This window comes from Nuphar pumila, chromosome 10 (genome assembly GCF_984573655.1).
Source record: "Nuphar pumila chromosome 10, dmNupPumi1.hap1.1, whole genome shotgun sequence".
Taxonomy (NCBI): Eukaryota; Viridiplantae; Streptophyta; class Magnoliopsida; order Nymphaeales; family Nymphaeaceae; genus Nuphar; species Nuphar pumila.
This window is the reverse complement of record NC_143258.1, coordinates 104116111-104177729: the sequence shown is the minus strand read 5'-3', so window position 1 is coordinate 104177729 and position 61619 is coordinate 104116111. Positions and strand designations below refer to the sequence as shown.

The 61619-nt window shown below is 40.3% G+C and overlaps 2 protein-coding genes across 3 annotated transcripts; both read right to left on the bottom strand.

Annotated features, from left to right (window-relative positions):
- Nucleotides 1–7886: 7886 nt before the first annotated feature.
- LOC149827730 (protein TIFY 4B-like) lies at nucleotides 7887–33034 on the bottom strand. Of its 2 annotated transcripts, none has more exons than XM_090019572.1 (8): nucleotides 32790–33023; nucleotides 32427–32620; nucleotides 32089–32267; nucleotides 30911–30992; nucleotides 30651–30792; nucleotides 30230–30287; nucleotides 29407–29615; nucleotides 7887–8058 (listed from the first exon to the last, which is right to left on the bottom strand). In XM_090019572.1, exons 1-8 carry the CDS (start codon nucleotides 32905–32907, stop codon nucleotides 8024–8026), a joined length of 1017 nt encoding a protein of 338 aa, XP_089875698.1. In that variant the 5' UTR covers nucleotides 32908–33023; the 3' UTR covers nucleotides 7887–8023. The 2 variants fall into 2 exon arrangements, with proteins under 2 accessions (XP_089875698.1, XP_089875699.1); XM_090019573.1 differs by lacking the exon at nucleotides 7887–8058 and adding an exon at nucleotides 28237–28593 and having other exon boundaries at nucleotides 32790–33034.
- Nucleotides 33035–48148: 15114 nt separating this feature from the next.
- Nucleotides 48149–50894, bottom strand: LOC149827729 (acetyl transferase 1-like). Its single transcript, XM_090018232.1, has 2 exons — nucleotides 50384–50894; nucleotides 48149–49363 (listed from the first exon to the last, which is right to left on the bottom strand). Exons 1-2 carry the CDS (start codon nucleotides 50804–50806, stop codon nucleotides 48407–48409), a joined length of 1380 nt encoding a protein of 459 aa, XP_089874358.1. The 5' UTR covers nucleotides 50807–50894; the 3' UTR covers nucleotides 48149–48406.
- Nucleotides 50895–61619: the final 10725 nt, after the last annotated feature.

Here is a 61619-nt window from a genome sequence, read left to right as displayed (position 1 = left end):
CAACTTAGGCCTATTTTTCTGAGCCAAATTCCATTCGCATGCCTAATGCTCGCCATTACACAAATGGAAAAAACAAAAATGAGAAAAAAAAAAAATCAAAGATAGGCAAAGGTACGTTGCCAGGAAAGCGACTGTAAGAACGGCTAGGTCTCTGATCCTGGGGTGGTTTCTCCGCATAAATATCAAAAATAAAAAATACATTGTAATATTTCTCTTATACCTGGCAAAAGGTAACAATGGTTTGTCAGCTGACATGGGAAGACAATAGTTTGAAACCCATAGGAGAGTTTTTGTAAGGTCGAAGCTGGGTGCATTCCCCGATATGCAGGAGGGAACTCGTTTTACCAACAGAAGGCCTGCGAATGTGTCCCAAAATATAAAGATAAATTTGTCATACTTAATAATATTAATTGGAAAATTTGTTGCACGTTGCAACAAAATTAATAGCCTGTTACAAGCAAGCAAAAAGTTTCATTTACCTTATACAAATCCTAGGCATCCCAAGGCGTTCCTGAATGAAAAATTACACAAGAATTGATCAGCAGAAAATGGATCTACCGTTGTTTGATTGGATGCCACCCTACTATTTTCATTTATATAACTACTTTATGCAGATAAGTATTCTTTTGGTGAGATAATATCAACTTTCTTATAGGTTGGTGTGAAAAAGGAAACGGTCATAAGTTTAACATTGTGCATAATCATACCGTCTCTATGTGTGTGTCTTCTGTACATTTTTGGACTGCTTGACCAGCAATTTTTAGATCCTGTAAGTTTGAGAATACTTCCAAATGAAAAATCCAAAAATGAGGAATCAAAGTGATGATGACTTCAACGACAGATCGAGAAGTGGGAAAATAGCATGTACGGGTGCCATCAATTTCTACTGCAGCTTTTTTTGTACTGAAGGAAAACGGTTCACCAAATCCACAGTAATGTGTGGTAGGTTTTGCCAAAAACTAGGCTCTTTTTAGTTGAAAGTTGAAACATCAGACCAGAGAAGAATAAGTCTCACACATCAAAGGACAATGGGTTTGGAAATATGGTGCCTTGTGGTGATAATTCATATGGACGTAGAATAACTTGAAATCCAAACATATGCTTTTAGAAAAAAGAAGGAACTTGAAAGCCAGGCAGTGTGGACTATAAGGCTATGTTTGGGAGCCTTGAATAGGAGGCTGTGTTGTGGTTTCTGCCATGCTGCAATAATCTCTTGCTGTGTGGGAGTAGTAGCATTGCTGAAACAATGGGTTGTTACTGGTGTTGACAGGCCCAACAACCCATTTCAGCACCTTTCAAGAGAGAGTTTTTTTTTTAAAGGCAAGTTGGGGTAAACAGACCCCTATCAGTTATACAACTATACTATTCGGTTTTGAACATGCAACATCCCATCACAAGGTGACGTGGACTAGCAGATCTTATACCACAAGCAGTGTTTTTGATAACTCCATCTCTCAACATCACATTGACAAAATGATATTTTGGCAAACCGTGTTTCCATCCCTTTGCAAGACTCTCAAACATAACCTAAGATCCATTCACATCTCAACCAGATGCAAACTCCTCCTGTGTTCAGATTTTGAGAGACTAGATTAGAATATGGATCTTGATTAGACTAAGGATGTCAATGAATCATATTGTATCCGATGTCCAACTGAATTCGATTATGTTAAGTTGCATTTGGTAAGCCAAAACCATATCAGATGATAATCGGATGAGTATATGGTTTTGACTTTTTGCTACCGATCTGACAAATATCCAAATTTGATGAATATCTGAATCCGCTTACATGTTAAAAAGTGGATCTGTTATGAGCTTTTCACCCTCTAAAACCGAATCCTAATTTGAATATGGTATTGGTTACATCCGATCCAAATCCAAACCATTTACATCCTTAGGATTATAATAGATTATGTCCCCCTCTCTCTCTCCCTCTCCCTCTCCCTCTCCCTCTCCCTCGCTCTCTCTCTCTCTCTCTTAAGATTGAGGGTGGGATGTAGGCATTCACCTACTAGACCAAGACTCTATTGATCAACATATGTTGAGCCCAGATCTGACCATTTCTAATCCTGTTGTGCATGCCTAGCTCAGATCTATCATCTGGTCATGGCTCTATGACTATTTAGGCTAGCGGTAAATCATGGGTCCGAGTTGCATGCATGATGTTAAAACATGTTGCTCAACATTACGATATCACATGATCAAGAGAAACACCACAGAAAATAACGTGGTTCAACATATAGCCTACGTCCATGACAGAAAACCTCACATGCTCTCTTTATTGTCATAACACTCATCATATTCTAGAATCTATTTAAAGACGTGATAACTTAGGATAACAATGAACCAATAAAGAAAGTTACCACCCGTAACAAGGAAACGAAAGATAAGAGGAAGAAAATAACGACTTCATTAATTGAAGGAAGTGTATCATAACAAGAACACTTAACAATTAGAACTCTTAACAATCTCCTCCTCAAGTTGGTATGTAGATATCAATCTGCCCCAACTTGCATAAAATGCCCATATGCTTTTCTTTTTCCAAGGCTTTAGTGAAAATATGTGCAAGTTGGTCTTGGCTTTTGACATGAGAAACACTGATGACTTGGGCTTGAATTTTCTCACGCATAAAATGACACTCAAGCACAATGTGTTTTGCCCGTTCATAAAACACCAGATTAGCTCCAATATAAATGGCAACTTAATTGTCACACCTCAAGTCCATAGGTTCATCAACCTTGATTCCCATATCAAATAGAAGAGACTTGATCCATATAAGCTCACAAATTTCAAGGGCCATAGATCGGTACTCAGCTTCGGTGCTAGATCTAGCAACAACATTTTGTTTTTTACTGCACCAGGACACCAAATTTCCCCCAATGAACACACGATAACCGAATGTGGATCTTTGATCATTAGGATCCCCGACCCAATCAGCATCAGTATACCCGATGACCTTCAGATTGTCGTTTCTTTTCATCAAGACCCTCTTTCATGTTGTTCCTTTTAGGTATCTGAGGATTCTGTAAAGAACCTCAAGATGAGGTTCTTTAGGTTCATGCGTGAAGTGGCTTATCAAATTAACAACAAAAGTAATATTCGGTCGAGTGACCATGAGATAAATGAGCCGACCAACTAATCTTTTACCAACATCTTCCACCTGTTTGTTGTCTTCTTTTCTTAATTTGCAGCTCGGATCAATAGGGGTGTCACTAGGTTTGGCGCAAAGCATCCCTGTATCATTAAAAATATCGAGAATGTACTTACATTGACAGATAAAAAACCTTTTTCTAGAGTGAGCAACTTCCAAACCAAGAAAATATCTAAGAGTTCCCAGATCTTTGATCTCAAATTTTTGATGAAGTCTCTCTTTCACCTGCTTAATCAAATCTTCATCATTATCTATCATTATTATGTTATCGACATATACCAGAATAATAACAACCTTTGATCCCTAAAAAAGACAAACATGGAATAATCAGTTGAGCTTCTTTTAAAACCCATTTCAATAAGAACCATACTTAGCTTGGCAAACCAAGCTCGAGGAGACTGCTTGAGACCGTATATAGCCTTTTTTAGTTTACAAGCTAGCTTGTCATGGTTTTGAGAATTATATCCCGAAGGAAGTTCCATGTAGATCTTCTCATTTAGGTCTCCATGAAGAAACACATTTTTGACATCAAATTGGTACATTTTTCAGTTTTTATTTGTGGCTACAGAAACTAAAACTCTTATGGAAGTCATTTTAGCCACCGGGATGAATGTTTCATTATAATCTATTCATTCAACTTGAGTATAGCCTTTCACAACCAATCTAGCTTTATATCTTTCGATTGAGTCATTGCTATTGTACTTGATCTTATAAATCCATCGACATCCTACCAATTTTTTTTTCTTTAGGTCGAGAGACAATTTGTCAGGTACTATTCTTTTTGAGAGCCTGAATCTCTTCTGCCATAGCTTTTTTCCATTTTGGGTCAAGATTGGCTTTTAAAAGGTGTTGGGTTCATGATGAGAATAAACACTAAGGGTATAGGAAATATAGGATGATGAAAGGCCTTTAAGAGACACGTAATTCTGAATAGAGTGGGAGGTGAAATGCGTGATGGAAGATGAAGCCAGATAGGTGTAGAAGTCACTCAAGTGTTCTGAAGGCCTAGAAATACGAGTCGATCTTCTAGGAGGAGCGACAATGATTTTATTAGGATTCAACTCATTTGAGTTTGGTTCATCGACTATTGGTTGATTTGTCTCCATTTGAGTAGTAGAAGAGGATAGGTCATCATAATTTGACATATTTGGAAGGGCAAGTTTAGGTTTGGTTTCACTAATTTGCCCCTGCTGATGAACCTTATAAAAAAAGGTGACTAGTTCATGAAAAAAACATTCATGTTCAAAGAAATGCACATCTCTTGAAATATAGAATTTTCTCAGTTGGGGATCAAAACACTGGTATCCCTTTTTAATAGTAGAGTAGCCCAAAAAACACACTTTACTGATCTGGGTTCAATTTTATCTTTGTCTTTGGCTTGAAGGTGGACAAAAACTTTGCAACCAAACACACATAGGTGAAGAATCGATGGAGGTTTGCCATAGACAATTTTGAGAGGCATACAACCTTCAATCGAGGAACTGGGGAGCCGATTAGAGATGTAGCAAGCAATTCCAATGTCTTCAGTCTAGTATTCTTTAGAAATATTTTTTTCAAACATAATAGCCAAGGCAACATAAGCAACTATCGATTTTTTTGTTTTGCAACTCTATTTTGCTGTGAGGTTTCAGCACACGAATTCTAAGGTAGAATCCCATGTTTGGAAAAAAACTCTTTCATGGTGTCATTAACAAACTCACCCCATTATCGGACAACAAAATTTTAATTTTTTTCTCAAATTGGGTAAAGACAAGGTGATAAAGTTACTGAAAGACTCTTGAGACTTCACTCTTATTTTTAAAAAAATAAATCCAAGTGGCTCTTGAATGATCATCAATAAAGATAACAAAATAATTGTATCCCAAATGTGATGTTATTGAAGCAGGTCCCCAAACATCAGAATGAATCAATTGAAAAATAACATCAGATCTATTATGCGACAGAGCAAAAGGAAGACAGGTTGCTTTGGCATATTCGTAGGCATCGCAAGCACTCAACACATAAGGTAACTACGACAATAACCTCTTTTGAACTTTTTGAGAAGGATGGCCTAATCTTGTATGCCATAATTTGCTTAACTCATTGGGTTTATAGGTAGATCGGGATTTAGCGTTTTCATCCAAGAAATATAGCCCATTACATTGATATCACTTACCAATCATTTTCTCAGTCTTTTGAGCATGAAAAAACACATTGTTAGCTGAGAAAATGGCTATACAATCATGGGTTTTGGTAATGCAGCTAACTGAAAGGAGACTAGCTGGAAAACTTGAAATGTACAACACTCTTGAACTATCATATTTATCAAAAAATGAGTGGTATTGATTCCTTCGACAGGTACTTTGCTGTCATTTGCAATGCAAACAGATTTGTCCTTAGTAACTTGTATGCCAACTAATTTTGATGTTTGGTCGGTCATGTGGTCAGAGGCTCCGATATCCACTATCCACTTCTTTGGAAAAGATTGAGATGAAAAACAAACAATATTACCTGCAATAGACTCTTGAGAAGGCACAACCAAATCTGTTTTATTCAATTGCTGCAAAACACTGGTGAGGTCGGCAATGGAAACAAGATTTGCTGCATAAGAGTCTCTAGTCCGAATTTTGGGTGGTCTCTCGTGCAGTTCCCAACATCGATCTTTAGTATGACTGGTTTTCTTACAATAGCTACACTTGAATTTAGGTTTTTCTGAAGCATCCTTCTGATAAAAAATGTTAATAACCGGCTAAGCAAACTCGATTTTTTATTCCACTTTTTTCAGCAGACTCGGTTTTGAAAGACATTTTTTCAGCAGAGGGCTCGTTTGAAAGGGTTGACGGATTCATAACCTTTCGTCTAGTCTCCTCACATTGAATAATCGAGCAAACATTATTAAAAGAAGGTAATGGGGATCACAGAAGAATCTGGCTCCTAAGGGATTCATATTTAGGCCTAAGCTTGATCAAAATTTTAAAGATCTTATCCTTCTCATCAGAACACCATTTGATAATTTTGAGATCGGCAATAATAAGGCGATACTGAGCCAGTTCATCCCATAAACCTCTAAGAGCTCCCATATAAGAATAAAACGGTTTATCTTGCTGATTATACAATGAAATTTCTTGTTGGATTTGATATATTTGAGCAAGATTATTTTGCTCTCCGTATACGTCTCGAATACTTTCTCACATTTCTTGGGTAGTTTCGAGGAAGAGAAATCCTTCAGCAATGCTTGGTTCCATAGAGTTAAGAAGCAAGACATAACTAGATGATCGGCAGATTCCCATTCATCATAACCAGCATCATTACATTCAGGACATGCAAATTTTCCAGTCACATATCCCAGTTTTCCTTTTTTGCTAAGAAATAAATTGACGGATTTAGACCAGTTGAGATAGTTGGTTCCATTCAATGGAACAATGGTAATTTTAAGGATGAGATTCTGCTCTTGAATCACCATCTTAGTATTCAAAGAGATTTGGGAGACGTCCATAGCAACAGCCAGAAAAAAATACTTGGTAGAGAGACCACAACGCGCACAATGGAGAACCACGAATCACAACTACGGAGCAGATCGGAAGACGTAATCTGATACCATGTTAGAACACACTGCTCAATATTACGATATCACACGATCAAGTGAAACACCATAGAAAATAACGTGGTTCGACATATAGCCTAGGTCCACGACAGAAAACCTCACATGCTCTCTTTATTGTCATAGCACTCATCATATTCTACAGGCTATTTAAAGATATGTGATACCTTAGGATAACAATGAACCAATAAAGAAAGTTACCACTGGTAACAAGAAAAGAAAATATAAGAGGAAGAAAATAACGACTTCCTTAATTGAAGGAAGCGTATCATAACAAGAATGCTTAACAATTAGAACTCTTAACACATGACTCAATCTAAATTCACAGATATCTTCAAATGGTCTGTTTGCTATGATTGCACCTTAGATCGTGTTTTTTTTTATGCAAAAGCACGATTTGTTGAGCCATGAAATTTTCCAACATTGTGCCTCATTGATTTTTAAAGCAGATGAAAAACTAGCTTACACATCATAATCACATGATCTGAAAGTGTTTTTTCATCAAACAAACCTCGTAGGTCATATATTATATGTAGGTTTTGATCAACCAAAGAAAAAAAACCCAAAAATAGTGAAAAATTAATATTTTTTACTAATTACACAACAACAAAAAGTAGCTATAGGGCAGTCAAAACTGTCGCTATAGCCTTGTGTAAATGCTACTGAAGCAAACAGCGGCAGTTCACTGATTAGCTGTTGTTGTTGTTGGCAACAGTGGCAGTTTTACCATCTACAATGGCAAGTACAACTACCGCTGAAGGTGCCCTGTTGCAACAGTTTCATAATTGTCGTTGTTACCCTACAGTGGCATTTACAACTGCCATTATAGGTCTTACTTGAGGTCCATTTTGAACTGCCACTAGTACCAATAGTGACAATTTAAATTGCCGTACCCTTTGATTCAACAGTGGCAGTTGCAGATTTCCACGAATAGCATAGCATCAAACAGACAGTGGCAATTAAAACTGCCACTATTTCCAACCTAATTTTTTTAAATAAATTTACTGTAAAATCAGAATAACAACAGGGGCTTACATCTGAGAATTATTTTCTCACTCAACACACACATACACAAGAGAGAGAGAGAGAGAGGTTACTACAAATTTTTTCATCTAGAACCTAATTCAGGTTAAAATAAGCACATACATGCCATTTGCAGGCCTAAATGTTCGATGACTATATAACATAATTGATAAAAAATTTCATCTTTGGTAAAAAATCCCTTTAAAATGCTGCGTATTTTAGGGTCAGATGGTGAACACATTATGGCAGCTTTCTCATAAAGAATTTGCTCAATATGTGGTAGAAACGGGCCACCAATCACTATCTGATCATCAAACATCAAGAGATCAGGATAAAAATGTTAAGCACAAAAAAAAAAGAGTACTCTAAGAATCAATTAAGTGTTATAATCAAAATTTCAGTGGAAGGAAAAAAATAAATTCGGTAACCTGAATGTTTATAATATATTTTTCATCAAAAACACAACAATTGGCATTACATAGAATCACCTAAAGTTACCTACACAAATGAAATATTTAATCCAAGCGGTAAAAAGTATGGACAATATGTGTAGACAGGTCCAAATGCTTACTTCATATACACCACATGGAGTCATGGACTAATGATTAGGGATGACAGTGGACCGAGGGAAATGGGACCCACCCCACCTCGCCCCAAACATGCTCATATGGGTAAAACTCAGGGTCCTCAAGTAGAAACCGGTCTAAAAACATTCTGAACCGGTCTAAAACCGCCCCGAACCGGTCATCTAAGGGTCCGAACCGGTTCTAAACCTTATAAACCGATACTTAATATGAACAAAAGTTCATAAAGCCCTATAACCGTATGTCAAAATCCCTGTATTTCTTTATATTTATGAAAACAGGGTTTCAGTATCTCGGAACCGGTGAAAAACTGGAAAGAACCTGTCAAAAACGACTCTGAACCGGTTCCAGAAAGGGTTGGATCAGGTTCCTGATCCGATTCAGTCTTAATAGTGTTCGGATCTTGCTTCCATGGATCTGACTCGGTTTAAATGGGATCTGGGTCTAACCCGACCCATACTTGATACAGGTCGGACCCGACCCGAACAGAATCCGGGTTAGACCCGGTCCGAAACAGACCCGGGTTAGACCCAGTCTGAAACAAACCCGGGTTAGACCCGGTCCAAAACGGACCCGAGTTAGACCTGGTCCGAAACAGACCCGGTCCAAAACGGACTCGGGTTAGACCCGGTCCGAAACAGATCCGGGTCGGACCTGGTCCAAAACGGACCCCGGGTTCGACCCGGTCCAAAACGGACCCCGGGTTCGACCCGGTCCAAAACGGACCCCGGGTTCGACCCGGTCCTTAAATGGACCCCGGGTTCGACCCGACTCTTAATGGGTCTGGATCAAACCCATTTCAAAAACGGATCCGAATCGGACCCTGCCCAAACGAAGACCCGATTCTTTTCAGATCAGACCCAGACCCGATGCTATATGGGTCCGGGTCAGATCCAAAAATTAATCGCAGTCCCGATCCACCCAAAATGGGTTTGGATCGGGTTTTTCACTCGGGACCCGATCTGGTCCCCTGATAAAAATTAAACAGAAACCCGATGGGTTTTTGTTTGTATTTTCAGGGAAACCGAAAAGAGTTTCCGCCCTTTTTTGGTTCCACGGCGACCCACGTCGTCGTAACGGCGATTGACGCCGGTTGCCGACAACCTGCGTCACCCCACAATGACGTCGATCCAGCGACAGCCCCCCCTCCGTCAAAAGACGTCGCCCCACGGTGACGCTTCGCAGTTTCGCCGTCCAATGGCAGAAGACCGGCATTGCCTGCCAGTCCGGTGACAGCCCCGACGATGTTAGCAAGGTTGCAGCCGACCAATGGCTGCACTTGCCGGCAAAACGCCCCACGTCAAAAACACCTCGACGAAACCAGCCCCCTTCCGGCGACAAGTAAGGGTTTACAAATTGTTTTTTTTTTATTGTCGCCGGTTTACAGGCTACTCCCACAATAAGGTGGGGCTATCTTTGGCGCCGACAAGACCGCCGTTGTCACCTGCAGCTCTCTAGCGAAAGCCCCCCGCCCGATGGCTGAAATGGAAAATAGAGAAGAAAGGGGTTTTTCAAACCCTTTTCGCCATCTGTCGGCCATATTATCAGGCGACGACTCCACCGACGCCCAAATCGCTGAAACGACCTACACGGCCACACACAGCGGAAATGCATGGCACATAGTGGGCCCATAACCCAATGTTGGCGAAACCCTGTAAAATCAGCAATGAACAGGGAGCGTACCTGAATTCGCCATAGTACGTGTAGGAAGTTCGGCGTTCTCCTCAGCCGGTCGACACCCACAATGAGCCTAGGCCTTAGGTCGGCGGTGAGCTGGACGTTTCCGCAGCGTTCGAATGCGGAACAATATTTTGGCAGGAAAATGCTACGAACACTCGTCATCTTCGCAGCCTCCTAACCCTTTATATAATGGGAGAATTAGGCAGTTACGTGAATGTGGTCTCTCCACATTCACGTAACTCTCACCCACTAACCCCATTATTTGGCCACTAATGTGACCCACTAATAGCTGTCAAACCGGGTCACACTGTGGGTTGAACCCTTAACCCATAATGTCCAACAGATAAATTTAAAGAAGATTCCAAAAGAAGCTAGAAAATCAATCCTAATGTAACGTGTGATAAGGATAAACCCATTGGAGAGTTAGTTCACATAAACACATTAAAGAACCTCTCATCTCAAGAAACTGAAGAGATAGAGAGAGAGAGAGAGAGAGAGAGTTGGAACCGTGGATGTAAGCCTAACCAGCTGAACCACGTTAAATCATGCCTTTGTGAGTGTCGTATTCTTTCATGGTATTAGAGTTGCAGTTCTACTATCTTCCGTGATGTATTTCATCCTTGGGGCTTACTGCATCAAACCCTACAACTCGCCTTGCACCACTATGTCGACCAGCTCAAATAGTATGGCATGTTCATTCCGTAATCTTCCTGCTCCAACAAATCTACAATATTTTCTGTCTGTGGAACTATCCTTTGACAGCTATCTTCTATGAGAATTCCAGTTTATCCCAATTTTGAATAGTTATAACCTCATGGGCTATGTGGATGGGTCTAACCCATGCCCAAGTGATTTTTTCCTGCTGAACAAGGGAATGATGTGGACCGAAATCCAACTTTTTCTGAATGGTAGAGAATTGACTAACTTCTTCTAAAAGGGATTCTATCATAATTGACGAAAAAGGTACATAGGCAGGTTGTTGGACTAAAAACATTACTCAGTGTGCGGTCATCATTGAAAAACATGTATGTAGCTCACGCATGAGCCCAAATACAACAGTTGAAATCTCAACTTCACAATCTGAGAAAGGATTAAGACCCTATAACCCACTATTTCAATAAACCACAAGCTATTTCACATCAACTGACCATGGCTTCCAAGCCTGTTGATGATGATGATATCATAATAAGTAGACTTGTTGGGCTTCCTATGAATGAATATAATTCTTTCAAAACCTTCCTAAATACCAAAGAGACTCCCATTACACTTGAGTCTCTCTTTAACATGTTGCTAGTTCAAAAATCCCATCTTCAAGATCTCATGGATCGAACCCTGAGAATCCAATAGCCAATGTGGCACTCAAGCATCCCAGTCAAAATCCGAACTATAGTGGCAATCAATATTTTGGAAATAAAAAAGGGACTTAAAACCGATTTTCTAATAGAAGAAGTAATGCTCGTTTCCACGATAGGAACAACCGGAACCAAAATTTCAATCAGTAGGGAACGGGTACCACATCTGGTGGTATTATCTGTCATGCCTGTGGAAACCAGGGTCATATGGCAGCCAACTACCGTACCACCTATCAAGTTTGTCAGAAGCAGCAGGGGCATGGTGCCCTTTAATGCAATGTGTATCGCTTTAACAAGAACACATCAGGAGCACCTGAAGCCTTCAACGTTGCCAATATTCATCGGATCGATGATGATGGAGGATGGTATCCTGATTCAAGAGCTACACACCATGTTACCTTAACAACCTGAATACTCAATCCGAATATCAAGGGAGCGACTTTGTAAAGATCAATAATGGCACATGTTTGAGAATTCATAGAGTTGAAAATTTTGTTTTTAGTTCTTTAAGTTATAATTTGTATATGAATAATATCCTATATGTGTCGACTATCACACAAAACTTACTCTCAGTTCAAAGGTTTTCTCAAAATAATGATGCGGTTTTTCAATTCTTACCTGACCGATGTATTGTGAAGGCTAGCAAAATGGGAAAAGCCATTTTGGAATGATCAAAGTAAATCTAAATAAAGTGAAGACGTGTGTGTGGGTGAAAAGGCTTCTATTCATCAATGACATGAGCATTTGGGACACCCGTCATTTAAGATTGTCAGACATGTCCTTAGTAAATATGGTTTGCCATTTTTTATAAGCTTTCTAATAATATATCCAAGTCATGCCAACAAGGTAAGTCATTCTCTACCATTTGAGGCATCAACTCACAAAATAGTTGGACCTTCTAGAACGGGCAAAGATGATTGGTGTCAAACCCATTTCTACACCTATTGCTATTACTGATCGGTTGTCTTCTCATGATGGCAAGCTTCTTTCATATCCCACTCCATATCGGCGGTTGGTTGGGGCTTTACAATACCTCACTCTCACACAACTTGATTTGGCCTTATCTGTCAATAAGATCTGCCAATTCATGCATGCTTCAATCGTTAAATCATTGGACTGTTGTTAAGTGTATCTTGCGCTATGTCAAGCATGTAGAGAAATTAAGATAACAAAAAAATATGCGAAAGTAATATAGGATCTAACAAAGGCACAATCAAATCACAACACAAGGGTTTACGTGGTTCGGCAACACGATCTACATCCACGGGGCACGGAGAGAATAATCCACTATAATGAAAGTAGAGAGTACAATGTAGAGAGTACAACGTCCAATAGCTTGCCCAAAGTTAAAGATAATAACAAAGAAATCACAGGAAGAAATGAATACAAGATTACCTCTCGGGTGCACAACCAGAGTCAAAGCCCACACCACAACCAACAACTCTCTCTGATGATCAATGCGTGGTGACAAACATTTTTCTTTCCTTTTCTTTTTCTACTCTCTCTCTCTCACTTCTTTTCTCTCTGCACACTGCACACTGCCACTCTACTCTTCTCCTTCCAACACACAGCCTCTGCACCCCTATTTATAGATGACATAGAGTCTTCTAGATACGAACCTTCTAGAAGTGAGCCTTTTGGACTCATTCCAGAAACCGAAGGGGTTTTAACCCTTCAACTTCCTGCATTAATGGGAGTTAGGTGGTTATTCCACTTTCACACATCATTAATAAGGGGATAGGCTGACCCTTCAACTTCTCCTGCATTAATGAGAAGTGGGTGGCTATTCCACTTCCCCACACCATTAACTAGGAATAGGGCTGGACCCAACAATCTCCCCCTCCAGCCCAAGGGGATACTCCAATTCAACTAATCAACTGAAGTTCATGTCGGCCAATTGCCGACATGTATTTTGTTTCTCCATCGATAAGGCCTTTGTCAGCATATTCGCACCATTATCATTTGTGGAGATCTTTGCAAGATGAAGCAAATTTTTCTCAAACACATCTCGGATCCAATGGTACCTGATATTTATATGCTTTGACATTGAGTGAAAACTCGGATTCTTGGCGAGATGAATGACACTCTGACTGTCGCAGTACACCAAGTACTTGTATTGCTCAAAACTCAACTCCATCAAGAATTTTTTTCATCCACAACATCTCTTTACAAGCTTTTGTAAGAGCAATGTATTCTGCCTCAGTAGTAGAAAAAACAATACACCTTTGCAATTTTGACTGCCATGACACAACTCCCCCTGCAAAAGTGAGTACAAAACCATATGTGGACTTCCTCGTATCAATATCTCCAGCCATATCTGCATCTGTGTAACCTGTCAAGACAGGTGATCCACCACCAAAGCTTAAACAAACTTTGGAGCTCCCTTTGAGATATCTAAAGATCCACTTTACTGCTGCCCAATGCTCTTTTTGTGGATTTGCAAGGAATCTACTAGCAACACCTACTGCATATGCGATGTCTGATCTCGTACATACCATCGCATACATCAAGCTTCCGACTGCTGAAGCATAAGGAACTTTCTTCATTTTCTCCTTCTCCTCGTCACTTGATGAACTCTGCTCCGAGTTCAGCTTAAAGTGACCTGCAAAAAGAGAACCAACTAGCTTTGCATTGTTCATACTAAACCTGTCCAACACCTTTTCGATGTATTTCTCCTGTGATAACCATATCTTCTTGGTTTTTCTATCATGAGAGATCTGCATGCCCAATATTTTCTTTGCTGGCCTCATATCCTTCATTGCAAAGGTCTTACTCAGTTCCTTCTTAAGCCTGTCAATTATAGACATATCTTTTCCAAGGATAAGCATATCATTAACATATAACAACAGAATAATAAAAGTCTCACCGAACCATTTTATGTAGACACAATGATCTGCAGTCAATCTATTGTATCCATTTTCAACCATAAATGAATCAAATTTCTTGTACCACTGTCTTGGAGCTTGCTTCAGCCCATACAAGCTCTTTTTCAACCTGCATACAAGATTTTCTTTACCTTTGACTTTAAAGCCTTCTGGTTGCTCCATGTATATATCCTCCTCCAAATCACCATGAAGGAAAGCAATCTTCACATCTAGTTGCTCAATCTCCAAGTCCAGGCTAGCAGCAATACCTAGAGCAACACAAATAGAATACATTTTAACAACAGGAGAGAAAATCTCTTCAAAGTCAATACCTTGCTTTTGACCAAAGCCTTTCACAACCAATCTAGCTTTGTACTTTGGTTGAGAACATTGTTCTTGAGTCTTCAACCTGAAAACCCGCTTGTTCTTCAAGGTCTTTCTGCCTTCTAGTAGTTTCACCAAATCATAAGTGGTTCTTCTGCAATGCATCCATCTCATCGTGCATATCTATTAGTCATTGATCTTTCTGATCACACTCTTGTGCTTCTTGGTAACTCTCTGGTTCACCTGCATCAGTAAGCATCACATACTCATGTGGAGAATACCTTCTAGAAGGTTGTGACTCTCTGGAAGATCTTCTCAATTGAGGTTCTGGAAGAGGTTGTTCTCTAACTTCTTCCTGCTCAACATGGCCTGCGGGTAAATCAACATCCGCCTCTGCATCATCTTTCTGCACTGTTCTTCCTTCAACTTGTGCCACTGGAGGAGTAACTGGATCTAAGTGGATAGATCCACCTGCAGAAGTCTGAATTGACACATCTTTCTTGATATCTTCAAGTGTCTGGTCTACAAAGAATACCACGTCTTTGGATCTGAATACCTTCTGCTTCTCTGGATCCCATAGCCTGCAGCCGAATTCGACATCACCATATCCCAGAAAAATGCATTGCCTTGTCTTATCATCAAGCTTGGACCTCTCCTCATTGGGGATATATGCAAATGCCCTGCATCCAAATACCCTCAGGTGCTTGTGAGACACATTCTTTTCTAACCATACCCTATCTACAACATCATTTGCTAAGGCATGAGCAGGAGATAAGTTGATCACATCAACTGTTGTCCTTAAGGCCTCGCCCTAGAATTTCTTTAGCAGCTTGGGCTGTGCAAGCATACACATGATTCTTTCTGCAATTGTACGATTCATCCTTTCTGCAATTGCATTGTGTTGTGGGGTACCTGGAACTGTCAACTCATGACGAATTTCATGAATTTTACAATATTCATGGAATGGACCTATGTACTCGCCACCATTATCTGACCTGATGCATTTCAGTTGTTTTCTTGTTTCTCTCTCAACCATAGCATGGAATTGCTTGAATACATCAAGAACCTGATCCTTGGTTTTCAGAGGGTATGCCCAAACCTTCCTGGAGAAGTCATCTATAAAAGTAACAAAATAAAGTGCACCACTGAAAGTTTTCACATCAGTAAAACCATTAACAGTTTTTGTTCTCAGAGGACCACAAACATCAGTATAAACTCGCTCCAGAATGTGAGATTTTCTATGAAAGGCATTTCTAACAAAGGATACTCTATGTTGCTTACCAGCTAAGCAATGAACACACGGGTTTAGACGTGTACCTTTTAACTCTGAGAGTTGCTCCTTCTTAGCAAGAATCTATAAGCCCTTCTCACTCATGTGGCCTAATCGACTGTGCCACAAATCAATAGAATAGTCCTCAGTTGTATTCAACTGTCCCTTGCATACCTTGTCTTGCATCTTGTAAAGAGTACAACATCTCTTTCCTCTGGCCTGAACCAATGACCCGTTGCTGAGTTTCCACTGTCCTTGGCTAAAAACACTGCTTCTGCCATCTTCATCAAGCTTTCCTACTGAAAGCAAATTCAACCTCAAGTTTGGAACATGTCTGACATTCTTTAGCACCAACATGTACCCAAGACTGGTATGGAGATGAATATCTCCAATACCTATAATTTCTGACGTTCCTGTGTTTCCCATTCGGACAACACCAACATTATCGATCCTGTATGTACTGAAATATTCTCTCTGTGGTGTGGCATGGTACGAGGCTCCTGTGTCTATGACCCAATCTGTATCCTGACATACACAGATACATGGATCATTAGTAGTAGACAAAATCACAAGTTCACCTTCAACTGTGGCTGTGGCATCTTCTTTGGTTTCTAATGATTCTGTCTCTTTCCATTTTTTCTGATTTTTCTTTGGCTCTTTGTACTGATTCTGGAAGTGCCCTTTCTTTCCACAATTGTAGCAAGTGATGTCCTTCTTTGATCTGGACTTGCTCCTATATTTGCGGTAATTTTTCTTGTCCTTTGACCGACCCCTGCCTTTGGATGAACTCATCATCAATCTTTCACCAGAATCCTCATTCGATGATGGTCTTCTCTTAATTTCATTGGAAATGAGCGTATCTGTGACCTCTTCCATATCCAATGTTTCTTTTTCATAAATTATGGTTGTCATAAGATGCTCATAAGATGGTGACAATGAGGTTAGTAACAACAAAGCTTTATCCTCATCTTCAAGTTTAACATCTAGACTAAACAGACCAGCAATAATCTTATTAAACACACTAAGATGGTCAAGAATGGAAGTACCTTCCTTCATACGAAGACTATAAAGTTGTTTCTTGAGGTGTAACTTGTTGGACAAGTTCTTGGTCATGTAGAGGCTCTCTAGTCGCAACCACAATCTCGCTGTTGTCATCTCTTCCATCACGTTACACATGACTTTATCTGATAGACACAACTCAATCACACCAACAGCCATTAAGTCAAGATCATCTCATTCATCATCAATCATGCTTTCTGGCTTATTCGCCTTTCCGACAAGAGCCTTGTGCAACCCTTGTTGTGCAAGTAGAGCTTTCACCCTTCTTTGCCATAAGGAAAAGTTTCATTTGCCATCAAATCTCTCAACCTCAAACTTAGAGCTAACTGACTTAGAAGACATGATTTTCCACGAACCTACTCTGATACCACTTGTAGAGAAATTAAGATAACAAAAAATATGCGGAAGTAATATAGGATCTAACAAAGACACAATCAAATCACAACATAAGGGTTTACGTAGTTCGGTCAACACGACCTACATCCACGGGGCACGGAGAGAATAATCCACTATAATGAAAGTAGAGAGTACAACGTCCAATAACTTGCCCAAAGTTAAAGATAATAACAAAGAAATCACAGAAAGAAATGAATAGAAGATTACCTCTCGGGTGCACAACCAGAGTCAAAGCCCACACCACAACCAACACCTCTCTCTGAGGATCAATGCGTGGTGACAAACCTTCTTCTTTCCTTTTATTTTTCTACTCTCTCTCTCACTTCTTCTCTCTCTGCACATTGCCACTCTACTCTTCTCCTTCCAGCACACAGCCTCTGCACCCCTATTTATAGATGACATAGAGTCTTCTAGATATGAACCTTCTAGAAGTGAGCCTTCTGGACTCATTCCAGAAACCGAAGGGGTTTTAACCCTTCAACTTCCTGCATTAATGGGAGTTAGGTGGCTATTCCACTTCTCCACATCATTAATGAGGGGATAGAGCTGACCCTTCAACTTCTCCTGCATTAATGAGAAGTGGGTGGCTATTCCACTTCCCCACACCATTAATTAGGAATAGGGCTGGACCCAACAAAGCACACCCTACATCTTGGTCTCTTCATTGCCTTCTCTCCATCGTTAGCCATCACTGCTTATACCAATGCTGATCGGGTCGACAACATTGATAACCAAAAGTCCACTGGGGTATGTTGTGTTTCTAGGCAAGTCTCTTGTATCCTGGTCTGCCCGCAAATAGACTATTGTGTCTCAATCCAGTACCGAGGCCGAATATCAGGGCCTTGACAATGTTGCAGCTAAAGTTCTTTCTCTAACTTGTTGACATAACTTTGTATTCCTCTGCCTTCTCCTCAATCCTATGTGACAATATTGTTGCCAATTATTTGGCAGCTAATCTTGTGTTCCATAACCACACCAAACATATAGAGCTTGATGTTCATTTTGTTAGTAATCATATTCACAAGAAGCATTTTCAGGTAGGGTATGTCTCCTCTATGGATCGAATTGAGGATATCCTACCGAAGATTCTGTCATCCCCTCAGCCTCCTAAGAAGCAAGATCAATGTCCTACCCTAGTTGTTGAACTTGAGGGGGATGTTAAGGATAACTCAACTGTGGCCATATCATCACCTGTGGGACCCACTATGACAGCTCAACAGGAAGGTTCCAGAACGTATAAGGCAAATGAGGTTCACGATAAGTCTAAAGAAGATTTCATAACAAGCTAGAAATTCAATCCTGATGTATCATGTGATGAGAATAAACTCATTGGGGGAGTTAGTTAACGTGGTAGAACTCCAACACAGGTTGAAGAGTCCATTTCTTGTAAACTCTTGTAAATACATAAACACATTAAGGAACGTCTCGTCTCAAGAAACCGAAGAGAGATAGAGACAGTTGAAACCGTCGATGTAAGCCTAACCAGCTAAACCACATTAAATCATGTTTTTGTGTGGTGTGCCTTTGTGAATGTCCTATTCTTTTAGGGAAGATCTAGTCTTTGAAGAAACAAATCAAAAGGCTAGTTACATCAATCTACTTTCATAGTGCGAAGCTCATAAGAGAGAGCCAAAAGGGCATGCGATTGTGTAAACTTCCTACCAAGTTGAGGTGTCAAGGCTGGTGATAGAGATAATATTATCCTGAGAGCTTGACAGAGAAGAGTGAGAATACTCTCGTTTGCATGAATCAAACCACCAAATGTTAGATCTAATAGTACAGATGCGGGGCAGGTTATATGTGCACCCCAAGAACACGAACTGTAGCTAACCAAATGTTAGCTACAGTGCATGTTTGGGGTCCTGATTGCGAAGCAGGTTATATGTTCCCCCCCCCCCCCCCCCCCCCCCGAACAGGGCAGTTAGCTACATCTCATGATCGAGGGTCCCAAAGAGCACCACGTATGTAAGCATGTGCGTCTCGTATCCCCATGTTTGTCACCATTAATTAGCGTTGGAGTTTGATGCGATTGCAAAGACTTAAGTACCCTCTCCTCCATTGGTGCAAAAAAAAATGACGGTTCTTGAAAAGGAGTGGTTGTAAAGACTTAAGTGCCCCGAAGATGATTATTTAAGACCCAGTCTCTGCACTGCAGGATTATCCGAGAAAAAAATCTCCCCTGGAGGAGGCCATGAACATCAACCCTCTTACTCTCTCTCTCTCCCTTCTATTTCTGCTTCTGTGCACATCCATTAGAAGATCATACATTGCTCCATCAAGCACCGACTGACCTGCACATTGACTGTTGTGGAGCCTGATTCAAAGTTTTTACCCTTACAGGAGGAGGGTTTGGGGGCTCATCCCAGCGTGGGTAGCATCATTCAACTCTCACTCTCTCTCTCTCTCTCTCCTTTCTATTTCTGCTTCTGTGCACATCCATTAGAAGATCATACATTGCTCCATCAAGCACCGACTGACCTGCACATTTACTGTTGTGGAGCCTGATTCAAAGTTTTTACCCTTACAGGAGGAGGGTCTGGGGGCTCCTCCCAGCGTGGGTAGCATCATTCAACTTGAAGAGTTGTGGGGTCTGAGAGCTCCTCCCAGTGTAGGTAGCATCATTCAACTTGAAGAGTTATGGAGTCTGATTCAAAGCTTTTACCCTTACAGAAGGGGGGTCTGAGGGCTCCTCCCAGCGTGTTCATGGCCTTTTTCCCTTACAGAAGGGGGGATTTACATTTCGTAGAACACCCGTCACCGGAATGAGATGAACACCCGTCACCGGAACGACGGCTCCGCTGAGACCTCCTCGCTAGGGAGAGGAAGACGACGTGGTGGAGCTTCTGCTGGCCATCCTCAGCGCGACTGCATCGACTGGGTTGCTGTCGAGGAGGAGGGCGAGAACGGTGACTCTTAGCTTGGGCAATCTTTCTTTTGATGATTGTGGTTATAATGTATCGTTGAAGTTAAAATGGGAAATGAAATGACAATAGAAATTGTTGAAAATTTACAGAAATAAACTAGACTCAATAACGAAGACAACACTTTTTACGGATTTGGAATATGACCTCCGGTTAGGGAGATATGGATCTGACAAATTGGTCCTAATTTGCGGAAGACACTACAAATCGCTATAGCGATTTGCGGAAGACACGGCTCTGACAAGTTGGTCCTAATTTGCGGAAGACACTACAAATCGCTATAGCGATTTGCGGAAGACACGGCTCTGACAAGTTGGTCCTAATTTGCGGAAGACACTACAAATCGCTATAGCGATTTGTGAATCGCTATAGCGATTTGCGAAAGACACTACAAATCGCTATAGCGATTTGCGAATTGCTATAGCGATTTGCGGAAGACACTACAAATCGCTATAGCGATTTACGGAAGACACTACAAATCACTATAGTGTTTCGCGATTTACGGAAGACACAACAAATACTACAAATTGTTGTAGGAAAGCCCGATAATACTACAAATCATTGTTGGAAGGCCCAAAAAAAAATTATGAGAAGAATAGCCCCCGGACCCCCCTCCTGTAAGGGCAAAAACTCTAAATCAGGCCTTCTCCAGGAAGAACTCTTTGTTTCCCTTTATTTCTTCTCTAGAGAGAGAAAGGGTTTTACAATGTTTTACGGAGAAAGAAGAAGAAGACATGTTTGTCCTTTTTTTGAACAAAAAAAGAAGAAGACTTTGAAGAGTCAACATCATCCTCGACTTTCTGGATGGAGGACATGTTTGTCCTTTTTTTAACTATTTGTTTTTTCTTTTTTGAATAAAAGGCATTTTTGTCATTTTTTCAAACTATCACTTTATGAGAAGAATAGCAATAAAGGGTACTTAAGTCTTTGCAACAACACCAGAGTCCGATGCAAAGTTATGTCAACATACACGGGAATACGAGCCCCATGTGCATGAATACGTGGCGCTCATTCGATCCCCCGAACACGGACGTGGGATTCAGTGAATCATCGGGGGCGAACATACACAACCCTCTCGATTGCGAAGCAGGTTATATGTTCCCCCCCCCCCCCGAACAGGGCAGTTAGCTACATCTCATGATCGGGGTCCCAAAGAGCACCACGTATGTAAGCATGTGCGTCTCGTATCCCCATGTTTGCACCACGTATGTAAGCATGTGCGTCTCTCTCCTGATTGAGCACCGTGCGGTGCTCAGTCGGGTGTACGGTGGTGCCGTACACCAGACTACACCACCTCCGAACATGCACTGTAGCTACAGTGCATGTTTGGGGGAGAACACGCAACACCCTCTCTGATGTGTTCAGAATGAACTAATTTATTACGTTTGTACTCGTGAAGAAAAGAATTGTTTAAAAAATTGCACATGTAAGTGGTGAGTAAAGTACGCGATCTAAAGGTTTGTTTTTTACTTATGGAGATTAGATCTGGGAGTAGATCTATGTACAACAAGTGCTATTGAAAGCACAAAACTATGGAGTATAAATCACATTCTTTTTGTATTTAATTTATTTTTATTTTTTTGTAAATTGAACCTTACTGATGTGATCTACATAGTTTATTTAGTAGAAAATGAGTTTTGAAACACGTGAAAGTAACATGCAAGCAGATTTTTTAAGGGCTTCAAATTAACATCTCACAATGCACTAAAATTTCACGACTCATTTTTTAGAACAAAATAACATGATCCAAGGTTTGTTCCTCATCAAAGAAACTATGTTCAATACAACATGTATCAATGATTTTAAGCTCAATAATATTAACCCATATGTATTGTATGGCGCCCCCATCACCAGCTTGACAAAGACCTGATCATGCGTCACTACGAGAGAGAGAGTGAGAGAGAGAGATTCTATTTGCTAGTCGTTTGTAGGTACATATTTCTCTCTTTTTTATTTATTTTATTTCTTATTTTTTCATGAAACTAACTTTATATATGGGATCAACGTGTTTTTCTTAGCCAGAATAGACTCTTAGATCATCCGATTATAACATGCCCCTAGGTTTCAATAAGACTTTAAAAGTCAATGACCTACAATGTGCTACATTTTATAAATTCATAAAATCCTTTTTTTTATCAAAAAAAACATAATTCAAAAGTTGATCCCTACTATTTTAAATATGCTGAATTGAGGTCTGATTGGACTAAAACCACCTGCGCCATGATGATCCAAAGGCATTTGTACATATAAAGGTTTGTAGCAAAGACAAAGGGGTTTCAACACTGAAAATTTGGTGGAATTGTTTCCATGTCATGCTTTCCTCGAGAACTATGCATATAAATGCTTTCCTAAAAGATGTGCAAGTTTCAAAAAAAAAAAAAGGTTTTACCATCTATATAGTTCAATTTTTTTTTTTTGAAAGCCATGCTAGGGTTAGTCAGACCCCCCCACCAGTTACTATTCAATCGTTCAACTGGGGATTTGAACCTGCAATGTCCCACCACAGGAAGACGTGCACTGACAGCTCCTACCAACCACGCGGAGCCCTGTTTAAAAAGAACCATTTTAAATGGGTTTTACCATCTATGGTTCAATTCGCACCAGTGTTTATCCTCCATCATGGTCATCAAAAACCAAAAAACAAATCATTCAAATGGAGCATAACCAAGTTCATGAACTCAAACATTTTTAGTACTATATATTACCTATAATATTAGAGGAATCCATGAACTTGGACGACAGACCCTAGATGGGAGGCTAGACGAGTACTTGGTCCCATGCAACATCCAAGGGCTTGGCTTGGCAAGCAGATATCCCTTTTACATAATTCTCAATGTGATCAAAATTCATGAAGTCCATTGTGTTTCCACTAGGTTTTGGACTTGATCTCACCCATGGGTCTGTTAAAAATTCAGTCCTATTGGTTCTAATCAATTTGGATCTTCTGTTCAAATTGGGTTTGTTTGACCCACTTACACCCCTGGTTTCCACCAGTACGTATTGAAATTTTTGGAACACCAGTTTTGTGTTTGACTTGCCGTCTGCCGAGCCTATTTCATGAGTTCTAAATGAGCTCTTTATAAGAGGAACACAAGGCGAGTCACAAGCGTTTCCCAGCCCTGGTGAATGGTAGTTCTCTTGTTACCTCACTATCATCTTATGTTATATGTCAAACAAAATATACTCAAATAGAATGCAAATATACCCTTGTTTGTTTTTCATTTTGTGTTATAAAACTATGGGGGTTAAGGCAAGCCCAACCCTACTCAGCATCCAAACTTTTGCAAGTGGATGGAGGCAAGTTGTCAGTATAGGTATTGTCCCTTAATTGTTTGGCCTGCTATTCAGGTGAATCGGCCTGTACCCATTCTCAATTGAATCACTAAAAAATATTTTGTGTCAATCAGAACTTGACACATGTTAAAACCATTAAAATAATAGTAAAAAAATTGATTTTATACATTTTTTATATTTATTAAAAAATAACCGATTCAGGTTAGTATCAATTCGATTTTCTGTATGGGCCGATTCGGGTAGATACTGACAACATTGGATGGGATTTCAAAACCAAGACATCCTATCAAGGCCTGCAAATCTTGGGCAGGCTCATCCACTTTGTAAAAGAGGAAGTGCCTTTTTTTCTCAAAAGAAGAAGATAACATTATTAAAACTCAACCCTTTCCAAGAAGAAGGTACCATTTGATTGTGATAGGAGAAAACACTGGACAATTCCTTGTTCTTTATTGAAGCCACTCCAATATTGAAGAAATGACACCACTAAGCTGGAGAATCTTTAAGCTGAACTGGGATGGACTTGAGAAACATTTGTTTGGGTGGACTCTGACCAATGTCCTTGCCAATCATATAGGTCATAGTAGCTTTCAAGCTTCATGGACCATGGGTCGAATCTTGCCTCCTAAAAAAATTACATGTGTATTTTTTTTGTAATAAATGCTATCAGCTAGGTTCAAGCTGAGCCTTACTTGAACTTGCTCAAGTTTGTCTCGAGCCGAACTTGAACAAGATTGAGCTCAACTGTCTCGGCTCAAGTGTAGCCCTGTTTGAGAACTTTGCATTGGGATGGAAATATCGTTGTCACTTGATGTTGCCAAAGTGTGGTGTTGGCAGATGAAATGTCAAAAACATTTTCTTGTGAATGGCATCGAAATATGGTGTATTACCATACAGTGTTTTGGCAACACCACTGCTTTCAAATAACGGAGAATATGGAGAAACAGCAATATACAGTTCCCAAACAGCAGAGGACATTTGGGAAACAGCAATGCATCTCCTATTCAAGGATCCCAAACAGAGCCTGAGTATTCCAACTAGAAATAGGAACTAAAATTATTCCATTGCACTTGTTATTAGGAGGCATCCAGGGTGGAGCTAACATGTTAGTATGACCCAATTCCAACCCAGGTTCGCGCTTAATGGAACAAGTCCAATCAACTAATCGGGTTAGACTTACAAGATCCCGAGTGGTATATGGATCCAGGTCTGATTTATAAAATTTTCAAACCAGTGTGCGGTTAATTTGCAATCAGATCCAAGTTCTGATTAAGATTGACAGGAATCATTCCTTTGAATAAAAGATTTAAAAGAACTCATAAACACAATAGACTAACATGATCATATATTCATAATCGTAAATGTATAATGGCCCAAAGAATCTTGAATTTCCTGTTTCTCACGTCAAAAAGGCAAAAAAATCTTGGGTAAGCACCTTGTCCTTTAGGCGTGGTCCAGTCCAATTTGCATTCAACTTTTTCATTTGCCTTTATTTCCACTCAAAGCACCATCCAATGAAGTCCTTTCACAATCAATCCTTCTAAACTGCCAACAATACCATAATATCTTGCTGACCCATTGATTTCTTGATATTGTATTAATAGTTTGTGGATACAAACATACAAATGTGATATCCACAGTTTTTTGAGGGAAAATGATTGCTACACTTGTGGGTTCTAAACACATCAGTAAAAACTCCAAGTTTTTTATTATTATTATTTTAATACATCTGATCTTCCGATATATATGTTTTGCTTAGATCATGTTTTTCTGATGTGTATATTAGATTTTCTTATAGCTGAAAAATCAAAGGGCCCAGAATATGCCAAATTTTCAACCTTCAAAAATCTATACTTTTACGTTGACCACCAGTCTTGGCAGGAAGCATCAGAAGCAATATGAAGGTCAGAAAGTGACCAAAGTTCAGCTCTAGATAGAAAGAAATTTAAAAATGGAACATTCAAAGCCAACCACATGTAGCTGGTATAAGGCTTGATGGGCGAGGCAGGGAGGGGCCCCATTTTCCCCGGAGGCGCTGCCATCCCTAACAATAAGTCAGATTTGCCAAACCAGTCCAAGTCCAATCCAATGAAAAATCAAATTCCCATTTGAGTTGGGATTTTTACATTTAAATCTGAATTTATGTAAAAATCCGAGTTCAGTACCTACTCACTTTCATCTTTATCTGAATCCAACTTGGAATCCAATTGCCTAAGGTTCAATTAGGTCAGAGTCAGTAAAGACTGCATCGAATTGAATATGATCCATTTACATCCCTAACCTTGCAGAGGTCGCCCATGCATTTGAGCCTTTTTGCCCCATTTTTTCTGGTTGGAGAGTGGTTTGTGGCAGTCGCTCAAATTACCAAACTACAAAAATGATCAAATTGGTGCCATGGGACCAATTAAAAGCATCTTCACTTGCATTTCATAACACAGAGGATGACAAGGCATAAAAAGGGTTGAGTACAAGTGGATCCCTAAATGGATCTAACATCAAAACTAATAATTTAAGTGATCAATTACCTTAGAAGTAGGGGTGTCAACGAGTCAGATTTGGTTCGGACCCACATGGAAGCAGATTTCGACCAGATTTTCGGGTATGGTATTTGGTCCAGACCAAGGTCTAATCAGGTCCACTATAAGAAAACCCATACCCAGGAACAACATGAACCATACCCGGTAAAACTATATTTTTTATCATTTTATATTAAAAAATTGCAGGTCTTAATACCAGGGTCAGGTGTGGGTCTGGTATAAAATTTCACAAACTATACCCAGGTCCATGTATTAATCGGATCTTCAGCTTGGCCCATTGACACCGCTACTAAGAAATGGACCTACACAATCAGGTTTAAGTACAGATCCAAATGAAACATCAATAGCTGGATTAAAATCCAGGTCCAGTCTGATCAAATGGTTTCCTATTGCCCTTTTTGATTGGAAAAAGAAAAAAAAATCCCGTGCACATAGGTAAACATGTACAGATGGGATTTTCATCTAAACTAGACCTGCTAACTTTTGGAACCAAATCTGGCCCTCGATTATGGTGTGATATGGTTAGATCAAAACATTGAATCCAAGACGTAAGACATCTCGATGGTGGCAGACTGATTATGTCTGGCCTAGTCGTAGGCAGTCAGACTAATCCAGATTGAATTACGCCTTAGTCTGTTAGGTGGGCTCGGCTCACCTAGACCCATGGGCAGGATCTGTGGGTCTAAATACCTAATCCGGGTCCCCGTTCAAGTTGGCATCCAAGCCTACCAAATTTGACACCATAAGCATACTGGACCCAGAAAGGGATCCATGCGTAGACACCGTCTTGTGGGACCCACCTGATGCACCTGGGAAAAAATAGTGGCTTCCTGCATTACTTTCCCAAACACTAAACTGCACCACCTGCGTCTGCTTGAAAGTCGAAAATAAATATTACCCCTGTGAACATGGTGACATGGGGTTCACATGGGTGACATGGGGCGCAGCGCATCCCGACCGTTCATTTTCAAAACCAGGCATGGAGAACGAATCGAAAGCAGGGCCCACAAATCACATGCATATACTCTCATGTGCGACCCACAGTGAAGAGCAAAGCATTACTGATATAAATATTGCCACAATAATTCATCCCAGCATGTGATATTGGGGAAACATAACAATGATCACGTCTGATAAGGTCAGAAGAACTACCAGGCCATTTGTGATGTGATAGTACAAGCTACAAAAGATAGGGGAGACCATTCAAGTATAGGGATGGCAGACGACTTAAAACAAAAACAAAAAATAGGGGTTGAAGGAGTAAAAGGGAAAAGAAGAAATCAACAGGATCACCAACGGGGGTCTGGTAGGAGTGGCAAGTGCACGTCAACAACGTTGACGGTTCAAAACCTAATGGTATAGTTGTATAACTGGTAGGTGTTGGACTAACCCCAGCTTGCTTTAAAAAAAGAAGAAATCAACAGGATCCTAATTATCTAAAAAGAAAAGCTTGCACTTAGATATTATCAAGAAATTTAAGGAGTAATGTTGGCCGCATCCTTACTACGTAGAACTATAGAAAAGATGACATTTTGACTCACAATGCAATATCCCAACTTATCCAAGCTTTCCGGATAAGCAGGTTCATCCATCGACCCCTTCATTGTTGACGTAACCATTCACAAGGAGAACCCCAAAAACACTCTTGTTTGTGTGTGTGTGTGTGATCGCAGGCATGCGACTGAATGGGCAACTGTGGATTAAATCAATCAGGTTTGATGAACCCAACAAGATGCAATTGAATAATCTCCAGTATGACAAGGGGTTCCCAATAAAAAGAATCCCGAATGCTGCCAACCTGAATCCACACTTCTGTAGATTCATATCCTGTAAAGCTAGACGCAGTTAGGCCCGATAGAACCATCACTCGATCCAAACCAAATCTGACCCATTCACAGCAAGAGCGCTAGGGCTCTGCTTTGCGTCGAGGCTGCAAGACTTGGCTTTGAACTACAAGGAACAATTGGACCAGGAAGAATCAGATCAAAGCCAGCTGAGTCAGAAGGCCATCTCCCAAGCCAGACCCAGACTATGTTCCAAATTCACTCAATTCCGTAATACATATCACGCCGATGTCAATCGAGCTTATTTGATCGGTTACCCCGAGCCCATGAACCAACCCACCGCAACATCCACCCCATTCTCTCTTCCAAGGGAGCTTGGGATAAACTGGAAAATTTAAAGGAAAAAAAAAACGCAATAGAAAAGCAGCAAGAATGAAATACAACCCGGGGCAAACACGTAAAAACCCAAAAAGTTGAAAGGCGTTTTGGTCTCTCTCGTGATTCGCCCCTCCAAACACAGACAGCCTCAACCCTAGCAAAAGCATAAAGAAAAGAACGACCTTTCTTGCGGGTCCCACCGAAACGGCGCCCTCCCAAACAGACAAGCTTTCACGAAATCCGATACGGTATGGAAAACCGGTTTCCGATGGGGGGTGGGGCCGTACAACTCGTGCGCCCTCCCCGTTGGGGCCCACGCCCTCCGACGACATGGATCAACGCACTCTCTGAAGCCCGAGAAGACGCGTGTCAACCGCTACGTGGCTGCATCCCGTGTGTCTGCAGTACGAAAGAAAAAAAACGTCCCAAATTACCGAAATGTCCAAGCGCTTCTTCTAAATTCTAATAATAAGAAAAGAACAAAATAGAAAATGGATCGGATTTGGGATGGACCTATGACCCGAATCAGATGCATAAGTTTCGGATAGGGATTTTAAGATGGGATGCTCGATAGGATTCAGATCTGGGATCGAATTAGGGTGAAAAGTTACTTTCCGCTATATCTGCATTCAGATCCGGGTTCGGTCTGACTGTAAGTTTTGGATGAAAAGTACACGTTTTCTATTTAATTTCACTTGATCCGATATAGCACACAGAATTCGGACATCAGATCTACAACAGATAAGTATAATTCGATTGGGTTTAGTCATCATCCATCTGACCAGAGCCTATACAAGTCTACAGTCTGTACAGCCCAATACCAACGTAAATGGATCTTGCATGGTGGTGACTCACAATCCGAAACCCGAAACCTAAAACCCACAACCGTGAAGGCTATGGAAAAAGCGGATGAAACAATCACAGTTCCATACTTCCCCTCTCAGCCTAAACGGATCGAGTTGGCTCCGCTAGGATTCAAACACAATTCAGACCTACACATGGATAAGGCATCCCAGACGGAGATCCAACCCACGCCGGGTCCACTTAGTATATGCTTTTGCAGAAAGCCATAATCCAACGGGACACGCACTTGACATTACACGCCCATATCTGGATCTGCTAAGCGATCCCAACCGGATCTGGATTTGAACCAACAGGCACCGAAAATAGAAAGAAAGAAAAAGAAGGCGCTTTAGGGGAAAGAGTCCATACCGTCATCGTTGTTGAGGTCACCGGAGAAAGGTTGGCTCCGGACGGTCGCGGTTCGGGTCGGTGTGGGGGGTGCCATGGGGTTGGTGGGCGAGCACGTGTCCCCCGAACGGGATCGGAAATTCCGAACCGACTCGCGTATCTGCTGACTCAGGTACTGCTCCAGACCCGAAGTCGACTTTGGCCGCCCGCAGGAACCCTTTAGCCGTCCCCTGAAATTTGAACCCAGAAAAATGAAATTACCAACGTCCCCTTAACGATATCCAACATAACCGAGATGTCCAATTTGGGGTGGGCAACCGGCCCTGTCATGGGCCAGCTTTGAGCCATGATTTTAAGCCCAGTACCCAATCGAAATCCGGCATGTTATATAAGTGGGTCGAGCTCAGGCCCCGATCCGATGGGCATGAGTTATTTATTAAATATTTCAATAATATAAAAAATTTAAAATTAACTATTACATAATAACTTAACTTGGATATCTATTATTATTTACCTAATTATTTGCATGTGAACTTGCAATTTTTGTTGATTATTATTACTTATCTAATTAATTGAATTAATTACATGTTATTCTGGTTAACCTATAATTTCAGTGCCGCATTTATGCATTCCAAGATTGGGTCAGGCTGAACCACACCCAACCCGATTCACATTGGCCAGCGGCAGTCGCTAGCTGGGTTGGACCATCGGCTTCTCTTCACACTAGAGCTCGTTAGAAACCGAGCCGGCTCGATCAACAACTCGGTTGGCCTGGACCACAACTTTTCTGGCTGCAAAGCAAACCAGGACATCCAAAAGGAAATTAACGTCAAAGAGAAAATACCGATCCTTCCGCTTCTCCAAGAATCGCTGCACCGATTCCTTTCTAGTCTTCGAGGCATCTGCAAGAAAGCACAACACCCAATCACCAAAATACCCTTATCCCCGAAAAAAATGATGAAACCGCCCTTTATTGTTATTAGAGGGAGACGCATTTTCGTCGTTTCCATACATAACAACGGGCCAGTCATATTTGGCGCTGGCTCGGCCGAAGCGGGCCGACAGGCTGATACGAGCTAGGCCGATCCAGCCCGTTATTATACATATTATATAATAGACCTGGCCCGATTAGGCTCATGGGCCCAACGGGCGGGCCGTGAAACAGGGTTTTCCCAACAGGCCGGGACGGGCCGTTGCCCACCATAACGGGAAAGGGGTGTTTTCGTAAATTAAGAAAAAGGAAGGGGGCAAGATCGGGAACGTACCGGCTGGCGACGACAGAGGAAGGCTGGGAGGCGGAGGGGAGCGCGGCCTGGTTCCCCTGGCGCCGGCGGGGAAGACGGAGGCGTGCGGGACATGCGGCATGAAGACGGGGGGGTTTCCGGACAGCAGCAGGATCGCTCGGGCCTGAGGTGGACCACCAAGAAAAGGGCAGTGAGCCACCAAACCCACCACCGACGCTGGAAACCCAGAACGGGAAAAGGAAAAGGCATGAGTTAAAAATAAAGAGAGGTATGGGACCGACCTTCTCCGACGAGACGTCGTCGTAGACGTTAACCTTTCCCCCGTAGAAGATGGTCAACTGTGATGCGTTCTTCATTGTGCACCTGCTCACGCCAGACGTACACATTTCTTTGAGAGAGGGAGAGAGGAGGTGAAAATGTAATATATTTTCCACTGAAGGGCAAATCGTAGAAGGGTGAGTGACCAAAGTGACAGGACAGGACCACCAGAAAAGCTGAAGCAGCAAAGATAGAAAGTCGACAAACAATCACAAATATCGAGCGTTTTTCGAAAATTTTCAAAAACCGATTTAATAAAAAATGAACGATTTTTTCAAAATATCACATTTTTTAAATTATCTTGATATTATCACATTAATAACGTGATATTTTTATTTGTATACGTTTTTTTATGTTTTTCATATTTTTTACGTATTTAAAATTTAACCGTTTTGGCCCAAAGGGCCACAACTTGGTTCCGAACCTTACCAAGCAGAGCTTGGCTTCATGAACGCATTAATGATAATGAAGATGACTTGTCATTCAATCTTTCTCTCCTTTTGATGGTTGGATGAAAGCAAATTTGATTCCAAAGAATTTTTAGCACCCGAACCGAACCGTTGACCGAATGAGCCTTTCACTCTTTACTGTGAGAATGGATCGCGTTTGATTGAACCTCCAATCTCAATCATAAAATCAAGATTTTAATGAGTAATCGGAGCCCCAAAGAGGTTTTGACGTAGTGGGATGGGGCCTATGCCGCTAGAGACCCGGTTTAGGTTCAAATCCCAGGCGTCATTCCTTGCGCAAGTCGAAGCGACGCCTTCTTGGGGCACGGGGTAAGCCCATGGAGTTTTACGCTGCCAGGACAAGCCCACGGTGTTTTAGGCTGCCAGGACAGTGATCGTGCTTCTGGTCGCCGCTGGCTCACCGGACCCTCGAATTTGAGCCGAACTCTACCGGAACCAAATAGAACGTAACCGATCTCAATATGGACCGGTTCAAAGGCTCTTACCCGAACCTCAAAAGCAAGCGAGTTGTCGTCCAAAGAGCGTATCGGTGTTTATGAGACACGAAGGATACTCACGTCATAACCAAAAAGGATAAAAAGGATTAAAAAAAAAAACAGAAAAACGACCAAGAACGAACCCCGACCTCAAATTAAATAAGTTAAAAAACACAAAGGATAAAAAGGACTCACATAGGGAAATCTCCGGCGGGTTCCTGGGAGATCTGCGCGAATCCGGCGTCTCCGGATGATCTCTCCCCATCTAAATCCGCCCCCCTCGCGCAGAACACCGGCAGGCGGAGCGGCGGAGGTGCTGACGGGTGCGGCGCCACGGCCGGTACGAATCGTCTCTCCTCTCCACCGGGAGGCGACTCCAAGAACGAAACAACAAAAGAAGAAATCGACAAAAAATAAATTTAAATTTGACGGAAAAAGGAAGCGAGGAGCACAGCCTACCGTACGATCTGGATAGAAAAGATTTGCGCGAGAAAGAATTCGTAAAATAGTTGAGGGATGAAAGGAACGCTCACTTCTGAAAGGTTCACGGGATCTTCTCCGGCGACGTCCAGCGGGCGCGGTCCGCCAGATGAGCCCGGAGAGGGCTTCTTGATTAGCAGTTTCCGGCAGCCGGATTCCTCTTTCCCGGGCCACGTCTCGAAGAGGGATTTGAGCGAGAGGACCTGCTGAATTGCCTGAGACTTGTTCCAGGACGGCCGTCGCATTCCTTCACAAGAGGTAGAAGAAGAGGAAAGAAGGAAAAAGAGTGAGAAAAAGGATCGCCGGAAAACTCTCTCGATCGCCGGAGAAACAAACATGGCGATCTATTCTTCCTACTTATGACCGAAAGCCTAAGAAAGCAATAGAGAAAAAGAAGGAGAAGTGCAAAATCGGACCCTTCTCCTTAAGATATCTCCGGCAATCTTCGCGCGTGAGCTGCGAGATGTCATCCTCCGTCAGCTCCCTCAAGGGCTTGTCCAGCGGCGACCGGAATATTCCTACAGACGCCTTCATCCTCCACCACTTATCCAGGCCGATTCGCCGGATTCCTCCCTCTTTTCCAAAATTTATTTTATGTTCTACGAAGAAGTAGAGTTTCTCTCTCTTTCTCTCTGCGCTCTCGTTTTCCCGCTCGCTCTGTTGTCTTACGGCGTCACACCCCGAGTTGACACGTCGTATACCCTTTGTGTGGTCGTAAATTACTCAAATACCCCTGTATCCTTTTAAGGAAAACGTTTCCGAGCCCTCGTATTTTTTACTGGACGATTCTACCCCTACTGCTTCACCGTGTCCATTGTTTGCTGTTGGTGGTGGTCCTGTTGGAGATTACGATTGGGTAAAATATCGCGAAATTTTGAGACATTGATATAATTCCGATAAAGTATTGGTATTTTGTGAGCAACTTCCATGTATTTATGGATACAAATTACTTCTTAGGTTTTTAAGGTTTTCATTTTTTGTATTATTTATTTATGTTACACTTTTCAAAATTTAAGTTGCTGCTATTTTGTGAAATTTTTCAAAAAAAAATTTATAAATATTGAGGACTGAGATTTTAATTGGAGGTGGCACCCGCTCTCGTATCTCTTTCTTAATGAGCCTGTTCATTCTTTTCTTTTTCTGTTGGCATTGCATGATATTGAAACCAATACAATAAAAAGCATGATTTTTGAAAGGTGCTTATGACTAAGCAAAAAAATTAAAAAAGCTTGTAATTGTAAATTAGGTCGCTTCGTTTTAGTCCTTAATTTTTTTTATAGGAAACATTCTTTCAGAAAGGATGAAGGAATCAAGGGCGGATCCAGGGGAAGAGGAGGGAATCGAGTCCCTCCTAAAGTATTGAAAATAAGTGATGCCCCCTTTGAAAAGTTTTGAAATTTTCAAATATTAGAAACCAAAAAAAAAAATGCCCTCCTTTTAAGCAAAAATTTTAGACTTTTTTTGAAAAAATTCAACTGAGTAAGTGATGCCCCTTTAGAAAAGTTTTAAAAAATTTTAAATATTAGAAACCAAACATTTTTTTGCCTCTCTTTAAGCAAAAAAATTTGAAAATTTTCAACCGAGTAAGTGATGCCCTTCTTTAAAAAGTTTTGAAATATTAGAAACCAAAATTTGGTTGCCCTCTTTTAAGAAAAGTCCTGGATCCACCACTGAAAAGAATATTTCCTATCAAAAAGAAAATTATGATTTATACAACCCACTACCCATCTAACGACCACCACCCACCATCTCACAATCACCACCACCACCACCACCACCAAACACAAAGAGGAGGAAATGATGGGACAAAAACGAAAGAGAAGAACAAAGGGAATAGAGGGTGAAGGACATAGCAAATACAAATGCTAGTGAACCCTTCGACAAGAAGCTTTGTTGGTGATGAATTTGGCGACGAGAGAGCTGGTACGATCAGTGAGGATAGCACCCCTTGTCCCTTCTTCTTCCTCACTCCCTCTTCTCTTCCCTCTCGGCCGAACTAAGGGATTAGAGGCCTCCTCCTCCTCCTCTTCATCGTACGTCATTGCCACCGCCACCCCCCTTTCCTCTTTCATTTTTCAAATATTTTTTTTTTATTTTATTTTTGTCATACACACGAAAAAGTAAAAAAAAATCACTTAAAAAATTTATCGTATCAAAACATCTTATAAGCAGAGTTTTCTTTTTATATGAGAATCTTTCATGCTTCCTAACGTTCCTTAAGACATCATCGTTTTGGTGTATGTCAAAGGGACACATCATTTTGGGTAAGTGACACAAGCAAACATGTTCACTAACATATACGGTCATTATTTTAGGATTTTTTAGTAATATTTTCAATATAAAAATGTATTTTTATTTTTTAAATACTAAAAAAAGGGTTTTAACTTTTAATTAAAAATTAAAAAATTATGTATCTTTGTATCCTATTTTTTAAAACAAAAAAAAATTAACTTGTGAATGAAACCGACATTGAGTGTCCTAGTGTTCGCGTATATTTAGGGCAAGTTTGAAAGAGAGAAAGATGTAACAAGAGTGATGCAAAATAAAAAAAATCTTACAAATTTTCTGACCTTTTTAAACGAAAGACTTTTTTGGTGAGAGAGTTTTTTTTTAAAAAGTAAGCTTTTTCACATAAAACATTCTTTCATGAGGGTGGTGGAGGAATGTTTACTACCAAAAAAAAAAACTTTATTTTTACACTCTACACCACACCTCTCACGGCCACTCACGGTCTCACCGTTACCACCACCGCCCTCTCTCTTATTTTTTTTTACATTTTCCACTGTTTTTATGCTACACAAACAAGCAAAAAACTTGTTTTTGAAAAACTTTCCTTATCAAAAACTCTCATAGGTAAAATTTTCTTTTCTATTTTTCTCTCTTCCAAACGTGCGCTTGGTGTTTTTCTGGTCAAATACTTCCTTTGCTAAGTGTCAAACTTAAAAAAGAACAAGGGCATTAGACTTCTAAACTGGGGATCAATTTAATTACGAAAGTACCCTTCACGGAGACGGCGAGTAAACCGCGCCGTGTCGGTTCTGTCCTTTCTGGATCTGTCGTCAGATACCCACCAGTCTTTGACGAAAGTGACGGTTGTTTGGGTCGGATCCTGTTCGGACGGTCTAGGACTGACCCAGCTTGGCAGTGTCCTGGGGGCTAGGCCTGCGCAGATAGGGTTGTAGGGCTGAGTCAGCGGGCTCTGTTTAACTTGGAGCCGGAGTGGTTCAGACGTGGTCCAGTCCCTTTCAACCTAGATCAATGGTCCATTTGAGTTCGTGTACTGGTCGGATATTAGTTCAGCCATGGTTCGGCCGCTTTCACCCTAGCCCAATGGTCCCCGTGAGCTTGTCGACAAGTCATGAATTCACAACTAGGTGTGAAAACGGGTCGGAGTCTTGATCCGGATCCAAACACAATCATATCTAATTGGATCCTAGTCAGACCCGGATAAGAAAATATGGCCAGATTTGGGTCAAATCAGGTCCAATCTGACCCTTATTTTTTATAGGCATGCTGCGGGATAGTCTTGTGGGATTCAAACCTGGGACCCCACGGTTTTGATAGTGTGATCTACCTGTTTACTCTTTTTAACTAGAGAATCAATAGATTTTATCTGTTTTTAGTGGATCCAGTATCGGAGGGGTTCATATCTTTAACAGATCCAAAACTTCATTGTCAGATTTGATTGGATCCAGATCTGTGGTACATCCAATAAAGTAGGTCTAAATAACTAGTCGGGTCGAAGCTGTAGCTGTAGGGTCTGACTTCTGAGTACTATATAGAATCTGGATCGGGTCCAGCTTATGTTGGGTTGATCGGACAGGTACCCGCACTCGCTGGTAGTACCTGAAACTCGGAGCGTGTCCGGATCCACCCAGGACTGACACGTCGGCGTGCCTAATGTGTACGGGACACTCGTGCCCGATCGCCAAATGAAAAGCATCGGGAAGCACGCCGTGTGGTCCCCACCGGTGGCGAAGAAGCTAAGCGTGCCACGTAGGGCGTCCTCGGGCTTTGCCTTTCTGCGAAAGGTCACATGGCTCCACGGTGGTGGGTCCCACGGCCCTCCTCCCTCGAGCCGCGGGGCTCGTTCCCCCCGGAGCAATTGCCCCGTCAATCAAGAAAGCAGCTTTGTGGGGCCCACTTATGTGGGTCCAGAGATAAATGTGAGGGTCCCACGTGTCCACAGGGGATATCTTGGGGGGAATTAATGGTATGGGTAGAGACTAGAGAGAGAGAGAGAGAGAGAGAGAGGGTGAGGGTTGGTAGTAGTAGGTACATGATTCGATGGCTCACCTTGTTTACTTTTTTGATGTGGACCCGATCCGGTTTAAGTTAAGTCATTTTGACCATCATTATTATTTTTGTTTTTATAATTATTAGGCAACAATTCATCTAGATCTAGATCTTTGAGGTTTAAAGTAAAATTTTATTTTAATAAAAAATAAAATTAACGAAAACATAAAAGTATGTGTACACAGTGTTGTCAGTATCAACTAACTGGGGCTCTGGCAGGAGCAGTTAGTGCACGTCACCTTATGCTGGGGCGTTGCAAGTTCGAACCCTAAATGGTATGGTTGTATAACTGGTAGGGATCTGCCTAACCCCAGCTTTCTCGGTCCAAAAAAAATGTCGTCACTATCAGTTTGGGACCTGACTCAGTTTTCAAATCAATTCGGAGTCAAGCCGAATCGAGTTGATTATGTCATTTTAACTTTTTTATATATTTTAAATAAAAATATTATTATTAAATATTGAAATCTTTTAGAATATTAAAATATAAAAAATCAGCTGAGTCAGCCCCCCTCGAATTCATTTTGAACCGATACAACTCGACCCGGCTAATTCAGGCTGAATCTCATCGACATTGACAAAACTAGGGATGCGTTAGATGAAACCAGGTTCTGGGTGTAATCCTGGTTTCCGCGTGCTTGTTTTGGAAGACACCGAACCTGGTTCTCATGAAAACCAGGTTTTGAAAAAGTTGGGGTTACCCAGTTGTTTCAGATGGGCAAAACCCAACTTATTTGGTTGCTCACTCCACCAACCCTTGTATTCTCATCCCTTCCACCCCCTTTTCACGTGCTTAACTTAACATTTCTTTTAGTTTTTAGCATTTTCGGCCAGCCACCAACCAGAAAATAGCCCGGCTGGTGCCTTCAAGCCAGGCCAGCACCAGCCTGACCATTTCTTCTTTTTTTCTTGTTTTTATCAATTCAGGCCATTTTTCAGCCAGCCACCAGTCGAAAAATGGCCAGGCTGGTGCAAATTAGAGAGGGCAGCAGCAGCTGACCATTTTTCTACAGGTGGCTGGCCGGAAAATATCTGTTTTTTTTTAATATTTTATATTTTTTCAAATTTTGGCCATTTTCTGGCTAGCCACTGGCCGGAAATTCACCAGTCTGGTGCCTCAAGGGTTTGACAATGCTAGCCCAGCCATTTCCTGGCCGGTAGCCTGTCAGAAAATGGTCGGTTTATTTTTAATATATATTTTTTTATATTTTTATTGTTTTTTCAATTTTTAACATTTTCGATCATTTTTTCGGCTAGCCACCAGCGGGAAAATCTGGTGCCTCCTGCTAGGGAAGAACCAGCGTGGCAAATTTTTGCTGGTGGCTGGTGCCTCCCTGCTAGGGCAGCACCAGCCTGGGCAATTTTTGTAGGTGGCTGGCCAGAAAATGGCCAGTTTATTTATTTATTTAGTTTTTCAGATTTTATGTGTTTTTCATTAGCTTTTTTGGCCAATTTCTGGGCAGTCACCGGATGAAAAATGAACGGGCTGGTGTAACCGTGATTGAGAGGCATCATTTTCTAGCTGGTTGCTGGCTGAAAAATGGCTAGTTTATTTTTTATTTATTTTTTCTAGCTTTTTTACCTTTTTAAGCTTTTGGCAAAATTCACCCATTTTCCTACCAACCAACGGGGGCTCGGCTTGTCTGGCAGGAGCAGCAGCTAGTAGTGAACGTTGCAGGTTCAAAACCCAATGATATAGTTGTATAACTGGTAGGAGTAACCACAGCTTGACTTTAAAAAAAAAACAAATTTCAGACAGCCACTGGCCAGTGCCTCTTGGGCAAGCTATTTTTTGTCCCATGGCTTGCCGGAAAATGGGTAGCCAATATGTGTGTGTTTTTTTGAGTTTCTAGGACCCGAAACTTACTGTTTCTGGTTTTTTGTCACATCAAAAACACTTGGTTTTGGCAAACCAGATTTTGCTAAAAACCAAGTTTAAAAGCAAAACTAAGTTTGTAAGAAACCGATTTTGCCTTCCATCATCCAAACGGAGACTTGGTGTACATTTAAAATAAGAAACGTTTATCAAATGCATATGAGAAAAAACCTAAGCCAAAATTCATGGCAAAAAAAAAAAGTGAGGAGAATGAAAATTTATTAAATCGATGACAAGAAATCACAGATGAAAATCACCACAGTAAAAATCTAAGATGAGGAATGTGTCAACGTAAAAAGAATCGCGAAAGAGCCACTTACCAGATGCGGCCATGGACAATCCGAACAACGCTTCAGTAGATGTAGGTAGTCGATATTTTTCTCAGTCAATCGATGCCCTCAATGAGCCCAGGCCAGAATGTTGAGACGTGAGCAAGACCCTTGAACAAAAAAAAAAGCACACACCTACGTGGCTCTCATCACACCACTACGGGTCTCGTATTTATAGGAAGATTTGGTAGAGTTCCATAATGAGTCCATAATATGCACTAGTTGAAGTCCCTAATGGACACAAATAAAATGTAAACCCCAAAACCTAAGAGCCACACAATGTATGTCCCTTGATGTGCCCATGTCAATATGGGCCACATCTTTATTGTATCTAATCCAATCCAAAACTTAACATTATTCCACTTGACCCATTGACATGGAAAATCAATTCATTGATATTTTATACCGTTATTTTGATTTAATTTTCACGTGGGTTCACATGTTATCCTATATTACAAGAATGAATGATACGAGTCATGGGAATGAACATCTCTACGTGAGATGTTATATTTCCATGTACTACAATATTATTCATTTTCAATGTTTAGCATGTTAAGAATGCTTTTATGAATGAGTTGGTCTCTAACCTATTCTATTGATCATTTTTAATATTGTTATTTTGTTATTCTCTTTTTATGAATGAGAGATACTTTATACAAAATTAATAATGCACAAAATCATAAGGAATCAATTTGGTTTCATAAATGTGATTACATATAACCATAATGTATTGTCATACATTAAAAGCAATTAAATAGACTCGTCATCATTACATGTTGAAAATATAATCTCGGTGTTAGCACTTTAATAAGAGGATTTGCAGTCATTTCTTTTGTACTGATTGTATCAATACATATTAAATGATTCTCAGCTCAATAGCTTCGGTATCACAAAAGGTTCTCACTGACCTCATAATAGAATTCACAATACCAAGACTCGAAATGAAGCTTCTAATCTTTATGGCTTGAGATGAAGTTTCGTATAAAGCAATGAATGACCTTAACTTTATTATAACTTATAAATTGAGCCTCAATGAACTTTAAAAATTCCTTCAGTGTACTACAATGAGGGATGATACTTCGAATATTCTTAGTCGTTCGATATTGCAAAAGCAACATGATAAGCCTATTTTAATACTCCCACTTCTCATGAACAACCTTTATTTGATTGTTCTATTTTTTGTATGAGTGAGAGGTTCGCTAGTTCTTAAAACTAAATCTAGGTTCATGTATCTCAAAAAAGACAATACAATTTCTTTATAAATAAATGCTCATACAAGATTCATATAAAAAAGGTAAATGTGAGACCTTTTATTTTTTACATTTTCTAAGGTAAGTATAATAAAATTATTATCATTCCACTTTGATGAAAACAATAATATTGAGCTATTTCGCTTCCTTAATTATTAAAGATTTGACTTCAATTGGCAAAACTAACAAATCATATAATTAGAAGCAATTTGACATTATACCTTTGGGTACGATTATACTGCATGGACTAGTGTATACATCTACTATTATATCCTGTGTGAATTTAAAACACAATGACTTACCTTTGGGTAGAATCGTTGTTTCATAAAATCACACGCAATCTCAATACTGAATTTCTATCTCAACACGGTCCTAGAAACCCTCAATCAATAAAACTCAGATTACTTTGATGATAACCAGAGTGAGTTAATTGAAATCTTTTACCATAAGTTCATGTAAAACATGCCACAACACATAAATAACACACACATTTATAATCTCACGCTTAAACAATCATGGATAACTCAAAATAACATGAAACATGCCTTATATCATTCTAAAGTCACCAAAAGTATGTCATTAATGAAAAAGATATTCATTTACTAGTCATATCTGACATTAGGGTCTGGACCTCCTTGCTTAGTGAAAGGGGAAGAAGAAAAATAAAAAAGAAAAAGAGGAAAAAAGATAGAAGAGAGAAAAAGTGAGGGATTGAATGAAAAAAAAAAACAAAAGAAAAGAGGTACGTGAGTCCCTCTCTAACCATTTTTAAAACCTAAAGTTCTAGCCAACGGTTTCTAAAAAAAATCTCTTTTCCATGCTTTTTCTCTCTCTCTTTTGTTTCCTTAGGTATTTTTTTTGTTCTCGGTTCTTAGCTTAGGTCCTTTATATTACTATTCATATGATATAAATTAATATGTACATCATATGAGATGCAAGCAAATAGGGTCCACAAGGTCTACTTTGCTTGAATAGCAAGATATTGACTTTACTACTTTTTTCATATATATATATATATATATATATATATATATATATATATATATATATATATATTCTTTATTTCCTTCTCATATGCTTGTTATATTATATTGTTATTATTTTTAGTTTGTCAGCTCATCCTGGAGACCTTCTAGGATGGGACACCCTCCTTTGTGAGGGATTACATTCATATTTTTTGTAAGTTTAGACTTAGTTTCTTTATTTATTTTTTTTGAAAACTTTCAAAATATCTTTGTTTTTAAAACATTTAACAAAATAAATTTAACTTGAGGTGCCACATAAGATGGAACCCATAGAGGGGATGCTCTACCTATGGACATCTACCATCTTATAAATTTTAGTTAAATCCAACATTTTCATTCCATAAAAATTAATTTAATAATTAACATATTTTTGATAATTTAGATTTTAAATTCATAAAACTAAATTCAAATTTATTGAAATAACATTACATGTAAGTCAAATTCTTCTAAATTCATGTGTAATTTTTTAAAATTTTATTTTGACATAATTCTCACATATCTTCTTAAAAAATAGCATTTTTACCGAATTAGGTTTTAAACACGAATTCACTAGGATCGGGCATAATAAATTGGTTCTTTCTAAAATTCTTTAATAAAAATACTGCAATTTAATCTACTTATTTATTTTACACATCTTTTTGTTATTGTCATTTTATTATTTTCAAAATATTCATGAAAAATCGCAGGTATGAAACGCCAGGCCGGTTGCACAACCGATCCACCCAATCCCAGCAATGGGTTCAGGTCGGATCGAGTCCCACCGGGACGAGTTGTAAATCCCATCCACTCGAAACCAAGAAACGGTTTCGGGTTTGAATTGGGTTCTTGACCCGAACGAGATCCAATGTAGATGCTTTAGTGGAACCCGACTACCACCCCCCGTAACCTGATTTTTTTTGTTTGTTTGTGGGTGGTTAAGCCCCCACCATCCAACTAGCCTTCATCGTTGGTAGTCACTTCCTGCAAGCGGTTGAGGGTTTTTTATCAAGAATGGTAGGGGTAATTGTATGGGCTACCAGCCGTCGTTGACATCTATTTGTTAGCATAAAATGGATTGCAAAAGAGCCACTTATCGGATGCGGCCTTGGATGATCTGAACAACACTTCAGTGAATGCGGATGGTCGTCGTTCTCCACAACCAATCGATGAGCTCAATGAGCTCAGGCCAGAATGTCAAGAGATAAGCAGGACCCTTAAAACTATAGAGAGAAATCACACACGCATGTGACACTCATCACAACACTATGAGTCTCCTATTTATAGAGAGATTTGGGGGAGGTCCATAATGAGCATTAGTGAAGATCCCTCTAATAGACATGAATAGCCAGTTATGAGACCTCGTAACTGTCGTGTAATCCCTAAAACCCAAAATCCGCACCAATTTATGTCTTTTGATATGCCCATATCAATATAGGTTACATCCATGTTGAATCCGATCTGATTCAAAACCCAATAAAACACTGTTCACTCGACTCGATAAGGAAAACGTGTTAGTAACCAATAATGCTCACATAATCCTCGCTAGGCAGCAGTAAGGAGGCCATTTCCTAACTCCATAGGCATGGTTAGGTGATTGGCTCGAGTACTAGATCTGCTTTGTGCAGGTGTGCAAATGGATCAGGTGATTCGACAAAACACAAAAAATCATGTTTTAAAATCATTATCGTCCGCCCCAATGAAGCTTGGCATAGTGGGATGAGACGTAGACTGCTAGGCAAGTGATATAGGTTCAAATTTCATTGGTATCACTTCTTGCGCAATCCAAAAAGTGGGAGTCCCTAGGGGCAAGAGGTAAACCCACAATGTTTTATGTTGTCAGCACAACGACAGTAAGTATGTCAGTCAAAGCCAGCGTGGCTAGGTTTATGTTCCTCGGGGTGGTTCCTCCGTGTAAATTCAAAAAAAAAAAAATCACCTCCATCCATGACTTTAATCACCACCATCTGTTGTCAAATTGTGAATCTTCAATAAAGATGAGGCCCCTCCCTAAACACTAGGGAAGCTTATACCAATTTCGGCAGCGTTCATATAATTTGATTTAATTTTGTATATGGGTTCATTTAATAGAATACCAATCTAAATTAATGCCTTAAAATTTTGTTTTCTGGCTGTTCCTGCCAAGAGAATACCTTGATATACTTTGGAAAAAACCATTTTATTGATGACAATATTGAAAAAATCAAGACAAGAAAATAAATGTGAAAAATAAAATAAAACCATGATCATGTCACCATCATGTGATAATTGTAATATATATACTGAAAAATTAATAGTTGATTGTATATAAAATTTTATTGCTGTTGTTTTATCATTTTTGTTGAGAAAAGAGCACAACCCTCATCAGCTTCAACCCAACCGCCACTGAGAAGACCTTAACACTGTGCTATTCCATATAGTGCCTCCTTTTTCTTAAGAGAATGTGAAGACGTCACAAGGACACAGCTGAAAGGATGAGAGATCAAGTATTTCTTGTGTATTTTGCATTGAGAATAGTAAATACCCAAACTCGGTTAAACTGACAAACAAGACAACATGCTCATGGTTCGGCTTTTAAACTTATAAAATAGACTAGACAAGTTTTAGACGAACATGTTTGACTCAATTAAGCTGGTAAATACAATCTCTACGGGAATCCTGCAATGAAATTTCAAGAACAAAATTCTTTTTAGGGGGAAATGATGTAATACCCGTGAATTTTATCAAATAAATAAAATTGAAATTTATATCCTTAAGCTAGTATAATGATAATTCTATTGTTTTACTTGGTAAATCATATTTGGATCTCAGATATTATGTTTGGATCTTCGATATTGGATCCCAACGAACATCTAATAATAGAGGTTGAAATTTTGCTTGAATCTTTGATATCGAATCCTCAATGTCATGTCTAGATTTGTTCCAAAAAGTATTTAGTGGATTCACGTGTTTAAATTGGATCTTTAATGAGAGAAATCTTATATAGAGTCCACAATGGTTTATTGGGATCCATAGTACTTTATTAAAAAACGTACCAAAAATTTTAGTGTTTCGGATCCTTGGGTGGATCCAGTTTTTTTTGGATTGGATCCATAAATGTATTGGGTCATGGACCCATATCATTCATTAGGACGTGGTCCAACGCAACAAATTCAGATCCGTAGATTCGGTTGGTTTTAGTTTAGACCCAAAGTTTACGACCCAAATGGAAAAATAAATACATTTTTAGAAGATCCGAATCCATGGATGGATCCGGATAGTCCCAAGTGTGGACACAACAAAAAGTGGGTTGCGGGTCACGGGTTTGGTCGAACTAAACCCGCACCCGTTCATGCGTTAAAATTAAAGAACAAAAAAAAAAATAAAAAAAATTGCCATACCCGATAAAACTGTGTTACGGTTCATTTTTGAACCCTAAAGCAGCAAGCGAAAGGGGCTGAAGGAAAGGGTAGCGCAACCACCGGGGTAGGGGTAACAACCCTTCCATTTCAGGGGCCACCCTCCTACAAATTCCTTCTTCTATCTCTTCCTCTCACTCTCCTCTCCTTCCCGTTTCTGTCTTCTCGCTCTCTCCTCTCTTCCTCACGCTCTGTCTCCCTATTTCTCTCTCAATTCCTCTCCCTCTCGGCTCGAGCTCGTCATGCGGCGATGCCAACAACACCGGCCGACCATTGTCTCTCGACAGTAGGCTCCGATCACCCGTTGAGGTAGGATTCTGTAAACTCTTTTTGGGGTATCAAGTGTGCCGAGTGTGTGCGTGCGGGAAACCAAAAGGAAATTCCCAAGGGGGGGGATTCCTGCTAACCCCAAATCGTTCGATTTGGGAGTTTTGTGATTCTATTTAAGAAAGGGTAGCGAAGGTCATCGAAAACCCCAAATCACTCTAGTTGGGAATTTTCGACTGCCAGGAACAAAGGTATTCAACGGTCTTTGTTGCATTGGCATTACATTCCTAACGGCTTCTACTGCGTTATCTTGTTAACTTCAAGTTGCATACCATCATTTACTATTTAAATATGTTGACTCTAGTTTTTGCATTATCTTTGTTTTCATTCGATACACATCTGAATGAGCTTTTGCATGACATTATGTTTCCTGTTTTCTACTGATGTTACCTGACTGAGTGTTCGCATCTTAACTGACATCTGAATGTGTCATACGACTTATACTTTTCTTTTGAAAACCATTTAAACGAACCCATACATGTTTAAGAGTCACCCATTTTGCCTTGCAATTTCTGTAATCTTAGCAAATATTGGAAGGAGCTGAGCGTTTACTACAATGCCATTTTTCAACTAGATAGGGGTTGAGCTCATGTATTCACCACACACGTCTAAATGCATATTTTCAATATATATCAAAAGGATCTGCATTTCAATATGAAAAAAAACACATCATATGCAGATTATATTAACTATTATTTCTCTGTGTCTGTTAAAAAACAGGGGGGGGGGTTGATTCCTGTATAGGACTTATTATAAAGGATTAATTATTGAATATGCCCAGGAGTTCAAACTATCACTCAATCTGCCTAACTTGTTAGTTGCATTAGTTTCCTGTATAAGTTTAATCACAGTATGTTGTCTGCTAAAAGACTCGTAACAGTTGGGAATCTTGTATTCAAGATATTGATTGAAATTCACACTTGTATACGTTTTGTATTAGTTTTATGATTTTAATTATGTAGTCTTAATATTCTTCAAGTACACCAAACTGGAACTGTAATTATAGTTTTTCATATACAATTGTTGCAAGACTTAAAAAGCTACTACAATGAAACAATTGACTCTGTTTGTGATCCTCATAACAGGATAGTATAGATTTTCATATCAGAACTAATGCATAATAATTATTGAGTTCAGTTGTGTAAAATGAGGTAACACCCAAAATGTTAATATTGATGATTATGTCCCGTGTATATCTCTTTTGAGTTTCATGTGAATAGTCGAGGTCAGAAGCATGATTAGGTTCTGTGCATATTTTTGGAGATTTCATGATCTGATTTTGTGTAACTTTCTTTAAGTTTTATATGAACTGTTGGTGTGAAGCATGATTAGGGTCTGTGCACATTAATTTGGTTAACCTATGTTAAGTTGATATTGCAATATGTTGTTGAATATGTTGTTGTTCAACATGCTGTAGCATATGAAGTATAGCCCTAACTAAAAAGGATATTACATTGAAAAAACCTACTCGTAATTGATGCTTATACATTTTTTTACTTTTTTCCAATTTTCTGCGTATGGCAAAATTGCACAATGAATTGTGATAATTGACCACATACACCATTGTTGAACGTACACAGAAGCCTGTGGATGCTTAAGGTTGTTACATTGAGTTCAAATATATCATGGTACACTTAGTGACATTTGGATATGTGCCTTCTCGTGAGTGGGTCGTTTGAGAAACCTTGCCTAATGGGTAATATTGGTTGAATACCTGATGCAAGTACATGGGCTGTTAACTTGTGTGTGATGACAATAAAACTGGTGAGAAACTTAAATTAAATTTTGTGTGGGCCTGACTGATTTAAATGTACCTAGGCATCCATGCTTGACTGGTTTAAAGGTACCGAAGTACTATCAGTGGGTTTGTGCAATCAATATGAAAAAAATGGAATGTATGTGTATCTTGGTAAAATGACTATGGTTGAAAACTAGGAGGTAGTTGTGGAAATGCCCCTGTACTTTGAAAAATTTGAATAAATAAAATATCAACCCACTCAGATTCAGGCTTACCTTGAAGAGGGTAGGTGGTATAAAACTTCAGGGACATGTGTTTTGTGTTTCGAGCAAAAATGACTCGTTGGACCCCAGTCCTCGGAGCTAGGAGACCTGGACTACCAAATGTGTCCTAGGTGATAGCTTCATGTTATTCCGCAGAAGTTAGAGATGTATCCTGTTTTGGTTTGACCTTTAGAAGGTTTCTCGACTACTGGCCGCTCCCTTGGGATTTTCGTTTCAGTTAGAACGTTCGGTTAATAAAATACCTTTGAAAAATATACCCCCGAATGTTCTCTTCTGTTACGGTTGTCTTGACTCGTGTGTACCAACATGATAAGAAAATATAAACACTAATTACAACAGTTTAGGTATTACATTGAGTATAGTTAATATATTGCCAATTTTACATACTCTTATAGAACATATTTCTTTACTTCCAGCATGCTTTAGAAATGATAATTGTGAGATAATTGAATTTCTGTTGTGACTGTTACATAGAAATTATGCATGTTATTATATCTGTGTAATTCTTACTTGTTTTATTTAATAATACTGAAAATCACACACGACACCCATATCACATACTTGACACATGATATACCTGCAAGAAGAATAACAATAATTTTTACTTAGACAGTTGTAGTCTAATTCCTATAAATTTATCATTTTTCAGGTGAAGAATAAGGTTTATGAGCGACTGCGGGATGAGACTTTGATCGAGATTTGAATTTACTATTTTCGGAGTAACTTGAGTTTATTTTTGGAACATGTCATTAAAACTCTGATGTTATTATTCATTGATAATGAAATGAAATAAATGTGTTGGCTTGCACTTCACTGTAATATTCTGGAAGGTTTAACCTTATAGTATTACTTGTTTTGACTGTTATAAAAAAAACTCCTCTAAATTTGGGTTAAAATTTTGGAGCGTTACAAACCCCCATTGGGTTTTGAACATGCAACATCCCAACACAAGGTGGCGTGCACTGGCTGCTCCTAAAAGTGCAGTTTCTCTGAAAATGAACTAGCTTCAACTCGGTTTAATAGGTCTAGAGTTCAACCTTACTACTCTCATCTTAGAATGAGCTCAAGCTTGGCTCGACTCACCACAAAAATAAGCCGAGCTTGAATCTTTATGTTCATTCACCAGCCCAAGACAAAGTGTCCCTGTGAAATAAGCTGAAATAAGCTTAATTATAATTTCAACCTCGGGCTAATGGTAAACACAACGTTTAAGCGAAGGGAGTGAAAAATATGCCAACAAATCAAGCATCACAAAACAAGAAGAAAGAAAAAAAGACACTTTTCTATTTGGTCAATACATCAAGTCATCAAGGGCAATTTAGTTATAAGAACGAGTCCAAGAAAAATCCCATTATTTCACAACCGCGAAACCCTTCCCAAAAGCGATCGATCTCCCCCAAAAGACCTTTATGAGAACGAAAAGAAAGAAAAAGGACACACTAAAACACGATCTTGGGCTCGTCCAGACCTTCGGCCCAACCAGGATCTTCATCGAGAAAAACAAAAAAAAAAAGCAAGAAAAACACGATCTCTGTCTTCAGTCGGACCGCGCGCCAAACAGGATTTTGGGCTGGAACCTCGCGACCACCGGGTCCTCCCGCACCCTCCGCGCCACCTCCTCCGGTAGCGTCGCGATCACTGTCCGGCCGAGCCCCTCCTCCTCCGGCGACGGCATCACCAACACCACCCCGTCCCCCTCCGCCGGCATCACGCGGCACGACACGTGCGACGGCCTCCTCCCCTCCTCGAACACCGCCCCGTACCCCATAAACCCCTCCAGGTTGGCGCAGGTGAGGGCCGGTCCGTACATCCGGAACGCCGGACGGAACTTCCCCTCACCACCGCCGGTACCCTCCTCCGCCACCCGCATCTCCTCCCACCAGTCGATCACCGACAAGAAATCTTCCTCCGTCCGGCACCTGTCCTCACGGATAGCACGCGCGCCGGCGGAGAACCCCACCTCTCCGGCGAGCTCCTCCGCCCCCGCCCGCACGTGCGAGAAGTGTACGGCGTTGCCGAAGAACCCGTGCGGGAGCGGCGCGTGCATCGCCTTCCGGAACTCCGTCGCCACGTTCAGATCCTGCACGTGCGAGCTTTCGGGATTCGCACGTGCGCACGCCGACCAGACGAGTCCCGCGAGCGCCTCGAAGGGCGTGGGATCCGGATAAGCCGAGGGAGACTCGGATATCTCCGAGACGCATCGGCGTACCTCCGGATCGGAGAAGCGGAACGTGATGGTGGTGAACCGGGTCTTTTCTGGCTCGGCTGGCGGGAGCTCCCACTTGGAGCGGTAGTATTCGACAGAGGCGGTGGCTGTGTTCGGTGTCTTCCGGCGGCGGAGCCCGTGTGTGTGGAAGAAGGGCGGGTTAGCGATGCTGGACAGGCGGTGGACGTCGCCCCAGGCTTTGACCAGGAGCGCAGCGCAGTTCGGGTCGGCGTGCATGTGCGGGCAGCTCAAGCCGATAGCGAAGCCGTCGTCTCGGAACTCGGTCAGCTGCATCAAGTAAAAAAGAAAAAGAAAAAAAAAAGTTTATTGCTATAATTTCACTGTTGAGAGTGTTAAAAAATATTAAAAATTTTAAATATTAGATTATTCATATCATATGAAAAGAATGACGTGCACATCTATGAAACATTTCACCATGACTTCTCAAAGTCTTTAGGTGGAGATTTTTTTTTCATATGTACAACTGAAGGCATCATACAAAAATATGAAAAAAAATTCATATGAGAAAGTTTCTCCTTGTATACGAGAAGATTATGTTTTCCGTTTTATTTGTCATCATCGATCATCTAGACGAGGATGACGATAAATAATGACAAAATTATACTCAAAGGTCAAATAAAGTATAATTATGTTTTATTTAATATAATCTTTGATGGATATAATCAATATTCGTCATGGTCTTGTGGCTGGGGCCATGATGGGATCATGGTTAGACGAAATTACTAGTATTTAATTTCTTTGCAAGGCTTGGATTACAAAATTAATTAGTAATTATGAGTTTGGTGTTGGAAGCATGGCCACATAACCCACACTATTATGAAAATATGTGGACCCACCCTTGTTAAGTTTATGAAATAGAAAATCCTACCATGTCATGGAATGAATCCACTACCGCGAAAATAGAATTGAACCCCACACCCACAGCAACCGTTCTTCGCAAAAAAAAAAAAAAAACTCACCTTCAGCGTGTAAAAATGGCATGCCCGTCGAGGGTTTTATGCGAAAATCCAAGTTTCTGTAATTTCTGTTGTCACTGTGAGCTCCACGAAAACGCACCAGTCGATGAGTTTCCTCGAAAAAACAACCCACTTTTAGCGACACACAGACGCGCTCTGAGGCTTTGATCGCTTGAATGGAAACGTGAATCTTGATATGTATTGTGAGAAACATGGAGGGTTTTTCAAAAGGAAGATTTGGATCTCTAAGAATTCTCCCTAAAATAACAACCGGCAGAAAAGTCTTAAGACGAGAGAGAGAGAGAGAGAAGAGGGGGTGGGCCATACACACCTGGACGTTGAAAGGTGACCAGAAGGTGGGGTCGTCGGGCATGTCCTCCCAGTGGACGAGCTGCAGTTCGGCGTCCGGGTCGGCGGTTTCGAGCCACTGGGCGACGGTGAAGCCGGGGACCCTGGCCTCTATGGCGCGGACGCCGGCGTCGTTGCACTTGACCTCCCAGTTGCCGTCGGCGTCCGTCTTGAACCGGCCGGTGACGGGAGGGAAAAAGGTGAGGGCGTCGGAGAAGGAGTCGGCAAGGGGGAGGAGGGGGGCGGCCTTCCCTCCAACTCCCTCGTAGTAGAAGACGAGTCGGAGGGAGTAGTGGGACATCATGTGGTCGATGACGGAGAGAGGGTAGACCTTCCCAGGGCGGCATGGCTGCCCCGACACCACCGTCTTCTTCGCCCTCACCTCCACCCCATTCATCTCCTCCATCTTCTTCTCCTTCTTCGACTACGCAATCACTTCTCTTAGATATTTTCTCAGAGAGAGAGAGAGAGAGAGAGAGATTGGTACCTTTAGGGTTGGGCGAAAGGTGGTGGAGAGGTGGTGTTGAGGGCTGGTTGAAATAAATGTGTTTTTGAGTAATAAATGGGGAGGAGGTGGTGGGCCGCGGCTGGCCTTTTTAATGAGGGCAGTAGGGGGACCGTTGCATTTACGCTTCCAGAGCCTTCATTTTCCTGGGGAACCTCTATGCTTATAAATACTACCAAAGACACCCACTGTATTTTTCAATATCACGATGAACGGTTGTATAGCTACTAGCATAAAATAGCAAGAGGCTTCTTAATTGTGGAAGCAGGAACTGAGATTGTAATCGAGATTGGTGAATGTTTTGAAAGATAGGACACAAGGACAGTTTTTTAACCAACTGTGTCCTTGTGTTCAATTCTTGGATCAACATCGAGTTTCCTAATGAAATCTGGATCTGGATTTGATTTGAGTTGACAATCTAAGTTACATGAAAACGAGTAAAACATAGTTTCCAAAGTAAAACTCGTGTGAGAAGTAGGTTTGCATACATTGGAGGAGAATTCTCAATCCAAAGGAATGTCAAGAAACTGAATTCCCAATCTCTAAATTTCTCCTGTTTGGATAACTCAGGTGTCCTGAATGATTTTCCTTGACAACTCTCATGTTATTGATTGACTATAACATGCATACTTTTTATAAATTCTACATGGATCTCTTATGTGGATCTTTAATTGAATCAAAATGTAATTGACCAAAATCTAATAGGACATGATCCGGAGTGTTTATATTATATTGATTTCAGATTTCTAGTCGGATTTGAATTCTAGCTGAACAATAATTGCAGTTTTTTTATTTTGAACAATGTGAGACATAAAAAATGTACTAAATCAAAGAAATTGCATTTTATGACCCAAACATTGATCTTTAATCGGATTAGAGTATTATGGATTCTGATTTAATGAGACCGTTTGCTGTTCGTATTATACTGAATTCAGACTCAGATTTGGATCCATATTTAGGTTCGAACAGGATTTGCATGTATGTTGTTTGATTGAACTCGGTATCTGGGTAAATATGCTACACCCAAGAAATTGCATTATTGACTCAAAAATGGATCTTTTAATTAATCGGATCAGTTATATTCTGCATTTAATAGTGTATATATTGGATCAAACTTGAATCCAGATTCAGGACCAAATTTTATTTCCATGTTGATTTTTCATCATCTTACAATTGGACACGTGTCTTCTTGCAATTTGCTTTGTATACACCTGCTGAAAACGTTGCAAAATCCATGAGAGAGAAAGAGAGAGAGAAATTCAACATTACCACTCACTCATGGAGATCAACAAAATGTTGAACCCATGAACTGAACAAGAGCAATGTCAAAACAAATAAAGAAATCAGAAAAGAAAAAGAACATCAGACAGATAAAACGGGCTCACATCGGAACTGCTTGCTCAGATTGCGACAAAAGAGAGGTAGCATCAGCAGGAGGGAGCGAAAGATCACTAAGATGCATACGCAAGATCACATAAACATCTATCAAGATTTTATGCATCAGGTTTTAAATGTTAACTGAAATTTGACAAAAATGAACGTCGTTTCATGCCATTCAAACAAGCCACCAAGAAGTAAGCAACCACGTTCGCCAGATGGACCTCCACCTTGTGCTGCGCCTAATACAAACCAGGCCAAAGATCAGATCTAGCGCAAAAGACTCCTCCTTAACAAACACTTCCGAATGCCTCCAGGTCCTGCTAAAGAGCTCCACAAATATTGGGCAAGACCAGAACAAGTGAAACGTAGATTCTTCTGCAGCTTGACAAAGCACACACCAACTCGGGAGCTGAATGCTCCACTTCTTTAAATTACTGTATTCGCACGTGTCTTCTTGCAATCTGCTTTGTATACACCTACTGAAAACGTTGCAAAATCCATGAAAGAGAAAGAGAGAGAGAAATTCAACATTACCACTCACTCATGGAGATCAACAAAATGTTGAACCCATGAACTGAACAAGAGCAATATCAAAACAAATAAAGAAATCAGAAAAGAAAAAGAACATCAGACAGATAAAACGGGCTCACGTCGGAACTGCTTGCTCAGATTGCGACAAAAGAGAGGTAGCATCAGCAGGAGGGAGTGAAAGATCACTAAGATGCATACGCAAGATCGCATAAACATCTATCAAGATTTTATGCATCAGGTTTTAAATGTTAACTGAAATTTGACAAAAATGAACATCGTTTCATGCCATTCAAACAAACCACCAAGAAGTAAGCAACCACGTTCGCCAGATGAACCTCCACCTTGTGCTGCGCCTAATACAAACCAGTCCAAAGATCAGATCTAGCGCAAATGACTCCTCCTTAACAAACACTTCTGGATGCCTCCAGGTCCTGCTAAAGAGCTCCACAAATATTGGGCAAGACCAGAACAAGTGAAACGTAGATTCTTCTGTAGCTTGACAAAGCACGCACCAACTCGGGAGCTGAATGCTCCACTTCTTTAAATTATTGTGGGTATGGATCCTATCGTGCAAAATTAACCAAGCTAGGACTTGAGAACGGGGAGAAAGACTCTTCGCCCAAAGCACATCCTCGGGCAACCAATCAGCCTATGTGGGGAGCAACGATCTATAAAGTTTTTTGGTGAGGAACTCTTTGCTTGGTGCCAACGCTCACGACAACCACTGACCAAAATCTTTGGAGTCCTCAAAATGGCCTCTAAAGCAGGATAAAGCCCTCAACCACGATTTACGCAAGTGTGAGAGCGTCAAACCCCGGGTTCCCAGACGAATCGTGATAAGAGCAGGAGCCCCATATTTAGCAAGAAGCAAACGAGCACAAGGGTTATCTGGTTGGTGGGTCAACTAACATTGCTTGACGACAAGAACAATGCTTTGCAGTCTGAGCGCAAGAATGCCTAAACCAGCTATACGCCGAGGTAAGATCACAAAACGCCAACCAATCAAGTAAAGTTTACCCTTGAGTTGACACCCAGACCATAGAAAACCTGTCAGCACGTGTGTCAGTTGCTTCTCTACTTTCACAGGCATCACAAACATAGACATGAAAAAATCTGGAATAGTTGAAAGAACATGTCTGATTAAGGTTAGACGACCGACGATAGAGAAATAAGACGACTGCCATGAAAGCAATTTACGCTTCACTTTTTGAAGCGTTGGAGCCCAAGCAGCAGAAGAGAGGTGCTTCACTTGTAATGGCAAACCTATGTACATAATAGGCATGTCAGAAATAGTGCAATTAAAAATTCTTTTTCCAACTGCGAGTATGTTGGCATGAACATTGAACATGGTAATAGAGCATTTAGTCTCATTTAGAGAAAGCCCAGATAGAGGGGGAAATAACTGAATGATAAGAGAGAGAGTCTCACCTGGAGGGGTGGGAACTCTAAACGAAGAATTTAGGTGCCTTAGAATTCTTTTCCACAAACCCAAATTGGACTCAAACATGAGAATCTGATGCGGCTGAGGGGCATTAAGAAATTTGAATTTTCTTTCTTGAAAATTCACCTGAATCCAAACGGCACCCATAGCATAATATTTGAAGCAAATTTGAAAAGTTAAATTTTGTTTAGTGTGCATGGTAATAATTACTAAGAGTTTGTGTAAACATGAAAATTAGTCCTGAAGTCAAATGAGATAGCTGGAAGCTTAGGTCGCACTCGCATAACCAAAGGGTCGTAGGTTCGAATCACATACGCCTTAATCCTCATAGGCTTGCCATTTAAAAAAAGGTAAAAAAAGAGAGAAATTACTCCTTCGTAATAAATGAATGTAAAATATTTCAGTTGTCCTCAACAATTATTAAACTGCGTCTATGCACCATGTAAACAGTTGTCCTCAACAGTTTATCTATCATGATTCATGGCATCATACTCAAGGCAACAGGATCAATTAGTGCCCAACTGTTTTTTATTTTTTCTATTTATTGCCAAAGCCTTGGTGATTTTTTAGTCAAGAAAGTGACATGAAGTTCACGTGGACTTGGATTGACTGTGACACAGAATTCACAAGTAGGGTTGTCAACCAGTCGGGTTTGGTTTTGGACTAGATTTTTGGGTATGGTATCGAGGCCAGACTCTAGTCTAATTGGGTCTACTATAAGAGAAACCATACCTGGACCCGATAAAAACTACATGAACTGGACCTGGACCATACCTGGTAAAATAATATTTTTTATCATTTTTACAAAATTTGTGGGTCTTAATCGAAACTCGAGTCGGGCCTGAGTCTGGTATAAAATTTTACAAACCATACCTGGGTCCATGTATTAATCGGACCTAGGTCTTAATAGAGTCTTCTTATTTGTCACCATACCCGGACCCTATAGGGTTTGGTTCAGGTGGGGTCTGGGGTAAACCCGACCAGTTGACACCCCTACTCACAAGTGGGATAAACAGAAGCTATGTCACAGGGACACGCCATTTTAGTGGTGTCCTTGCTGACATGAGTGGACATACTTAGACACATGGACACTAACATGTATGAATGATATTTAATAAAAATGCATTTTTAACATTAAAGTAACTAAAAAATTAGTTTTTTATTGATTAAAATTTTTTGTGTCCTCGTGTCCTATTTAAAAAAAAAATTAAAATAATCGAACTTGCAAGTTAAACCTGCGTCACGCATCGTTATGTCCAGGTGTCTTTGTAACGTAGATAGGAAGTTGTAGCATGAGCAATGAACTGAAAATGACAGGAAGAGTATAGGTTCGATCCAGGAAGAGCATGACCATGATCCTGCTTCTTTACTAGTTTGTTTAGTCTTTATTTGCTATGGCCCAGCATTGAACCATTTTTAGGTACAGTTGGTAAATAGATGGAGCTGTCCATGAAGTAGGGATGCCAATGGGATAACATCTGACCCGAACTCAAGTCCCATTAGTCAGACTCAGTAAAGGAAACCAAATTTAACTATAATTGGATTCAGATTCGTTCTAGAATTTCTTAACTGAATCCAAGATTTTATGGATATCTGAATACTGGGATATCCGAATCTAAATCCTACTCTCATTAACTAATATTCAATTAGTCAAATCTGGTATTGACCACATCCAACCCGAATCCGAACTCTTTACATCCCTACTGTGAAGTGTCTCTTGACCAATCAAGCTTTGATCAGGGGCAAAGATGGACTTTGGACCATATGGTGGTTGGGATAGGTTTAAAAGGTCAGGTTGGCCAGTCCTAAATGCCCAATTGGACTATGCCTTTGCTCTTGTGCTCCTAATCTGGATCAGGAGACCTCCTTAATATGTACTGTTTTTGTAAATAATATCCATTGCATTGTTCATAGTTAATTTCACAGATAGGGCTGGTAGACAAGCCAAACCAGTGGAGTCTGGTTTGCTGGGCTTGTTTTGACTTAACTGGAGCTCAAGCCAAGCCTGACTTCACCCCGTATCATGAACTTGGTCCGGGCCAAAACCGACTCAATCATCAGCTTGGTATGTGCAAAATCTGGCTTCTTTAAATGAATGATAAAGTGAAGAACTGAACTCAAATCAGTTGCGTCAAATGAGATAGCTAGATGGTTAGGTCGGGGTTGAAGGCTATCCCCTTAGCTTCATTATCAAACAAGAAAAGATCAAAACCACATAATAGGACCCAATGCTTTTGAGAGGGTGGATCATGCATTAATTCATATCCCAACCGTATCAAAACCCATTGTAACAATTACATCAATCTTTTCAGATTTAAACACAGATGAATCCTACTATGCTGATTTATGACAAGAAGACACCATTGATATAACATCTGCATGGACATAATCTGACCTCATTGATATGTCCAGCATGGAATTGGATCTCATTATATATATATATATACACACACACACATGAGATCCATCATATGCATAATCTGGGCACAAAGTGAGCCCAATCCATTTACATCCCAAGTTAAGCTTGTCAACAATCGCCATACAATAAAGATGATGTATATAATGGCATGATCATGGACATCTATGTGATTGAGATGACATTAATGGTGAAGGCATACCACCATGATAAAGTAAGGCTACATGGTACATACCATGAAATTGCCAATCCTCAAATATCTACATTGATGTGGAGGCTTATAAAAGCATGGTCGTGTAAATTTGGAATATGGGATCCCATCAATTGTTAGATGCATGAGAATAAATAGGAAGTCCATCATGTGGATGAAGTTCCCAACTACACAAAAATTTATTTATGAGAATGAATAAGAAGTTCCCAACTACCCAAAAATTTATTTATGAGAATGAATAAGAAGTTCCCAACTACCCAAAAACTTATCCCTAAAAGTTGCTGTCCAATTGTTCACTGCTCATTATTGGAGATTATGGTAGGAAGGTAGGCTTCAGGTCTGGTGGTAAAGTGGAAGAACATTAATTGCATATTTACATGCAAGAACATGATTTGGGTCCTTGATGTGAATAACGAGCCAAAAGATATGTAGTAATAAGAGTGATATCCATAAGAGACCCAAGTGGTTTGGCATAGTGGGATGGGGCTTAGGTCGTTTGATGGGCAGCCTAGGTTCAAATCCCATGGGTGTCACCCTCCTGTGTCAGCCGAAGCTTGGTGACTCCCCTGGGTTCGAGGAGTAAGCCATTGGAGTTTTATGCTGACATAACAGCGATCGTAAGTACGTTAGGCTGAGCCAGCGCGGATAGGTCTCTGTGCTTGGGGCAGTTTCTTTGAGTAAAAAAAGAATGATATCCATAAGGCACCGGGAACAAAACAGTTCCTGCGGCAGGTTGTCTCGCAAATTTTTTTTTTTTCATATTTTATTTGGGGAAACTGTGTCTGGGACTGGAGAGAACCAGGGCCGGCTGGCCTCTTTGAGATTTGGCGCCACCGCCTAGAGCCTCAAATGAAAAAAAATATATAACACTTATATTTCACATGGTGAGGGCCTCCAATGAAAAAAAAAATGGAGAAATATGGGCCTCCAATGAAATATGCCAGGGTCTCAACTTCTCTTGAGCAGGCCCGGAGACAACGTCACTACCCCGGCGGCATAAAACGCCAGGGCTAGGACCCTCATCCTAGGGCCTATGCTGGGCTTCGGCTTATGCTAGAGAGTAGCACCCATGGGAGTCGAACCCCGACTGCCAAAGCCTTCTCCAACTATGCTTACCCCTTTAGGGTGGTTGTTCCGCATTTGATACCCATGTAGGTGGGGGGAATAAAATGGTATCCGACTCTTGCATCCCGGACAAAACCCATTGGGCAGCATTTGTCCCCTGTTTCAAACGGGCCCATGCATAGGATGTAAATGGTTCTGATTGGGATATACATATTTGCCCAAATCAGCTCCGAATGGGTGATACATAATGAACTCTATATATACACATATTTGGGCATAGACTTGGCCAGGGAGACCCTTAAACAAATAAGAACCTGAGTAGCTCCACATCTGCTTCAAATTGAAATTTGCAAATAATAAAACCTGTCTGAATTAGTTATTTCTCCAATTTATATCTTATTCTTAGCAGATGCAGATTTGAGAAAATACATGCCAAACCTGTCATGAAATTGGATGCAGTAGTGTATTCAATTTGGGGCACAAGTTTTCATCCTTATGTTCGAAGATTAAGAATTTTCATCAAACATTATGAAAAGCAGAAGTAACCATAGTTACCATGAAACAAAATGGGGACGCGGTAAAGCAAGTGCTAAAAAATAGTATGAAGTAGGTGTTATACCAACCTGGTGAAAATTGGATTTCTGAAAAGAGATTTCAAGCCTAGAGGCACGTTCTTAAGATCACTATCTTTAGAACTTCAATCGCCCCACTCCGGAAATTCCGAAGATGCGAAAAAGGGTTTTGTTACGACTGAGTTCTCAGGATACTACTAGGCTTGAACCTCAAGAGAGTCACTGCTTCGCAAGAACAGATGACCTCTCCTACACATGAACTCTGCAAGCCAAACCGAGAAGAAAGAAAGAAGAAAACTGGAGAGTCAGAGATTTTGATCATTTTCAAAAGATGAAAATAGAAGAATTTAGACTTTTAGAGATGCCAAAACGTTTTTGCGATAAATGAGATTAATGACCATAAATCTGACGGTTTGAAAATAAGACGAAAAGGTACCTGAACGGTCACCCACCTTTGACTGTTAATCAAAGGCCTCCAAAACCGTCCAACAGTCACAAAGCGCCTTAAACTCAATATAAATGATATTAAAACTTTTCAAACGGGCAGATATCTCAAAACCGAAAAATCAAAACAAATATTTGCGCCTCATATGCACCTCGCACCGCTGCGAAGTGCAAAGTGCGCCATCAAAACACCACATTGCGCCTCAAGCGCACGCACGCGCGTGCGTGCGAACGGCGCGTCCGTTGCTGCACGATGCGCAACAACGTTCGCAAGCCACCCATGGACACAAGGCTTACCAAAGTAAAGAATAGAGAACACAGTCTGTATTTAAACCACTAGAAAAACTGATTTCTCTTAGATATGGGACTAAACTTTTTTAAACACTTTTGGTGGAAAGAAATCATCAATTTTAAAACTTTCCTAACAGTAGGAAGCAAGATATGGTTATTGAGCAATTATGCAAGTGTATGAAAAATGCAAAAAGGAAACGCATAGAAAACAATATGAAGCGTGGGCAGAAGCAAAGAAATTACATGAATACAAATATATTACAATATAAAACCAACATTCAAGCTTGTTATATATATAAAAAAATTTTAATATTAAAGATGTAAAAAGTGAGAGAAAAGTGAGTGAGAAGTGATAAGAAAACAGAAAAACTTTAAGAAAGCGAAAGAGAACAAGTTTCCCATATTTTGGAAGTGGGTTTCCCTCTTTTCAGAGGAGCGAAGAGTTTTCCTCTTCCAAAGCAAGCTTGTTAAGAAGCTAGTTTCCCTATATAGCAAGAAGCTTCTAGTAACTATGAAAATAACATCCTAGCGGAGATAACAGAGAACATGCATACGGACAAACACACTGCAATTAAAGGATTTTGATTGCCTTCTAATATCATGTTTAGGTGATAATTTAGGGTGCATTTGTTTGTTAAATATCTCAAATCCAAGCCCGTCTGAGATACAAGAATCTCAAAGCAGCATATTTTAGCCTGACCTTTTGTTGTTTATCTTATTTTGTACAATGTTGATTTTAGTGCCATGGTGAGCACAAAGCTGTCTAATTATAGAACTCTTTCTTTCTTTTTAAAGGCAAGTAGTTATACAACTATACCATTGGGATTTGAACTTGCTACATCCCAATACAGGGTGACTAGCACTAGCTGCTCCTACCAGACAAGCGGAGCCCTGTTGGTAACTCTTTCTTTATTTTGCTAAAATGTTACATTGCCAGAATAATCACTATTTTGTGACTGACATAGTGGGGGTGGGGCCTTGGCTACTAGAAGGGCGGTGGTGTCTGGCCTCTGCTCAAGCAGATGCCCAGCATAGGCCCTTGGGGGCAAGGTCATAATCATGGAGTTTTATGCTGCCGGCATGATGACTGTAAGTATGGCAGGCTGAGCTGTGACCAGGTCTTCATACCGGGTGTGATTTCTTACTTGTTTCCATCAGAAATGATATCCATCTTGGATTCTTACTTGTGTCTGCCATCACATGAGGATTTATGAAAGTCATGAACTTTAATTTTTTCTGGTAGTACCAGAAATCCACTTGAATTAATGCCTGTGTGTGTGTGTGTGTGAAGCGAGAGATGATCAAGTTCATGACATCTGAATATGTAAAGTTGGGAGTTCTTAGGCGCTTGATTGCAAACACCCAGGCATATAATTTAAGAGTGGTAGGAAAATAACCACGGGTATTTCATCATGGTATCTTTCCAAGGCGACGATCTCTATGATTTTGAAGGTCTTCATAATGCAGCAATTATAGCAACCAATTCGGACAACTTGTGACACATAATCAATACAAGATTTGTTAAGATAAACCACTTTCAGGACCTGTGACCTGCTTGTAAGTTGTAATTGAATATCAATATATATTAAGGACGGTACTCTCTTAGGGTTCTGCCTAACCTTATCTTGCTCATTCAAATATATATACACACACGGTGGATCTGTACCATGATACCATCAGCTAGTATACATTCTTGTTTGGGCTGATCTGGCCATCAAATGTTAGATCTAACCATAAAGATATTTTTAACATGGTTTATTTACTATGTTAGAAGGTTTTATCATGTTAAATACATCATAAAATCCTATTTTTGTCATAGTAAAAATCAAAGGCTCACAATTCATGAAAATAATGGTGGTCGAGAAATGTTATAAAACATCATATTTCAGTCAACTTTAACTCATGAAAATAATAAATAGAACATGTTAAACATGATCCAAAGGTTAGTTTTTGCATTGAGAGCCTAAATCTATGTAAATCATGTGTATGTGGCAAAGAGTTGCTAGGTGTTAAGTGTAGGCAACCGCCTCTCAAGTCCACTGCTTCAAGTGTGAAAAAACTGAACACACAATTGCTAGAGTCAGACAAACAATAACAATGACAAGAACAACCAAAATGGCCAACAAAAAAAGATATGAGATATAATCGGCATGATATCAAAATGCTCTTATGCAGACCAGACTCTTTCTGGATGGTGGGTAAACTCTCAGACAACATGTCATATAACAATGAGCAAAAAAAATGGTGGATATGGTCCAGTATAAGCCTGGTAAAAATCGGGTGTATATGGACAACAACACCTACTCAGATATTATGGGTGTCAGAACTTATTGCATTGAAACTTCTAAAAACAATGCATTGTC

Bases quoted from the DNA above. Each gene is read 5' to 3' on its own strand.
- LOC149827730 (XM_090019572.1), bottom strand. From the start codon at position 32,907: ATGAAGGCGTCTGTAGGAATATTCCGGTCGCCGCTGGACAAGCCCTTG. The intron at 29,616-30,229 runs GTATTTTCTCTT...TTCAAATTTCAG, and splicing joins TTGGAGAAGCGGAAGGATCG to GGGACGGCTAAAGGGTTCCT. The intron at 8,059-29,406 runs GTATGGACTCTT...TTTGATGATCAG, and splicing joins TGACCTCAACAACGATGACG to ATAGTGATTGGTGGCCCGTT.
- LOC149827729 (XM_090018232.1), bottom strand. From the start codon at position 50,806: ATGGAGGAGATGAATGGGGTGGAGGTGAGGGCGAAGAAGACGGTGGTG. The intron at 49,364-50,383 runs GTGTGTATGGCC...TACTTGATGCAG, and splicing joins GGTCACCTTTCAACGTCCAG to CTGACCGAGTTCCGAGACGA.